The sequence below is a fragment of the Poecilia latipinna genome, unplaced genomic scaffold (assembly GCF_001443285.1).
Source record: "Poecilia latipinna isolate Pla-1442-1.1 unplaced genomic scaffold, P_latipinna-1.0 Scaffold367, whole genome shotgun sequence".
NCBI lineage: Eukaryota > Metazoa > Chordata > Actinopteri > Cyprinodontiformes > Poeciliidae > Poecilia > Poecilia latipinna.
Window position 1 is genome coordinate 314,302 of NW_015112983.1, and position 65,879 is coordinate 380,180.

The 65,879-nt window shown below is 37.1% G+C and overlaps 6 protein-coding genes across 6 annotated transcripts; 4 read left to right on the top strand and 2 right to left on the bottom strand.

The window, feature by feature from the left end:
• Positions 1–7,827: 7,827 nt before the first annotated feature.
• Positions 7,828–13,425, top strand: ap3s2 (adaptor related protein complex 3 subunit sigma 2). The gene is made up of 6 exons (XM_015036404.1): positions 7,828–7,896; positions 9,416–9,507; positions 9,849–9,960; positions 10,304–10,375; positions 11,502–11,609; positions 12,807–13,425. Exons 1-6 carry the CDS (start codon positions 7,828–7,830, stop codon positions 12,930–12,932), a joined length of 579 nt encoding a protein of 192 aa, XP_014891890.1. The 3' UTR covers positions 12,933–13,425.
• Positions 13,426–14,009: 584 nt separating this feature from the next.
• Positions 14,010–23,824, top strand: LOC106949864 (aminopeptidase N-like). The gene is made up of 9 exons (XM_015036403.1): positions 14,010–14,177; positions 19,492–20,209; positions 20,328–20,470; positions 21,759–21,895; positions 22,036–22,162; positions 22,713–22,867; positions 23,097–23,210; positions 23,303–23,446; positions 23,693–23,824. The coding sequence occupies exons 2-9, from the start codon at positions 19,608–19,610 to the stop codon at positions 23,807–23,809; spliced, it is 1,539 nt and encodes a 512-aa protein (XP_014891889.1). The 5' UTR covers positions 14,010–14,177; positions 19,492–19,607; the 3' UTR covers positions 23,810–23,824.
• LOC106949863 (aminopeptidase N-like) lies at positions 19,881–39,021 on the top strand. The gene is made up of 22 exons (XM_015036401.1): positions 19,881–19,894; positions 25,218–25,223; positions 27,244–27,961; positions 28,080–28,222; positions 29,511–29,647; positions 29,788–29,914; positions 30,465–30,619; positions 30,854–30,967; positions 31,060–31,203; positions 31,435–31,500; positions 31,995–32,060; positions 32,170–32,345; positions 33,530–33,606; positions 33,736–33,869; positions 34,020–34,075; positions 34,163–34,310; positions 34,402–34,493; positions 34,576–34,686; positions 36,251–36,418; positions 37,490–37,630; positions 38,270–38,351; positions 38,483–39,021. Exons 3-22 carry the CDS (start codon positions 27,360–27,362, stop codon positions 38,636–38,638), a joined length of 2,895 nt encoding a protein of 964 aa, XP_014891887.1. The 5' UTR covers positions 19,881–19,894; positions 25,218–25,223; positions 27,244–27,359; the 3' UTR covers positions 38,639–39,021.
• Positions 39,022–45,969: 6,948 nt separating this feature from the next.
• Positions 45,970–55,409, top strand: LOC106949866 (aminopeptidase N-like). Its single transcript, XM_015036405.1, has 20 exons — positions 45,970–46,597; positions 48,238–48,380; positions 48,579–48,718; positions 49,600–49,726; positions 49,842–49,996; positions 50,072–50,185; positions 50,269–50,412; positions 50,540–50,605; positions 50,682–50,747; positions 51,095–51,267; positions 51,380–51,456; positions 51,577–51,710; positions 51,792–51,847; positions 51,945–52,092; positions 52,221–52,312; positions 53,894–54,004; positions 54,153–54,320; positions 54,487–54,627; positions 54,848–54,929; positions 55,068–55,409. Exons 1-20 carry the CDS (start codon positions 46,014–46,016, stop codon positions 55,221–55,223), a joined length of 2,877 nt encoding a protein of 958 aa, XP_014891891.1. The 5' UTR covers positions 45,970–46,013; the 3' UTR covers positions 55,224–55,409.
• Positions 55,410–56,902: 1,493 nt separating this feature from the next.
• On the bottom strand, positions 56,903–57,878 carry LOC106949848 (mesoderm posterior protein 1-like). Its single transcript, XM_015036386.1, has 2 exons — positions 57,077–57,878; positions 56,903–56,989 (listed from the first exon to the last, which is right to left on the bottom strand). The coding sequence occupies exons 1-2, from the start codon at positions 57,722–57,724 to the stop codon at positions 56,903–56,905; spliced, it is 735 nt and encodes a 244-aa protein (XP_014891872.1). The 5' UTR covers positions 57,725–57,878.
• Positions 57,879–62,686: 4,808 nt separating this feature from the next.
• On the bottom strand, positions 62,687–64,001 carry LOC106949849 (mesoderm posterior protein 1-like). Its single transcript, XM_015036387.1, has 2 exons — positions 62,962–64,001; positions 62,687–62,862 (listed from the first exon to the last, which is right to left on the bottom strand). The coding sequence occupies exons 1-2, from the start codon at positions 63,676–63,678 to the stop codon at positions 62,809–62,811; spliced, it is 771 nt and encodes a 256-aa protein (XP_014891873.1). The 5' UTR covers positions 63,679–64,001; the 3' UTR covers positions 62,687–62,808.
• Between the last annotated feature and the right edge of the window lie 1,878 nt (positions 64,002–65,879).

The window sequence follows — 65,879 nt, forward strand, 5'->3', positions numbered from 1 at the left end:
CTTTTATCAAATAAATTATTAACTGTAACAACAAACTGACTCAAAAGTAGTCAAATTACTTAGTCACTGTCGTTAATAGAGAAGAATTTCTCCAAATCAAACTTCCTTTAGCATTTCTATAAGTAGGTGCTCTAAGGACCCATAAATTCTCTAGTAAAAATAGTTATTTTCGTCGTTTCTTAAAATGGTCAGGATCAAATACGGTCACGATTAACATAGAATTAAAAAAATGACAGAGTGAGACCTCCGTGTCACCAGCCTAAATTGACACAGCCATAACCACTCTTTTTTTCTTCTTTTTTTTTTTTTTTACATACGGCGTAAAGGAAATCTGGGATGCCGATCCAGGATCGGGTTTGTTTTGCTGTTCAGAAATGCCCGAAGGAGCAACAACCCCCGGCTGCGGATTGCAAGGGCCTTCTCTGACGGGGGAGAGCCATCGTATACAAATAGCATGTATCCTATGCGTGTTATGTGTCTTAAAGACAGCTCTCCTATAATAAAAGCTATATTTACATCTAAAAAAGGCTGTTCGTCTTTCATAGAATATATCCCAGCTATTTTTTTACATTAAAGTAATGATATCATACGAAATAATTAAAAGAAGCCCTATGACATATCCAGGTTTAACTGATTTTCAACGACATTTTAATGTAAATTAGACCGCTAATTGTGATAGTCTTGCAGCTTTTGTGTGGAAATCGTGGAAGAACATGCTTAGCAAGATACAATTCGATTAAAATAAGGTAATGGTATAATAAGGTACTATTTTTCCCCGAAATTGTACAACCATTTATTTATGAATGTTTTGGTATTAAGCCTAAGTTTCTGAAATATTCCATTATTTCTTCTGCACAATTGAGTTTTATAGATGGTCCTGCAGCAATGGTTGTTAACTTAACCAATTAGAGTGGGCTTTATGCTGCCATCTGGAGGAGAAAGCAAATAATTGCAGATCTCTATTGTGTATTTTGTGGAAATCCGTCAGAAATAGTTGACATGCAAAGGCATTACCAAAATTATTAACTTTGTTTTTCTATTAGAAGCTTGAGATATATATTGACTAGAAGATGTGTTTGCTCCCCGAGAGCTCTGTCTAATTTATATGTTCATTTGATATTAGTCTTGCATAACTTAAAACAAAACAATATTTAAAAGTCTTGAACTGTAAAATTGACCTTGAGAGCTGAGGAGATGCCGGTATAGAGTGGATATGAAAAAAAAAACACATAGTCCTGTGAAAATAGTTGGTATTTGTAATGTAAGGAAAAATGTGATGTGTCTGTACTAAACAGCAGATCTGCAAAATGGAAGTCAGTTCTTAGATTTGAAGAACAAAATGCAAGAAAATAAAAATTACAAGATAAATTTTAATCTCATTATCATGTAAGAAAATAGTCTGATGACATCAAGGTTCAGTATTTTGCCAATAATTACTAAATTAATGTTGGGTTTGAAATTAATGAACTTCACCAAAGAACAGCGTACCCACCACTGTTAAACATTGTAAAAGGAGCATTATGTTGTTTTGTTTGTTTTTTTGTTTTTGTTTTTTTCAATTAGAAATACATTTTTATTCAGGGCTGAGGAACTTAAAATGTGTTATGAATGCCAGTCAGTCAGTGTTGCCACAAAACTATTTATTAAATTATCGATAGGTGAAGAGGAACTTCATATTTTTCAGCACAACAACAATTACTTAATGTATGCATCCAAATCAACAAAATAGTGGAAGAAGATAAAAGTTTTTTAATGACCCAAAGGTACTCCATATTAGAATCTAATTGAGAATCTGCAAAGTGATTTGAATAAAGTTGTGCAAAAGAGATTTGGCAGATTTGAATATTTTGCAAATTGGAGTGGGCAGATATGAACAATCTGCCACTTAAAACAATATGTTTCATTCTGGTAGACACCAATGCAAAACAACTAGGTGCTAAAATCAATTGAAAAGATGTTTCTAAAACCTATTAATTTAAAGGTGAAATGGCATTTATGCTACCATATTATTTGACTTTTTTCATTTAGTTTTTCAGGATCTAGTTGCTTTTCAACTGAGATGGAAAAAGTTTTGAAATATCTTGGTCTCTTTTAAGTTTAAGTGTTCTCCCTGTTCTTCTATGGGTTTTCTCCAAGAACTCTGACTTCCTTCCATTGTCCAATGTCAGCCTACTATAGACATTGAAAGAATGAACAGATGAATGGATGCATTATGCATGGATGGATGGTCTCTATTTTCAACATCACACAAAATTAGCATTTTAGCAGGGATGTGTAGACATTTTATATCAACTGTGTAGATCAGGAATGACCCTCATTGGTAGAAGTGACTTTTAGACAGGTAAAGGTGCTGCAGTCTTTTGAGGTTAGAAGCCCAGGTTGTGGAGGTGGAGAACTAGCTGTCTGTGATGCTTTGAGAGACGCAGACAGTAAACAAAGCCATCCCCAGAGGAGGCTCTGACAGTTTTGATCAACCCATAATTACAGGGTGCTTTCATCACTTTGCAGCGCAGGGCACAGAGGTATTATTTGAACGCCACACATTACTTCAACTCTGGCAGACAGCACTTGGCATCCATTGCATTTTGTCAATTATCATTTGGATGGGGAAGGGGTGCACATTAAAAATTGAAACGAACATCAGTGGCCACCCAAGAGTCCAAATGCAGTGAGTCACTCTTTAACAAATGGTTACTGTACCAACATGACCCTACTGTGCCAGAGAATGTTGTGCCTGTCCACTTGCATTTGTTAAGTCCCTATTAAAGTTCTCATCAAGGCACCCGGCAATGCCCACCTACCTCGACTGTCCCGGTGAAATCCATTCTCACATTGCACTCATGTGGAAATAAGCCTGTTTACCACCAGCGGGTCACACATGCTAATGAGCGTCTGTTTGTTTTCCACTGTGCTCACACAGGAGGAAGGGAATTTAGGGGGAAATAATAGATGATATGCAGACAACAACCCAGGTGGCCCTGCAGCACTAATGATGAAAAATGTACCACACAGACATATTGAAAATAGAGGCATAGTTTATACATTTGCTCAAATATTATATGAGGAAATATTACATATATTTGAGCAAATATATATGTCTAGGTGTTAAGGGTCATTGTCCTGTTAGAAGGTGAACCTCAAACTCAGTCTCAACTCTTTTGTAGCGTCATACAAGTTTTCTTTTAGCTGCATCCATCTTGATGTGTAGCAGTAGTTTTCCACAGCTTTTTACACACTTGGTCTTATGGTTTTCATTAATTCCCTCACTTCTTGGTGATGTTTACCCAGTTTTTAGATCCTGTTTACTAAATAGTTAAAGTTTGAATGGATTGATTTTTATATAGAAGTGAAGAAGGTGCTGAAGCATGCTGGGATATCTTCTTCCAACATGTTTTGAACCTCTTAACGCCACAACCAGGAGATATTATTGTAACCCTTTATTTGTGTCATTTTTTGGCTGAACTAAATCAGTTTAAGATGTGTAATAAGTTGATATCTATAGTGAAATGAGTATTGAGCTGGCCTAAGTTAGGAACGTCAATGTCCTGGATGACTGAGAATCTACATCAGCATGCTTCCCATGTGATCACAAGCTGAATCCTCACTGCTGCCACATTGCATAATTTTCCAGTCTTTGTGACTAATGTACCATCAACTGAGGCTCCATGCATTCCTTTGTCAATAAAACAGAGATATCACAGAATCATTTTATTTAATCTATAATGGCACTGCCTCAATTGGAAATGGATGGATATCTGTGGATTTGGACGGATGGATGGATGGATGGATGGATGGATGGATGGATGGATGGATGGATGGATGGATGGATGGATGGATGGATGGATGACATCCATAAATATGTTTTGTGCCATTGAAAAATTACTAGTTCACATATTTGAGGAGGACCTTAATTACCTTCATGGTTGTGCTTTATGACCATTTGTAAACTACTGTGTCCTCAGCCTTAGGTTTCCAACACTGTCTAGGAAAAGTCTGGAATTTTAATGAAATATTTTTATAGTCTGGAGCAGAAAAAAGGAAAGTAGAATTTAGTAAACCTATGGGATTTCAAAAACTTTAGTTTGTATTCCACTGTTCAAAAGTTCCACCCATCCACCCATTTGGACATTTCAGTTTAATCATTTGCTATAAAATATCTCAACAAAAGTCAGTCGATGCTGATTTGGGATGTCATTGTTTGGAGTTTCCAAAGCAGTGAAGCATTCAAAAATGTACAAAGGATGCAGTAATTACATGAATCCTCAGTTGATGGTGCATTAGTCACAAAGACTGCAAAATTATATAATGTGGAAGCAGAGAGGTCTCAACTTGAAAGACAAACTCCAAGGATTTTCTGGTTTTATTCATTTTTATTTGAACAGATTATGAGAACATCCCTGTAAAGAAATCAAAATGGTCACGTAATTTATGTTGACAATTGTCACAATAAGTTTTGCTAGATGATGAATTGTCAGAGAAGTTATTGCTATAGATGGTAAAGAGACCTTTTCCAACTAAAATGGCCTCATTTTAGTTAATGGCTATAGCATAATAATGCAAGAACACATTCTCAAAGAGCAATACATTTTAAAAACCCAACTGAGAAGAAAGCAGCTGATGAATGGAGGACCAAAGGGAAAAAGTCCTCTTCATTCACAAACTTTAAATTCTAATGAACATTTAACACTGGAACTGTAAGACATTTAAAATATCCTAAATTAATAAACTACAAAATAAAAGGAATTATGAAGTCTCTGGTCTCAACTAAACATTTTATTTTTATTTTGTTTACAAAGCACCAGAATAAAGACTATTCATCCAATTTTTGGTAGAAATGGAGAAACAAATCATGCAAATGGGAATAGAAGGACGGGAATGCAACAACAGGACAGGTGCAAGTTCCAAGTCAAACCCTTTAATGACTCAGAATGAAATCACTACTTTTCAAAAACTCACTTTTAAATATTACTTAAACAGCAAAATACCTGCAGCATTCCTTAAGGCAGATTGCTAAGAAAGTTTCAAGTCAAAATGGGGAACAATCAGGAGACGTCACCTGGGAACCCTTCCAGGGTTTCCTCCAGAAAACCTGCTGACCCCGGTGGAAGAGCTGCTAAGGTCATCCATCAGCAGTCTGCTGCGTTTTTGGGTTAAAAAATATCAAGTTACAGGCATCAAAAGTCAGAAATGACAGCGTGTGAAGCCAACGGACAACTGATGAGACGGCACAATTGTTTCACAACTCCTCAGTAAGTTCAGTGCCTCAACTATAAATCTTTAGCTTAATCTATCTTTACTGTCACTGGTGTAGAAAAATCCCTATTTAAAACAACAACCCATATCCCGGTGGGGGTAAAATAAAGCCTGGTGGCCCGCCAGGCTGATAAAACACTGTGAGAAACTTCTGTATATAGCTCTGGCTGTAAAGGGGAACCCTGTCTATATTGGCATGTCTGTACAGGAAGACTCTGTGTTAATTTCTAAGCAATCTTTAGGCTGCTCTTGGTCTTATACCTCACCTAGGACCAGACCCGTCCCAAATAGAGGCATGAAGCCTCTGACAGCTCCTAGGATCACTGGGACACTCAAACACCTTAACCACAATAAGATGACAGCCCACAGAGGGGAAAAAAAAAACAAAGCCAGAAACAGTTAACTGTTATGGAGAGAGGGCAGAAGGTGGCGCTCTGGTGTTTCTAACAAAACAAGAAATTTAGTTAGAAACTAAACTTATTTTCTCAGTTATTTTTCTCACCACTGAAACTACACTTGGTCTGACGTTCTGATTAGATGTGGTTGCTTCCTGGAAAAGGTTGTTGGCTAACATGATGCTGTTAGCCAATAACCATCATCTGTTCATTCTCCCTTTTCTTTTCACTTCCACGAACATAGAACGTTCTCCTGAGCAGTTGACCTGTTGTTGTGTCTCTGCTCTGTCTTCTCACCAATCGGTCATGTCAGATGGCTGCTGGTACTGAGCGCGGTTCTGGTTCTGCTGTTGGTTTGTTCCTGTTAAAGGGGAGTTCTTCCTCTCCACTGTCACAACATGCATGCTCTGCATGAGGGACTGCTATAAAGTCAGCAACTCAACACAAGCGATTTGCTGTCACCCCCTGCTGGTCAGGAGGAGTGAATGACAATGACTCTATATAATCTGCTGGGTTTTATTTGGTACAAACTTTTTAACTACTTTATAATAAACTGAACCTAATGAATAGGTAACATCAATAGGTGATTAATTTATGTAAATATAAGTCAACAGATCTTAATTAAATGTTCAGTTTGGATTTAATTTAAATGTAAATCATGAACTTCTTGTCATTTTGATGTTTTTGAACTAAATAAACTTTATTTATTGATCAGAATCCAGAGCTGTGCAGATCATTAACAATTTCAACTGTGATCTCTACAGAAACAGACACTTGGCCTTCAGTGAAACCACCAGTCAGATGCGCTTTTCTGTCGAAAAATCCTCTCGTTTCAACCATATTTATTATCTTTCAAGTATACGGAGGTAGGACGTATTAATAAGAAATCTGCTGAATAAGATGTATATGACGTAGCATCGATGTGCGCATGCGCATTACCACAAGGTAGGACGGATTAATGGGTAGCACAGAGCATAGACATAATGTAAGAGTAGACCCTGCATTGGCCGCTCCGGCGCAGGAAATACGGCGGCCATCTTGGAGCGGTATACCCTCCTACTTTGCTCAGTCAAATCAGCAGAAGATACCTCAGCACTGAGGGATATTGTTGTTCGGATCTATGGATTATTGATGTGAGGGCTCCACAGACAACATTTCACAAGTAAGATGGCCATATTATTGTGTATATATTGTGATTAGAATATGGCTTTACTGTATTTATGTCCACCGGCGAGATACCAGCTAATATTAGCTACAGTGCTTGGTGTAATACGGGTTCAGCCCCGCTATGAAGGCTAACTGAGATTCCGTAAATCTAAGAAAATAATTATTTTCTAACATTGGCTTAGATTATCTGACACAAGGGCCTATATTAGAAATTAAACAGTATAACACATGTTATAAAACTTATATTATGTGTTATAACATTCACCGGCAAAGTTTAAAGTTTACACAGGTGGTAAAGACTATTATTTATATTCTTTCACTCTGTCAAAAGTAAGATACATCCTAAATCTTCCGTTTTTGTTTTGAAAGTTTCCTAAAGACACGATGTGAGGAAGAAGAGGGAGAAATCTATAAAGAGAGACGGATTCACGGATGAATCTCTCATCGGATTTTGGACAATATGTATTGATATTACTAAATAATTTATTAAATAAATTATGAACGGCTGTGTGCTTTGTAATATGCTCTTCATACATCGATATCAGAATATTCCATTCCTATTCTATTGTTATAGCCACTAAGCTTATTTAAATATGAACTATGTATTAAAAACATACTTAAAAATACAATTGTTTATAAATGTTGCTTTGATAGATATTTGAATATGGTTTACAGAAACAAAAAGTGTGTTATGATCGATTAAATGCGCTGATACGTCATTGTGCCTGCTAAACACATAACGCTGAGTGGAGTGGTGTACCGCTCCAAGATGGCCGCCCTAAATCTTGTCAACGACAATAGGTGAGAGCGGTCCATGAAGCGTCTATCCTTATATTATGTCTATGGTTACAACACCGGAACAAAAAAATTCTGGCGAAGATCGACTGATGCAGCCGGATGTGAGCTAAAGTTACATTTCCGGCCTACGGAAGACCATTTAGCACACAAGCTAACATCTGACAGAAATACAAAATTTTTTGGCACTAGTATTTGGTGACGCCAAATAACAAACATGATAAAAGCTATATTGATTTTTAACAACCATGGGAAGCCGCGGCTGATTCGATTCTATCAATATTTTGTGAGTATTTTTAGATGTTGCTGTTTCAGTTAATTAGCATTTTCCGGCTGTGCTAACCAATGTTAGCTTGTGTATATGTTGAATAACATAGTCTGTTTTAATATTTCAACGAGTTTTATGCGATTTTTCTCTGACAGATCATCACATTTTTGTTCACAATATTTAATTTTCTCTCGTGAACCATATGCTAGTCAACAATTTCACAACAGCCCTATGAACATTATGACTTTGTTGCTGGAATGATCTATTAATTTCTATTCGGGGCCAAAATTTGACCCTTATTCAAAATATATATATTTTTAAATTATTTTATTATTTTTTATTTTTTACACAACATAGTGTATTTATGTAACTAAAACTCATCTTGAAAATAAAGCGCTATTACGTTATCGCACTACTTTCGTATATTGTTTGCGGACTGTATTGTTTTTAAGTTTGAGTTTTCTTCCGATGTTGACTTGCATCTCACGAAAACCCAAACACTAAGTCCTCATAAAATAAGGACATTACTTAAAACCAATAGAAAGGATTACTTATAAAGGAACGTTCTGCTATGGCCTGAGCAGGCTGTGACTGTGACAGGTGTTTATCAGACACACAATGACAACATCTGCACAAGGGCTAAGCTGCAAAACAATCTGGTAGTTTAGAGTTGTTTCAGTCATATGTCTTGTGGATAAAGGGGGATGTTTAGTGGAGGGAAAAAGGTTGCGAAACAAAGCTCACAAAAAGTTTTAGGGAAGTTCTTGATCTGATTCATTATTGAATTTATGTTCATCTGATTCATTCTTGAGTCAGACAGACATACATTTGGAGATCAAGGTGCTGGTTCCTGAAGTAAGAGTGGAGATGTATAGAATCCAATCTTCTTGAGGTCCAGTGCAAAATTTCAACAAACAGTAATGTTTTGGGGAGACACACTCTCTAATAGTGTTGGTTTTATATATATATATATATATATATATATATATATATATATATATATATATATATATATATATATACATATATAATTATTTGAATGCAGTATCTCCGAGGCTTACAAAAAACAACTAATTGTTAAATGTATTTGTATATGGGATTTTCTGACTTTGAGGCTTTTTAAAATGAGTTTTTAACAACATACATGGAGAAGAAAACAACAGAAGGCATATTCAGCCTCCAGTAGCCAAAGGGTTGATCTTCAGTGCTACCAAAACATGCCCCTGAAGATGCATCCCACTTTAGTTGATCATCTGTTGTATAAAACCTGTCACCTGGATTAAGTGGAAAAAGTTATAGGAAAACAAATTACCCCCAGAATTTATAAAGCAGAGAGAAGCTAAACAAGTGCCTGGAGCAATCTGTAAAACACATTAGAAGTACCTCCATTTTGTAGATCTCTGTTTTGTAGATCTCCTAAATCTTGCTGGAATTTATGGAATGATAAAAACCGTGCCTTTTCAGTAAAACAAATGAAAAATTCAAAAGACATTTCTGAAATTGTTTAATACTTTCTCTGTACACTATTTTCTTGCAGTCAGAGGACATGCAGCAGCAGATAATTCGAGAGACTTTCCACTTGGTATCAAAGAGAGACGACAATGTTTGTAACTTCTTGGAGGGTGGAAGGCAAGTTATTTTTCTCTTATGTTCTGTTTTTATACTGAAGAACAAACTCTGTTATGTGTTGTTTTTAAGTTACTGTTTCTGTAAGGTCCTTAGCCACGTTGAAATATTTCCTTTAGTTTTACTCAACAGACGGTCGTCACTTGATGTCTTGTAATAGCTTTTGTAAAACAGAAGATGGCAGCAAAATATAAAGTTTTCTCTTCTTCCCTTTTCTCAAAAATACGTTTATTTGTTTAGCAAAGTAGACCTTTCATCTCAGTTATTTATGATTCTCTGCTGCTGTAAAAGAAATGCTTGTTCTGCATTTTTTAAAGCCTTTTTTCTTTCAAATCTGCTTTCAGTCTTATTGGAGGCTCAGATTACAAGTTGATTTACCGGCACTATGCTACCCTCTACTTTGTCTTCTGTGTGGATTCATCTGAGAGTGAGCTTGGCATTTTGGACTTGATCCAGGTCAGCTGCTGTTTTTTATTGTGACTCTTTGAGAGTAACTTATGTTTCACTAAAAGGAACTATAAAACCCTTGAATATTTTATCTCAAAAAGGTTTTATCACAACAGATTTAAATGTTTTGTGCTACACAATCTGCTTGTTGTTGGTAAGATTCTGGAAACATAACTTATTATTGGACCATGACCTCATCCCTAGATACTTTTGAATTAAAATCAGAAAGGATTTGATTCTTCTGTCAGGATATTTACCTGTACAGAACAGAAAACTGATCCAATAAAAGTCCACACAGAATCAAAATACAAATATCTCAAAATAATTATCTGTTGTTTTACATTTATTTTAGGTGTTTGTGGAAACGTTGGATAAATGCTTTGAAAATGTTTGTGAATTGGACCTAATATTCCACATGGATAAGGTGAGTGGAGGTGCTTCTGTGACTGAAATATATTTATCTTAATTTCTTTTCATTTCCAATCATAAATGCAATAATGTTTGAACTTGTTTTTGTGTGGCACAATTTTCCTGCTTACCGATGTTTATTTAGCACGATACTACAATGTGTAAGATTGAGTTGGAGCCCTTTTACTTTTTTTCTTGTTACGGCTTAAAAGTGTGTAGAAGAACAAACAGTATTATAACACTAGATTTCTCTTGTAGGTAGTTGGGCTTACGTTTCACTGCTCGGGAAATTTTCTCCATATGAATATTTAACTAAAGGTGGACACGTGTTTAAAATCCAGATTGGAGAGTTTTACCTTGAATATATCCTGGTAAACACTGAATCAGCATCCGATCACGTCTGGTAGTTTCTGAACTTCCGATGGTTTCATTCTAGTGAACTTGAAAGCCTCTGGGGGATTTCTTCTGTCACGACACAAACATTCACATGAACCCAGATGAACTCTTTATTTAAGTGATGTAGGTATCTGAGCTTCCGTTTTTCCTTCTTTAAGAAATCCTTTCTTTCAAATGTCTCTAAACCGTCTTTAAGGAAGCTGCCATCTCACAGACATACCTGTGCTTTTCAGCTGGTTTATAGACTTTTATTGATTTTAATTATTAGACAGTAAATCACTTCTATTGTGTACACAAAAACTTGTTTAATTTTATAAAGCTATTCCTTAGAAGGCAGATCTGAGTTATTAAGGTTACAGACCTACTTACATGAAGAAGTGATCAAACACATCTACAGGCATCTTGACTGAATTTTCCCACAAGAATCTGTTGTCATGTGGAGCAGCTAGGTTTGGCCTGAGGAATGTTACCAGCATGCTAATATTCCCCAGCTCTTCACCATCTGCTGGCAGACAGCCTGGATGGCATGTTTACAAATCATTTATTGTTGCATGCCAAGTTCTGGCAATGCAGACACATTTTTGGGTCTTTGAAATGTATTAGAATGTAAGGAAGAAGACCGTTTTTGTAAATCCATGAAATGGTTTGACTCTGCAGGAATTTACATACCTATATATTAGAGGGAAGCAGAGCTGTGGGGGGGGAGGTGGGGAGACCTTACTAAGTGTGTTGTGCTTTTTCTGCAGGTTCATTATATCCTGCAGGAGGTGGTGATGGGAGGCATGGTGCTAGAGACCAACATGAATGAGATCGTAGCACAAGTAGAGGTGCAGAACCGCATGGAAAAGTCAGAGGTCAGGACTTCTCTGTTTTTATTTAAAGTGATCTTTACATATACCCCCCGTCCCATAACTCTGACTGAGATTCAGCAATTATTTTATCTAATTTGAATGGGCAAAATGTTCTTATTTGCTAAACTGGTAGATAAACTGGTGATTCATGTTTTAAAAGGAACAATTGATGTATAATGGCAATAATAGCTATTTTTAAATACATTTACAGTCTTTCATTAGGTCTTAGTAAGGTTTCTATAAAATCTAACAATTCCCACAGAATCAGTATGACCATCGAAAGCTGACACTGTTTCATCTGTAAGGCACATTCTCTTTCAGGTCACATGTCAAACTTATCTTATCAGCTCACCGTTGTAAATGCAGCACTTGTTGTCAGGTGGAAATAAAATGGAGAGGTTATGTTATTCCAACCTGACCTGAGAGTGTGAGATACTCCTGTGCGCTCAAACTGAGCTGACCACTCCCAAAGATATTTTCAGACTTGTCGTCAGAAAACTTTGAGATAAAAGTTGGGTTTTATCTCAGGTTTTATTAAGGGAGGAAAAATATGCTTGGCCTTGAAATATCCAATTAGCAAAATGGATATTTTACTTGGTCTAAAGTTTAAGATTTCTTTTTTTTTTTTTTAGCTGCTTTGACTTATTATTTCTCTCTTTATATATTCTCAGTCGGTTGTTCAAATCCTGGGATTTTGTTTTATAACTTAACCCTGCTGTAAACCTCTCCACTACCTTATCCCTGACCTCTCTGCTGTGCTCCGTAGCCGTCACAATGCTGTTTGTTCTCTAGCAAACCCCTCAAAGGCCTACAAAGAACAGCTGTATTTATACAGAGAATAAATTACAAACATAGGCACATAGTTGGCTTCTGAAGGCAATTTGTTGCTCTGGATATTATTTAGGGGTTTTAGAGTAAAATGGAACCTGATAACTGCAAATTCCTATTAAGAACAGCAAAGTTTGTGGTTGAACAAAATATTGGAAAGCTTAAGGTGCGTGAAGACGTCCAGGCACCATAGCAGAACATCCCTTTTTTAGCTGCTTTTAAGTTTTTCTCCGCAACCTTTGTTTTCTGCTTTCAAAAGAAAGCATGTGAGAATATTTTCAAGGACATTTGTTCCTGTATAAATGTGGCAAGACAAACTCTTTTATGGTAAGAAGACATAAACTTGTTTGGCTTGTTGCTTTTCACGTGCAGGGAGGTCTGTCCGCAGCTCCAGCTCGTGCCGTCTCCGCCGTGAAGAACATGAACCTGCCGGAGATCCCCCGGAACATCAACATCGGAGACATCAACATCAAAGTGCCGAGCCTCTCCCCTTTCTGAAGAGCAATCCAGCCAAACTTTGCAGGGCCAGAGAACGGGACTACTGATGCAGCCCGACAGCAACACCCAGCTCTGCAACTAATGTAGACAACACTGGTTTTTATTCGGATAATGAAGAACCACAGCAGCTTGCTTTTTCTGTTCATCCCAGTTTTGCTATGTGTATATAAGAGGAATTCTGAACTCAGTTTAATCCTGCATTTGCAGATTAACTCAATTAAAAAAAAAATTGCACAACACTTGAGAAGTTCTACAAAGCATCTGTATCTTTGAGTCTTAATTTCTGCAGTGAGCTACTTAATCTTTTCAAATTAAATACAGCTTCTCTTTGCTCAATGGGACTTTTCAGCACCTCCAAGCTTCAGCTGTTTATTAGCAGGAATTTGAACCAAGCTAAAGAAAAATCATTACTCTTTTTTCCTGAGTTTTACTGGACCTCATCCAGTCCATGTGAAAAATTATACTTTGACTTCTGTGCTTGTCTATAATAATTAAAAAAAAAAAAAAACTCTTGGTTTTTGCGGGGAGATCAGTTTCCCCTCTATAATTTATTACGTCTTTGGCATCCTCATAATTTTTGATGAATGTTGCTCCTGGGAGCGGATTGCGTCCGGCTCTGGAGATGTAAATGCTGCTTGGTTCCAGCCAACCTTCAGTGTGACGTCAGAAGGTCTTGACAACATCTGTTAGGGAGACAGAAGACATTTTTTTTTCCCCCTCCGATAGTTTGTATCTCTGTAAATGTTTTTGTGTGTGATTTGTTGAATTCAGCTGTCGGAAATCGTTACGCTCTGTTGGTAGAGTTTTACTATGAGATGAAGTGATCTGTAACGGAAAGTAGGCATGTCATGGTGTCAAAGACATTCCTTTGCCAAGGTAAATTAATTAAACTAATAACTGTTTGATCATTTGAGTCATTCTCCTCTCTTTTAAGTTTGCAGAACATTTTCTCCTTTTTTGCTCGAACATGTTGAGCTTGTAGTATTGCTGAGGCTGCAGTTCTGCAGTTTTCCACCACATTCTTTCTCTCCCCTGGTCCAATAATAAAGAGTTTTTTTTTTTTTTTGTTAAATCTGAGAAGGTTGTACCCTCCCTACGTTCCCAGGAAGACCTGTGCTAGCTCCCACCGCCAGGCGCACAGATGCTGACCACAAGTCTCTCATCAGCCAAGGATCAGGATCACTCCAGCTGAACCTCCACATCTCATCAGGCTCAAAGCAGGACATAAAGAGACAACATCAAGTGGTATGTACTAAATTCTCCTTGCAGGTCGCTGTAAATCTGCCCACATGCTGCACTAGAGGAAAGGTTTTCTAGCTGTGTTAAAGGTGGAGGTTTCTCAGGGCTGGAGACGGAGAAGCAAAAAAAAAAAAAAAGGCTGTTGCTCAACTTTTTACGAGTAGTGCATGAATACATCATACATTTTCCATTATTGAAGCACTTCAATAATATAGTCAGTTGCTTTTTCTACCTTCTAAAATAATCTTGGATGAATTTGGCCAAATAGAAAAGCAAACCAGCTTTGTCTTGAGTTCAAATTGAGACAATCCTTTCATATTTGTGGTGAAGAGCGATACCTGGTGGTTTGATCTTTCTTTTGTTAAAAGTTTGACTTTGTGGTTATGCTGCATGTCTCCTGTTTAAGGAGCCAGCTTCTGGTTGTAAATCCTGCAGCTCCAGCAGATGCTAGTCACTTCTACATTTAGATTCTGTAGGGAAACACTTAGGAGATGATAATGAGGTGAATGCAAAACACTGCCTACTTTTCCTTGATGTTACTGGTCCTTTCACTTGTAAAAATAAGTTTTTATTTATTTTACTGAAACAGATTCACATGACTCCTTATGATAGCCGTGTGTCTGTTCACAGTACATGTAACCGTGTCACGGGTGGACACACGACTCTATTGTTGTAAATTTTTTACGCTGTGAAAATATGTGACTTTGGGCCCCCAAGAAAAACATTCCCCCTCGACAGGATTATCCTGCTCTCTGTTGGCAAGGTAGACAGTCAGTGGCCCGTTTAGCTGATATTTGATATTAACTTGGTGCTGAAGGACACGGTGGGAACGCTGGAGGAAAAACATGCAACACACTGCAAATTAGTTGGATTAGTTTGTAATTAGTTATTACAAATCTATAGTAGTTTTTTTTTTTCTGTGAAAACCTCTAAGGTCGTGTTTCATGTAATCGTCATGTGTTAAAAAAAAGTGTGTAAACGAACCTTATTGTTTATTTCCACACAGGCAAATTCCATTCCAAACCAAAATGTTTCGAAAAATATACAAAACTTCTTATCACTACCAAAAGTGAGAGAAAAATAAATATTGGTCTGTTCAGAACATTAGCAGTTTTTTCACATTCCTGTGAAAAACTCAAACATTTACTATAGAAACAGAAAAAAATGGCATTCCTGTGAATCACAGAGCTAACACTTAGTTCTCTAAATAGTGAGAACTGTTTCACATTTCTGCTGTATGGAGTTGACCAACTTCTATCACGTGAGAATCAGCCCAGAACATTTCTAAAAAAAAAAAAATGATGTCGTAGTTCTTGTGAAGCACTTTAGTCAGCTGACGTTGCTGTAAATGCACAATATAAATGAACTTTGACTTGACTTGACATGAAATTCCATAGTTCATCTGCATTTCTTTGTTTTGTTTCAGAAATGACGTTAAACTCGCCATTTCTAGCATTCTTAAATTGTAGCTAAGGATTTGCCACGTGGAAATATAATAATTATGTAAAACTGAGACTGATCTGGTTGAACACATCAGCCTCAGTTTTTTTAGTGTTAAAACATTTATTAAAAATGATGTGGATTGTATTAACAAACACACAACAAATTAAATAAAGTTCTACATGTTGCATGTTTGAAAACCAAGAAAAGCGTTTTTCAGCAGATTGTTGTGTTGCTTTTTACTCTAAGCGCTGTTTGCCAACTCTAGACTAATAGCTGTATTTTTGATAGATGGCCAACGTAATTACAGTCTGGGTTGTTTTTATAGGAACCTAAATCAAGTTGTGACTTGGCACAAAATTGATGGACAGAGATGCACCCTCTAACTCTATACAGGGCACATTTAGGGTTATGAGATTACATAACCCTAAATGATTACATTAGTGAAATACACTGCCTTGCAAAAATATTCCTTCCTCTTAAAACGTTTTGTCTCGTTTCACCCAAAGACATCAATGTATTTTATTGGAATTTTATGCAATAAATCAGCACAAATGAGAAAAAAAAAACAAAAAAAAAAAACATGTGAATTGAGGAGCTAATTATAAACAGTTTTGAGATTCCAGAGTTTCTTTTGAGAGTGTTCACAAAGACTTACTTTGACGTTTGTCTAACCTGATGATAATGGCAAGCAGATGGGAATAATTTAGCAGTGCACTAACGATCAATTCCCTTTGTGTCAAAGTGTTTATGATTAAGTGTCATTCTCCTTGAACTTATCAGCATATTATCAATCTTAAACTAATAAAATCTACAGATAATACTGATAAAAATGTGTCCTTTAACTCAACACATTGCCTTGTTTGCTAAACAAGTTATCAAATGTTATTCAATAAACTCCTTAGTTGGCACATTTACTTAAATGTCAGGCTGAAATCCAAACTACAAGTGTTTGGATGTTAATGGAAAAAGTAACTATATTCTGCCAGCCTACTGTAAACTGTCTCAGAAGCTCTTCACTAAATCAGAATGGTTTATCTTAGCAAAATGGGATTTCTTTTATTTAAACTGACATTTGAAGGATTTTTATTGACGGCTAATCACAAACTATGACACATGTAACTCTCTATTAATCATTTCTAGCCAGATGACTATGTTTTTTTTTTTTTTTAAATAAAGGTCAATAATTACCTGAAACGTGAATCTTTCACTTTATCAGCAGATTCAGTCGGCTGAGTTGTCGACGTACAGAGTCAGATTTAGTCAAGTTTTAAGTTATTCATTGATTTTTTTTATTACGCTTATGTGAGGATATGATCTGAGCTTTATACTGAAAAATTCAAGTGTTTTTTTTTTATATAAATCAACATTTTTAAATGTTTCAGATTTCAATATGTCCTGTTTTTAAGGTGTGCTGTATCTTTAAATATGAAATGAAGAAATCTATTTGACTATTATTCTGTTTTGCAACATTGACTCCAATTTGTATGTTTTTATATGATAAGGATTTTACTACTATAATTTCATTGTTACATGTTAAAATAATTATATTTACACAAAACCTCTAAAAAGAAAGGATAGGCTTCAAGTCTTTGTCCTTTTCCTGTGTGGGCATTTCATGTCCTTCCTTTGCATGCTTGGGTTTACTTAAATTTTCTTTGTTTCCTCATCATGCAGGTTAAGTTAAGATGTTTCTGTAACCTGTCCAGATTTTACCCTTCTAAAACTATGGGAGTATTTAGGTGATAAGGCAGTACATGTTGCTCAGTACAGAGGAAGGAAAGAGCATTGACCTGGAAAGGATGAGCTGAATTTTTTGCCGCAGATGACACAAGCAAATGGTGTGCTCTGTCTCTAAAACTTGTCAGATTTTCAGTAATCAGTTTTTACTAGTTAATAATGTAATTATATATTTTTTAAATTGAGCTTGAGAAAAATCATGAAACTTCATAAACTTCAAAATGATTTTATTTTATTTTATTTTTTTTTGCAGATCTGACCAGCAAGACTTGAGATGTTTTTCTAGAATTTGTACCAAATGTGTGTTTTTATTTTATTTTATTTATTTTTTTAATTGTTCATAGAACAGCAGGAATGAGTATTCTGGACCTACACGAATACTTGAAACACTTTCAACATCTGTACACTCAGGGGATGAAAACAGCAAACTGCTGACAGTTTTTTTTATTTAAAGGTTTAATGAATAACAATTTACTCACTTAACTTTGTAACTAATGATTAATTGACTGAGCATTAATGTTTTAGCCCATGAGATAAGACTCCAGGGTGATGTCAAGCCAAAAGCATGTTTACAGATTATTTATTTTACATTTTATCATATTAAAACCATAAACTTTTATTCTATGGGTGTTTAAATAAAAAAAAATGGTTTTCACATTTTTTTTTCTTACAAAGAAAAATCAAACAAGTGTGGCATACATTTGTATTCAACCACCATTACTCACGAGGTAATTGTGGTCAATTCCCCTGAATAAGATGTGAACAACCACTTGTTTTTCAAAAGACTGAATATGTGTAGTTTAATCTTTCAAACTAACAGCTTAAGCTGTTGGAAGGAAAACCCTAATATGTGAATAAATTATATCTTGATAAAAGGTCCAGAGAACTTATTTTAAAGCAAACATAAAGAGAAAAATTGTGATCAGATTCCACTGTGACCAATAGTTTATCATAATGCCGAACTGTATGTTCTAAGAACAGAATCACTTGTACTAAGGATTTAAAGCAAACATGTTTGCTCTTCATGTGAATTAAAACTTTGTAAGACAAATCAGTTTGTTAAAAAGCAGTCAAAGTAAAATGGAAAACTTTTGAAGACCATCAGAAAACCTGAAGAAATGTTGATGTAGATTACCTAAAGAGATTGTAGGTAGTCTAATAAGGGATGTTACGAAACTTATTGAATACAAAACAAAAGTTCCAATCTGTGGACATGCTGGTTTGCAAGCTGAATGTCCATCAGAATCTTCAAAGATGTCCAGATGAACTGAATGTCTTTGCTATGGAAGCTGTGCTATCTGGACGTCCTATCATATTGAACATTTTCACAATGAGTATCCGTGATGTTCTTTTACTCAAACTAATGGGTGTGTAATTTCTTTGGTCAGCTCAAAACATACACCAGAGCATAACAATGTGCTGCCAGATTCACCGTACAGACATTACAAACTTTCTAAAGATAACTTCTGACAATTTAGAATGTTATTTGTAAGGCTAATTTATTTTAGGAACTTTATCAGTAAGTGGAACACATTATATAGGTTGACTATACTAAAATGAATGTTTGAAAGCCTTTTTTTTCCTCTTAATTGTAATGAATTTTGATTTACTTCTGATGAAAACATGACATTTAAAATTAGAATATTTCCTCAGACCAATAAAAAAAGAACTATTTTTAAAAACAGAAACGTGGACTTAATAAAACACATGTTTATTACCTGCTTAATTGTTATATTTTTTAAAATGTACTTTAAATTTGACAGAAGAGACTCATTGGGAAGTATGATTTATTGAATATCACTGCATACTGAGATTAAATTACAGAGATAGACTCTATTATTTTGGTGACCTCTAAAGTCAGGTGGTTGCACTGGATTTCATTTGGTGGTTTTGGAGAAAAATGAGACAAATACCAACGCACACCACACTTTTCAAATGTTTATTTCTAAAAATATTTACACTCGTACATCCCTTCTCCTTGCTTTCACTACTATGTGTAGCTTCGTGCTGGTGAAGCACATAGATTTAAAAAATAAAATAAAATATGCACTGAAGTTTATGATGTGAAAAACTGGAATAGATAAAACCTGTTTAAATGATTTAACAAATGATTGAATTCTTCTCTACTTTTGTTCTTTAGGTGTTCCGTAAAGATCTTCTTGCCATGTTTAATACCTCAACCATTAACAGAGAAGAGCTCCAGTGTCTTGGGTAAACAGTGACTGAGGACCCTCAGAGTTGAACCAAGAGTCAGATATGGGAAAAGTCTACAATATCAGTAAAAATGTGGGCCTTGGACTTCTGGTACTCGGAGTCAGCGCCGCGGTTACAATAATTGGTTTATCTATTGCTTATGATAAGCAAAGGGCCAAGACTCAAGGTAAGCCTGGAGATGAAGCTGATACGGGTAGCACATCTATACCGCCGACGACCCCCTTCACCCCAAGGGAACCCTGGGATTACTACAGACTTCCAGACTCTCTTGTCCCTCTGACCTACAATGTGACTCTATGGCCCAGACTGAAGCCCAACGCAGACAACATGTACATCTTCACTGGACATTCTTCTGTGGTCTTTAGGTGTAAGAAAGAAACAGATCTCATACTTATCCATGCCAACAAGCTGAACTTCACCATGTACGGTGGCAACCATGCGAAGCTGAGTGGCCAGGGTGAAGCTGCCGCGCCTGCCATACGGAGCACTTGGCTTGTGGTGAGGACGCAGTATCTTGTTGTTCAGCTGAGCAGCAAACTAGCCGTGGGAAAATCCTATGAGCTTTACACAGAATTTAGAGGGGAGCTGGCAGATGACCTGGAGGGTTTCTACAGGAGTGAGTACATGGATGACGGTGTAAAGAAGTAAGAAGTGATGGATCATTTTGCGCCATATTCACACTTTTGACTAAGAAGGCTTTGTTGTTCTATTTACCATCCTGCTGTCTGTTTTGTGGTTACGTTTAACTTGAACATTTCTCAGAGTTGTCGCCACCTCTCAGATGCAAGCAACGTATGCCAGAAAAGCGTTTCCCTGCTTTGATGAACCAGCCATGAAAGCAAATTTCAGCGTCACCATTATTCATGAGCGAGGCACCGTTGCTCTCTCCAACGGCAAGGAAATAGGTTGGTTTCAAAAATATATTTTTTTTTTACACTTTGTTCAAAATAAATATGTTAACACTTTAGCTAACAAAATAAAAATGCTCAAGTGTGGTGTGTTTGAAGACAGACTGACATCACACTGTCATAAAAACGTCTTTATGGATATTTGTGACTGTTATTAAGTGTGATTTGGTAAATTATGACAGTTTTAATAAAATGTTGTCATTGTTTAAAATGCCTTTGTTGTGACAACTTGACATTAACCAAGAATCATCATCTGTCATAAATATGATGGGTATTAAATATCAAACGTTAACAAGTTATGTATCCGTGTATTAATACACACCCTGCCATTTGTTGTTAGACCATGACAATTGTGTCCTTAATATTTTTTCCTTATCAATCAAACGTGCTACCACTGTGTTTGATTGTTGGTATGAAGTTCGTTGTCTAAAATGTTCTCTTAGCTTCACTCCAGAAGTAACGGCATGCACATTTTCTAAAAAGTCTGTAGCTCTCCAATGGATGAAATTTTTGCCCAGGCTCTTTCGTGAATACTGATTTTAACTGAGTCAAGTGAGGCCTGCACTGCTTTAGATGTTGCTCTGGATTCTTCTTTGACCTCATAAATGAGTCGTCAATAAGGCCCTGAAGTGTTTCATATAATGGCCACTCATGGGAAGGTTCATCATTGCTCTGTATTTTTATGTCTGTCGATGATGGATCTCACTGTGATTCCCTAATATCCTTTGCTTTAGAAATAGCTTCATAACCAGGTACAGGCTGATAGATGGCAAAGATTTTGCTTGTCATCTGTACTTGAATTTATTTATTTATTTTTTATATTTGTCATATGTTGCTTTTAGAAAACAGTTCATGTGTCAGAGAGGTCCTGTTAAGGGATTTCTAGCAGGAATCAAGCCTGGGTGCAGTTTGGGAAATTGAAATCAGCTCATTAAAAAAGTTTGCTTAATCAAAACTAATTCATGATTTAACAAGTGCTAAGTTATTTTTCCAGAAAGATTCAGGCTAGCACATGTTCTGTGTCTAATGTAAAAAAAATAATTTTATGAACTGAAATATTTAAGTGTGATTAAAAAAAGTAAGAAATGTGTAAGCTGAAATGCGTTTTCACATTCCTTTATTGGAAGATTCATTGCTTTGAAATTCTTTAAGGTGACATTTCTGTTGTTACTATCAAACTGTAGATAATAAATGACTTGAACAATTTGTAAGAAAATCTGTAATGTTTCACTGTCAATGCCAACAGAGTGTCAAAGTCTGGCTTTTTGTTTTTGTCTTTGCACAGATTCTTCAGACTCCATCCGTGATAATGTTCAAGTCACAGTTACTGCATTTGAACCCACTCCGAAAATGTCCACCTACATATTAGCATTTGTCGTCTGTGAATTTGGCTACATTCAGTCAAACGACAGCAATTTGTTGGTGAGAATAAATGTCCTTGTTCTTGATGTTCATTTAAATATTCAGGGATAACCTCACGCTACTTAATTTGTGCACAAAATTGGCCTTAAGACAGCCAACCCACACCATTTCACCTAATTTGATTGTAATTTTCTTTACAGATTCGAATATGGGCTCGAAAAAAAGCCTTAAATGATGGGCAGGGCAATTATGCTCTTAATGTTACAGGACCGATCCTTCAGTTCTATGAGAGATACTACAACGCAACTTACCCGCTCTCTAAATCAGGTAGGTTACATGTAAAATAAATATTTTGTTACAAAGTAGTTGTGGGATGGAAATTTGTCTTCTTAAGTGCCTTTGGAACAATGGAGTAAAATAAAGAAGATGGTGTATTTATACACCATCTTAGCATCCTTAAATATATGGACGCTAAGGCTAAAACTGAGGGCAGAGGTGTAGAAACCTTTCAGAATACTAACAGCCCAGCAAGATGAAGCTTTCATTTATATCTAAATAACCTTTTACAAATTAGTGTCCATCCAGTGAAGTTTGAATGCTCTGTGAGATCCTGAGTGAAATCAGCTTAAGCAAGAGTTAATTGACAAAATAAGAATGCTAATGCTATGGATAACCAAAACTCAAACTAAAAACAAGACGATGCTGAATGATTATGAGAGCAAAGTCTTTTTCTGTTTTTATTATTAGTATATTTCCTTAGTTATTCACTGTAATCTTGTGTGACATCTTCTCTAGTCAGGATGAAGCAAAACGAACCTATACTATGTGAAATGCTGTCTGCTTGGTTTTATAAAACAGTTTCCCTTGGTCTCTGTAGATCAGATCGCTCTTCCTGATTTCAATGCTGGAGCCATGGAAAACTGGGGTCTGGTGACATACCGGGAAACAGCCCTGCTCTATGACTCCAACCTTTCCTCCACAGGAAACAAAGAGAGGGTCGCAACTGTCATCTCTCATGAGCTCGCTCACATGGTATGCCATTCTTTTCTTCACAAACACCTTACTAACATGTCAGAGGTGTTGAGTATCTCAAGTACAGAAGGATTTTTCTGTTAAATCCGCTTCCTCTTTTTTCAAGTGGCTTTTAGGTTAGACCTATACCAGGCCTGTGTTGACCAGAATCAATCTATTAAGTCATTTTTGCTTTAAAGTTGCTAACTGAGATTTCATCATGACAAAATATTAGATTTTTTTTTTCTAGTGGTTTGGAAACTTGGTGACTTTGCAGTGGTGGAATGACCTGTGGCTAAATGAAGGCTTTGCTTCATACGTGGAATACCTTGGAGTTGATTTCGTTGAACCCACCTGGAACATCGTAAGATTAAAAACAATGAAAAGCTCTCAAAGCCTTCCCAGTGAATATGGCTGCAGAAAGTTTTGTCCTGACTCCTTTCTGCTTCAATCCAGAAAGACTACATCATTCTGTACGATGTTCAGAAAGTGTTTGCCATAGACGCCCTGGCCTCTTCTCACCCATTGTCCCGCAAAGAAGAGGAGGTTAATACGCCTGCCGAGATTAGTGAGATGTTCAACACCATCTCTTACAACAAGGTTGGATTTTTTTTAGGAAGTGGCAGCATTTACATACTTGCTTAGAAGAATGACCAACAAGCTTGATAAAGTTGTGATAATCACAGTCAGGGATTTATGTAGCTGTCCCTACATGATCTTGGCCCTGTAATTTGAGGCACTAATCCAACACAGTGTGTTTCGCCATTGTTCTGAATCAACAGTGTTTTCTTCATATGAAGTTCAAACTTCTTGAATTCTTGTGGTTTAGAAGTTTGTTCTTTTCAGGGTGCAGCGGTGCTTAGGATGCTGTCAGAGTTTCTCAGCGAGCCTGTGTTTGCCAAAGGACTCAGTGTGGGTAACAGCAACACCAAGAAACATTATTTCCATCTTCTTTGTGGTTAGATATCCTGCTAAATTCAATTTAAAAACAAAAGTGTTCATTTTATTTATTTTTATGAAGTTGCAACAACATTTGAAAGTGTGTACATGCTTTGACTAATACTTTCCAGAAACACCTTTTTTGGTTTAATGTTAACATCCAGTCATTTTAGGTTGATCTTCTATAATTTCCAGTGAATTTAATTAACCTGACATAGTTCACAGTTTTTTTAAAAGACACTGATCCCACCATTTCACTGGTGCTGTCACTTGTGAGTTTTTNGGCAAGCAGATGGGAATAATTTAGCAGTGCACTAACGATCAATTCCCTTTGTGTCAAAGTGTTTATGATTAAGTGTCATTCTCCTTGAACTTATCAGCATATTATCCATCTTAAGCTAATAAAATCTACAGATAATACTGATAAAAATGTGCCCTTTTACTCATCACATTGCCTTGTTTGCTAAACAAGTTATCAAATGTTATTCAATAAACTACTTAGTTGGCACATTTACTTAAATGTCAGGCTGAAATCCAAACTACAAGTGTTTGGATGTTAATGGAAAAAGTAACTATATTCTGCCAGCCTACTGTAAACTGTCTCAGAAGCTCTTCACTAAATCAGAATGGTTTATCTTAGCAAAATGGGATTTCTTTTATTTAAACTGACATTTGAAGGATTTTTATTGACGGCTAATCACAAACTATGACACATGTAACTCTCTATTAATCATTTCTAGCCAGATGACTATGTTTTTTTTTTTTTTTAAATAAAGGTCAATAATTACCTGAAACGTGAATCTTTCACTTTATCAGCAGATTCAGTCGGCTGAGTTGTCGACGTACAGAGTCAGATTTAGTCAAGTTTTAAGTTATTCATTGATTTTTTTTATTACGCTTATGTGAGGATATGATCTGAGCTTTATACTGAAAAATTCAAGTGTTTTTTTTTTATATAAATCAACATTTTTAAATGTTTCAGATTTCAATATGTCCTGTTTTTAAGGTGTGCTGTATCTTTAAATATGAAATGAAGAAATCTATTTGACTATTATTCTGTTTTGCAACATTGACTCCAATTTGTATGTTTTTATATGATAAGGATTTTACTACTATAATTTCATTGTTACATGTTAAAATAATTATATTTACACAAAACCTCTAAAAAGAAACGATAGGCTTCAAATCTTTGCCCTTTTCCTGTGTGGGCATTTCATGTCCTTCCTTTGCATGCTTGGGTTTACTTAAATTTTCTTTGTTTCCTCATCATGCAGGTTAAGTTAAGATGTTTCTGTAACCTGTCCAGATTTTACCCTTCTAAAACTATGGGAGTATTTAGGTGATAAGGCAGTACATGTTGCTCAGTACAGAGGAAGGAAAGAGCATTGACCTGGAAAGGATGAGCTCAATTTTTTGCCGCAGATGACACAAGCAAATGGTGTGCTCTGTCTCTAAAACTTGTCAGATTTTCAGTAATCAGTTTTTACTAGTTAATAATGTAAAATATATTTTTTAAATTGAGCTTGAGAAAAATCATGAAACTTCATAAACTTCAAAATGATTTTATTTTATTTTATTTTTTTTTGCAGATCTGACCAGCAAGACTTGAGATGTTTTTCTAGAATTTGTACCAAATGTGTGTTTTTATTTTATTTTATTTATTTTTTTAATTGTTCATAGAACAGCAGGAATGAGTATTCTGGACCTACACGAATACTTGAAACACTTTCAACATCTGTACACTCAGGGGATGAAAACAGCAAACTGCTGACAGTTTTTTTATTTAGAGGTTTAATGAATAACATTTTACTAATGATTAATTGACTGAGCATTAATGTTTTAGCCCATGAGATAAGACTCCAGGGTGATGTCAAACCGAAAGCATGCTTACATATCATTTATTTTACATTTTATCATATTAAAACCATAAACTTTTATTCTATGGGTGTTTAAATAAAAAAAAATGGTTTTCACATTTTTTTTTCTTACAAAGAAAAATCAAACAAGTGTGGCATACATTTGTATTCAACCACCATTACTCACGAGGTAATTGTGGTCAATTCCCCTGAATAAGATGTGAACAACCACTTGTTTTTCAAAAGACTGAATATGTGTAGTTTAATCTTTCAAACTAACAGCTTAAGCTGTTGGAAGGAAAACCCTAATATGTGAATAAATTATATCTTGATAAAAGGTCCAGAGAACTTATTTTAAAGCAAACATAAAGAGAAAAATTGTGATCAGATTATATTGTGACCAATAGTTTATCATAATGCCAAACTGTATGTTCTAAGAACAGAATCACTTGTACTAAGGATTTAAAGCAAACATGTTTGCTCTTCATGTGAATTAAAACTTCGTAAGACAAATCAGTTTGTTAAAAAGCAGTCAAAGTAAAATGGAAAACTTTTGAAGACCATCAGAAAACCTGAAGAAATGTTGATGTAGATTACCTAAAGAGATTGTAGGTAGTCTAATAAGGGATGTTACGAAACTTATTGAATACAAAACAAAAGTTCCAATCTGTGGACATGCTGGTTTGCAAGCTGAATGTCCATCAGAATCTTCAAAGATGTCCAGATGAACTGAATGTCTTTGCTATGGAAGCTGTGCTATCTGGACGTCCTATCATATTGAACATTTTCACAATGAGTATCCGTGATGTTCTTTTACTCAAACTAATGGGTGTGTAATTTCTTTGGTCAGCTCAAAATGTACACCAGAGCATAACAATGTGCTGCCAGATTCACCGTACAGACATTACAAACTTTCTAAAGATAACTTCTGACAATTTAGAATGTTATTTGTAAGGCTAATTTATTTTAGGAACTTTATCAGTAAGTGGAACACATTATATAGGTTGACTATACTAAAATGAATGTTTGAAAGCCTTTTTTTTCCTCTTAATTGTAATGAATTTTGATTTACTTCTGATGAAAACATGACATTTAAAATTAGAATATTTCCTCAGACCAATAAAAAAAGAACTATTTTTAAAAACAGAAACGTGGACTTAATAAAACACATGTTTATTACCTGCTTAATTGTTATATTTTTTAAAATGTACTTTAAATTTGACAGAAGAGACTCATTGGGAAGTATGATTTATTGAATATCACTGCATACTGAGATTAAATTACAGAGATAGACTCTATTATTTTGGTGACCTCTAAAGTCAGGTGGTTGCACTGGATTTCATTTGGTGGTTTTGGAGAAAAATGAGACAAATACCAACGCACACCACACTTTTCAAATGTTTATTTCTAAAAATATTTACACTCGTACATCCCTTCTCCTTGCTTTCACTACTATGTGTAGCTTCGTGCTGGTGAAGCACATAGATTTAAAAAATAAAATAAAATATGCACTGAAGTTTATGATGTGAAAAACTGGAATAGATAAAACCTGTTTAAATGATTTAACAAATGATTGAATTCTTCTCTACTTTTGTTCTTTAGGTGTTCCGTAAAGATCTTCTTGCCATGTTTAATACCTCAACCATTAACAGAGAAGAGCTCCAGTGTCTTGGGTAAACAGTGACTGAGGACCCTCAGAGTTGAACCAAGAGTCAGATATGGGAAAAGTCTACAATATCAGTAAAAATGTGGGCCTTGGACTTCTGGTACTCGGAGTCAGCGCCGCGGTTACAATAATTGGTTTATCTATTGCTTATGATAAGCAAAGGGCCAAGACTCAAGGTAAGCCTGGAGATGAAGCTGATACGGGTAGCACATCTATACCGCCGACGACCCCCTTCACCCCAAGGGAACCCTGGGATTACTACAGACTTCCAGACTCTCTTGTCCCTCTGACCTACAATGTGACTCTATGGCCCAGACTGAAGCCCAACGCAGACAACATGTACATCTTCACTGGACATTCTTCTGTGGTCTTTAGGTGTAAGAAAGAAACAGATCTCATACTTATCCATGCCAACAAGCTGAACTTCACCATGTACGGTGGCAACCATGCGAAGCTGAGTGGCCAGGGTGAAGCTGCCGCGCCTGCCATACGGAGCACTTGGCTTGTGGTGAGGACGCAGTATCTTGTTGTTCAGCTGAGCAGCAAACTAGCCGTGGGAAAATCCTATGAGCTTTACACAGAATTTAGAGGGGAGCTGGCAGATGACCTGGAGGGTTTCTACAGGAGTGAGTACATGGATGACGGTGTAAAGAAGTAAGAAGTGATGGATCATTTTGCGCCATATTCACACTTTTGACTAAGAAGGCTTTGTTGTTCTATTTACCATCCTGCTGTCTGTTTTGTGGTTACGTTTAACTTGAACATTTCTCAGAGTTGTCGCCACCTCTCAGATGCAAGCAACGTATGCCAGAAAAGCGTTTCCCTGCTTTGATGAACCAGCCATGAAAGCAAATTTCAGCGTCACCATTATTCATGAGCGAGGCACCGTTGCTCTCTCCAACGGCAAGGAAATAGGTTGGTTTCAAAAATATATTTTTTTTTTACACTTTGTTCAAAATAAATATGTTAACACTTTAGCTAACAAAATAAAAATGCTCAAGTGTGGTGTGTTTGAAGACAGACTGACATCACACTGTCATAAAAACGTCTTTATGGATATTTGTGACTGTTATTAAGTGTGATTTGGTAAATTATGACAGTTTTAATAAAATGTTGTCATTGTTTAAAATGCCTTTGTTGTGACAACTTGACATTAACCAAGAATCATCATCTGTCATAAATATGATGGGTATTAAATATCAAACGTTAACAAGTTATGTATCCGTGTATTAATACACACCCTGCCATTTGTTGTTAGACCATGACAATTGTGTCCTTAATATTTTTTCCTTATCAATCAAACGTGCTACCACTGTGTTTGATTGTTGGTATGAAGTTCGTTGTCTAAAATGTTCTCTTAGCTTCACTCCAGAAGTAACGGCATGCACATTTTCTAAAAAGTCTGTAGCTCTCCAATGGATGAAATTTTTGCCCAGGCTCTTTCGTGAATACTGATTTTAACTGAGTCAAGTGAGGCCTGCACTGCTTTAGATGTTGCTCTGGATTCTTCTTTGACCTCATAAATGAGTCGTCAATAAGGCCCTGAAGTGTTTCATATAATGGCCACTCATGGGAAGGTTCATCATTGCTCTGTATTTTTATGTCTGTCGATGATGGATCTCACTGTGATTCCCTAATATCCTTTGCTTTAGAAATAGCTTCATAACCAGGTACAGGCTGATAGATGGCAAAGATTTTGCTTGTCATCTGTACTTGAATTTATTTATTTATTTTTTATATTTGTCATATGTTGCTTTTAGAAAACAGTTCATGTGTCAGAGAGGTCCTGTTAAGGGATTTCTAGCAGGAATCAAGCCTGGGTGCAGTTTGGGAAATTGAAATCAGCTCATTAAAAAAGTTTGCTTAATCAAAACTAATTCATGATTTAACAAGTGCTAAGTTATTTTTCCAGAAAGATTCAGGCTAGCACATGTTCTGTGTCTAATGTAAAAAAAATAATTTTATGAACTGAAATATTTAAGTGTGATTAAAAAAAGTAAGAAATGTGTAAGCTGAAATGCGTTTTCACATTCCTTTATTGGAAGATTCATTGCTTTGAAATTCTTTAAGGTGACATTTCTGTTGTTACTATCAAACTGTAGATAATAAATGACTTGAACAATTTGTAAGAAAATCTGTAATGTTTCACTGTCAATGCCAACAGAGTGTCAAAGTCTGGCTTTTTGTTTTTGTCTTTGCACAGATTCTTCAGACTCCATCCGTGATAATGTTCAAGTCACAGTTACTGCATTTGAACCCACTCCGAAAATGTCCACCTACATATTAGCATTTGTCGTCTGTGAATTTGGCTACATTCAGTCAAACGACAGCAATTTGTTGGTGAGAATAAATGTCCTTGTTCTTGATGTTCATTTAAATATTCAGGGATAACCTCACGCTACTTAATTTGTGCACAAAATTGGCCTTAAGACAGCCAACCCACACCATTTCACCTAATTTGATTGTAATTTTCTTTACAGATTCGAATATGGGCTCGAAAAAAAGCCTTAAATGATGGGCAGGGCAATTATGCTCTTAATGTTACAGGACCGATCCTTCAGTTCTATGAGAGATACTACAACGCAACTTACCCGCTCTCTAAATCAGGTAGGTTACATGTAAAATAAATATTTTGTTACAAAGTAGTTGTGGGATGGAAATTTGTCTTCTTAAGTGCCTTTGGAACAATGGAGTAAAATAAAGAAGATGGTGTATTTATACACCATCTTAGCATCCTTAAATATATGGACGCTAAGGCTAAAACTGAGGGCAGAGGTGTAGAAACCTTTCAGAATACTAACAGCCCAGCAAGATGAAGCTTTCATTTATATCTAAATAACCTTTTACAAATTAGTGTCCATCCAGTGAAGTTTGAATGCTCTGTGAGATCCTGAGTGAAATCAGCTTAAGCAAGAGTTAATTGACAAAATAAGAATGCTAATGCTATGGATAACCAAAACTCAAACTAAAAACAAGACGATGCTGAATGATTATGAGAGCAAAAATCTTTTTCTGTTTTTATTATTATATATTTCCTTAGTTATTCACTGTCATCTTGTGTGACATCTCCTCTAGTCAGGATGAAGCAAAACAAACCTATACTATGTGAAATGCTGTCTGCTTGGTTTTATAAAACAGTTTCCCTTGGTCTCTGTAGATCAGATCGCTCTTCCTGATTTCAATGCTGGAGCCATGGAAAACTGGGGTCTGGTGACATACCGGGAAACAGCCCTGCTCTATGACTCCAACCTTTCCTCCACAGGAAACAAAGAGAGGGTCGCAACTGTCATCTCTCATGAGCTCGCTCACATGGTATGCCATTCTTTTCTTCACAAACACCTTACTAACATGTCAGAGGTGTTGAGTATCTCAAGTACAGAAGGATTTTTCTGTTAAATCCGCTTCCTCTTTTTTCAAGTGGCTTTTAGGTTAGACCTATACCAGGCCTGTGTTGACCAGAATCAATCTATTAAGTCATTTTTGCTTTAAAGTGCTAACTGAGATTTCATCATGACAAAATATTTGATTTTATTTTTTTTTTCCTAGTGGTTTGGAAACTTGGTGACTTTGCAGTGGTGGAATGACCTGTGGCTAAATGAAGGCTTTGCTTCATACGTGGAATACCTTGGAGTTGATTTCGTTGAACCCACCTGGAACATCGTAAGATTAAAAACAATGAAAAGCTCTCAAAGCCTTCCCAGTGAATATGGCTGCAGAAAGTTTTGTCCTGACTCCTTTCTGCTTCAATCCAGAAAGACTACATCATTCTGTACGATGTTCAGAAAGTGTTTGCCATAGACGCCCTGGCCTCTTCTCACCCATTGTCCCGCAAAGAAGAGGAGGTTAATACGCCTGCCGAGATTAGTGAGATGTTCAACACCATCTCTTACAACAAGGTTGGATTTTTTTTAGGAAGTGGCAGCATTTACATACTTGCTTAGAAGAATGAAAGTTGTGATAATCACAGTCAGGGATTTATGTAGCTGTCCCTACATGATCTTGGCCCTGTAATTTGAGGCACTAATCCAACACAGTGTGTTTCGCCATTGTTCTGAATCAACAGTGTTTTCTTCATATGAAGTTCAAACTTCTTGAATTCTTGTGGTTTAGAAGTTTGTTCTTTTCAGGGTGCAGCGGTGCTTAGGATGCTGTCAGAGTTTCTCAGCGAGCCTGTGTTTGCCAAAGGACTCAGTGTGGGTAACAACAACACCAAGAAACATTATTTCCATCTTCTTTGTGGTTCGATATCCTGCTAAATTCAATTTAAAAACAAAAGTGTTCATTTTATTTATTTTTATGAAGTTGCAACAACATTTGAAAGTGTGTATGTGCTTTGACTAATACTTTCCAGAAACACCTTTTTTGGTTTAATATTAACATCCAGTCATTTTAAGTTGATCTTCTATAATTTCCAGTGAATTTAATTAACCTGACATAGTTCACATAGTTTTTTAAAAGACACTGATCCCACCATTTCACTGGTGCTGTCACTTGTGAGTTTTTTTTTTTTTTTTTGCATAGGGGTGATTGGAGGTTATTTATTTGGCAGGTTTAGGACACACACACACACACACACAAAAACAAAGGTTGAACAAGATTTTTCTTTCACATTGTCATGGACATGTTTGTCATAATGATTTATTAAATGCTTTACATGTTATTTCTTCCTGTTTTGTTTTCCTTATAGTCTTACCTCAATGAATTTGCCTATAGCAACACAGTACATACAGATCTGTGGGGTCATCTCCAACAGGTTTGTCAAAGTTCAAAGCTGACAGATGTGCTGTGCTTAATTTCATTTGGGTATCCAGAAAAAAATATAAAATACTTTTCTTCTTTTTTTCCCCCTTTTTTTCCTCCAGGCAGTTGCTGACACACCAGATTTGCATATTCCCTGCTCTGTACGTGACATTATGAACCGCTGGACTCTCCAAATGGGCTTCCCAGTGGTCACCATTAACACCAGAACAGGAGGAATCAGCCAGAAACACTTTTTGTTGGATCCAGATTCGAAAGTGGACAGGCCGTCCCAGTTCAAGTACAAATGAGTTTTCCTTTATTATTCTTCTTCAATTTGATAATGAACAATAAATTGGAGTTATTGAAGATGGCACACAAAATGAATAGCTTAAATCCTGGGCTGCTGCAACCTACACTGTTAACTTAGGTTAGTTAGAGTTACTTACAGCTACTAAAACCCAGAATTAAAGTTAGGAGAAAATGTAAAAGTTACACAAGACCAATAAAAAGAAAAAAAAATATTACAGAAAACTTGACCTGTTAACAAGGTTGTCCATGTTTTTTCCGGACTTTGTAAATTACACTTAATACTGGGCTCCTTGTATCAATGCAATGTGACATGGAGGCAATCAGCTTGTCGCTTTACTGAGATATAAAGGAAACTTGCTGTAAACCATGACAATGAAAGAAACTTCCTTTATAATTTTTTTTTTTTAATTCAACAATTGAATTTGTGCTAATGCTGGAGTCATGAGATTTCCCAGAAGTTAATGATTTGGATCAGGTTCAAAAGCCGCCACTTTCTAAATCTGAAAGTTGTACTTTGTTAGTCCCAGTGGGTAATTTATTTGTAGCCTTTCAGTCCTGCGATTACCATTTGTGTCTGGGCTGAAACTGTAACTTTTAAGGCTTTTTTCTTGAAATTACATATTCGGTAGCAGAGCTAATGAGAGCGATCTAAATGCAGCCACTATGCTATATTTTTTACACTGTTAAAGAGAAATAACATTCTAGCACAACACAAAACAGTCTGGATAAATTACACATCAAACCACTCTTCATAATTTACATTATGCATTTCATGATATCGTAAAAAAATAAATAAGACGTAAAGGTAAATAAATAAATAAATAAATAAATAAAGAATTCAATCTATTTAGAATTAGGGCTCAACCTGCATGATTTACAGAAGTAACCTTTGGAGCCAATAATGCAAAGTGAGTTTTCTTTCGAGATTCTGTAAGATTTAAAGAAACTTAGGCTTGAAATATTTCACTCCATGTATGATATACATGTAGAGTGAAATATGTTTTAAATTCATTAAAATACAACTGCAGGTCTCCAAATATCATTTTTATAGGAATCCTGAAAAACATTTTATTATCAGAGTTAGACATAGTAAATGCAACAAGCTGAATATTGTTTAGAAATATTAATAAACATATTGACATTAAGATTGTATCTTTTTATTTTTCTGTTTAGTTATACATGGTTTGTTCCAATAAAATGGATGAAAAATGGAGTGGATCAGCAACAATACTGGCTTCTGAATAAAACAGGTACGTTCACAGCGACATGCGCAGCAATGTCAGAAGTGTGAGAGCTCTGGAACAACATGTTTGACTTTTAACTCAGGGGTGAAACTAAATGCATGTTAATGTTCCTTAATACAATGCAAATCCTCCAAGACACCCATGCTCAGATGAGAGTTTCTGGACAGGAATGGGTACTAGCAAACACAAACGTGTCTGGCTACTTCAGGATTAACTATGATGCTGACAACTGGGATCGTCTCCTCTCTCAGCTTGACACCAATCACCAGGTAGGCAATGTACTATTTTCACTGACATTATTCTGTGTACACTAACGGGTCGGATAAACTGGTGTCTGCATCAAAATGCAAACCTCTCCATGAGTTTTATTAAAGTAAAGCCTCTTCACGTATTTGCATTGGCTTCTTTTCTTCTGTCAGGCTTTATCTGTCATGAACCGAGCTCAGATCATCGATGATGCATTTAATCTGGCAAGGTGAAAAAAAAAGTCATGAAAAAAATTCCACAATGTTTTTTTTTTTTTTTTTTTCAAGCATATAAAATACTTCTTTCTTTCATTTAGGGCAAAACTGATCCCCACGACATTGGCTCTGAGAACTACTCAATACCTGTCAAAAGAGAGAGACTATATCCCCTGGGCGTCAGCCCTGAGAAACCTTCGGTACTATATCCTCATGTTTGATCGCACCGAAGTCTACGGACCTTTGCAGGTTGATTTTATTTTGTGCTAAAAAGGACAAGCTCTTAGAGATAAAATGAAATTTCTAACCCCAAATATTCATTGTTACATTTCTGTTTTAGGCATACCTCAAGAAACAAATCGAACCACTTTTTGAATACTTTGAAACAGTCACAACAAACTGGACCAAAACACCAATAGAACACTCAGACCAGTAAGCAATAAGCGTGCACATAACATCTCTGACAGATACATTTTAACTTGAACTCCTCATAGTTTTAGATGCTTCTTTTCAGATATAATCAGATCAATGCTGTTTGGATGGCGTGTAGTATGGGTGTGGAGTCCTGCAGGAAACAAGTCAGCAGCTGGTTTAGACTGTGGATGGGCAACCCAGATCACAACCCGTGAGTATGAAGGAAATCGTATCTGTTTGTGCTTAAAAACATCCTATTTTTCCTCACAGAAATTACTGTGGAGAGCGTGTTTACCTAAGTAATGACCTTCACCTTCATTGACTATATTTCTCCAGTTCACCTCATAATGTACTTCCTAGATTTTTAGGTCCCAAATGAGGGATTTAACGAGTACGAAGGAATGTGTTGTTTGAATGCCCGCCAATAAAGTTATCTCATATGAATGTTTCTTTTGTGGTTCTAAAATTCATAAATATCTCGTTAGTTTATTTAACATAGACTGGGAACCTGTCCAGCAATTTGAAGGAATGATTACATGTTTAAATCTTTGACTGTAAAATCACCTCCAGTCACAAAAATATATATTTTATGTCTGTCTCCAGTTTAAGAAACCTTTAAAAAAATAAAATAAAAAAAAGTCTGTTATTTGTGGTGTAACGTCCAGTGATGATTAGTCAATCATCACTGACTGACTAATTAGTCCCTGTGGTGTCTCCTCTTCTCTCAGACAGTCTCTTGGTGAGTTGTGACTCTGAGTCAGTATGAAATGCAATAAATGTTTTTTTTTTCTACTTCTTTCATTTGAATTTTATGGGAAATTCCTGCAAAGATATTTTTGTGTGGTTTTGTTTTCCGCCATATCTTGGATACACGTTGTACGTCACTTTGTATTTCTAAATACTTTCACCATCATATCCAAATTGGTTCCAAATGCATAGTCAGAAGCCACCAAGACGACAGAAACACCTTTGTTAAAAGCAAACACCCTTCTGGTCTGATTAACCTTCTGACCGAAGTAACAGCTGTTTGTGCCAGTATTTCCCCCGCCAGCCAAACCTCGAGGCAGGACTGTGGGAACTGCATGAGCAAAAGGGCTCAGTAAGATTTGTGAGTGAGACAACAGACCAATTTAGGAACGCCATTTAGTAGCAGTTCTGGTGTTGAAATTTGTCGAGTAAAGTAGTTAAGAGAATTCCAGCTCCTTTTGTCTTCTTTCTTCTCTCAAATTGACATAGAGATTAAAATCCAAATTAGGCAGCAGCACTTATTTCTATAGGCTCTTGGGAGCTGGATAAACTCAGCTTAGATAAGAATCTTTTGAATTTTCTGTTTATAAAACTTTCCCTGTTTAGATATTGTGTATACAGTAGAAATGTTGCAGTCTCCTTGTACCTCAGATTTGGCTTTTTTTTTGAGGGAGGTGGAGTGGAGACATGACGGTCAGGATTCAAACAGGCTACGTCACTTAGTATGAGGCATCCGCTCTATCTGTACTCCTCACAATGCCCCCTATTTCTTTTTGCTTACTTAAATAATTGGTGCTTAAATCTTCTTGTGATCATTGATAAGATACATATTCAATTATGTTGATTACCAGTACCCTTTGATTCATTATATTTTACTGACATACTTATTTTAGTGTTCTAGCTATTATTAACCCTGAAACATGCAAAGAACTCTCTCTGCTTTTTTGAATTTTTGTTTGTGATAGAAATTGTTAGACATGCAGAAAGATAATTCATTCTTCTGATCTCTTATTCATTCTACTGACCAGGATTCCTTCCGACTTGAAAGCCACAGTTTACTGCAGCGCTATTGGCTTTGGTGGTGCTGAAGAATGGGACTTTGCCTGGAAGATGTTTCAGAACGCGTCTCTGGCATCGGAAGCTTCCAGACTCAGGTCGGCTCTGGCCTGCACCAAAACACCGTGGCTCTTGAACAGGTGGGTGCTGCTTTTGCATCCTGTGCTTTCCCAGCAGCAATATCATGGCTAGCTGCTTATTAAAGACGTTAAAGTGTTTAATCACAAAGTTAAATTCAATTTCACTTATTTCCTCCCAGTTTTTTTTCACCATTAATCTTACGTTTCTAGGGGCTATGGTCCCAGTTGCTTCTGTGGAGTAGGTGGAAGTTTTTATAAATGAATAATTCGGAGCTGATTTTGCAAATACTCTTTCAATTAGAAATATTTTCATGTGTAACTTAGTAGGATCTTTAAGAATTTGATAAATAAAATAAAAATCTGATGTTTAATCGACATTATGTCAAAACAACAAATAGAAATTTGCTAAATGATCCAGTTTGATGTATGGTGATCTGTTATGAAAAGTGTTTATTTACTTACTAATTATTTAGAACATTTAGACAAACTTTAGCAAATTTGCAGTGAGTTTAATCATCAATATACTTCAAGTATACTTGAAGATCACCATATACGTTGAAGGCCATTATTTTCACATTAGATACATTTTCTGTTAGTATAATGGCCTAAAAATCTAAATACATCTTAAATGCATTCATTGGATTGGTCAGTAGAGAGCAGCTGGTGAGAACTGTTGATGTATCTTCTTCTTCCTGAAGGGGCGTGTCATCTGTCAGCGGAATATGTCAACAGCTTCTGTTCCTGAGTGAAGTTCAAATACGGAAGGGTAGCTCAGGAGATAAGATCAAGCAAGACGTGATTTGCAAATGATCTTAACCATTATCATCGCTTAAAAGCTACAGACATCATTCAGTTTTAGATATGATGACAAAGCTGCAAATTTGAGTGAGATTGCATGAAACCCTAGACCAGTGGTTCCCAAACTTTTTCTTCCCCTAGGGGGCGCGCCCCACAGTTTGGGAACCTCTGCCCTAGACCAAGATGAGTGTTAGCAGTAGCTCTCAAAGTCTCTGGCAAAAGGGTTCGAGATGTAATTATTGTTGTTTTTTTCTTCCTGCTGGAAGTAACCATCCAAATTCTGCCTCCTAATTTTTTATACTTCTTCTATTTGGTGACTCTGTTTCGAGGCAGGTATCTGGAATATACCCTCGATCCGAACAAGATACGCAAGCAAGATGTCACCTCCACCATCCAGTCCATCGCAAATAATGTCATAGGAATGCCACTGGCTTGGAACTTTGTCAGAGCAAAATGGAGTTACATCTTCCAACAGTAAGAGGACGCTTCAATAAAAACAAAAAGCACATTACAGCATCACAGTCCAGAGGTTTTTGGGGAAGATTTCATGTGATTTATAAATACAAAGTAGTGCATAAATGTGAAGACAAAGAAAGGGGATACATGGTTTCAAATTCAACCCACTTTTAATCTAATACCGCTGAATAAAATTTGTTTAGATTAAACTTTTTACTTATGTTAGATAGCCAAGTCCAGAGCTGAATCCAGATGAGAATTTATGATCAAATATCTCTCCCTCCTGTCAGAGTGAGCGTGGCAAAAAAGAACAAACTAGTACTTCAGGCAAATCTGGTAAAGACAAACCCCTAAAAACTTGCAGCAAAAGAATGCTGAAGCTTTCTGAGGAAAAAAAACAAAAACAGAATGTCTCTTTAAAATCACACACTGGTTTTAACTGACTCGTGTTGCCGAGAAAAACAAGTTTTCTGCAGATATAATCATACCTTCTTTCAACAGTTATTCACAATCACGTCATAATATACCAGAATCCTATTTCTAGTGCACATTATTTTTGAGCTGGTTTTGGGATATTACACAAGTCACACATCTACTAGTTCATTTTTGTGTGTGTGCAATTTTAGCTCTTTGGTTCAATGCTATTTTTTGTCGAAGGTACGGAAGAGGATCTTTTTCCTTCTCTAATCTCATCAGTGGAATCACACTGAGGTTTTCCACAGAATTTGAGTTGCAGGAGGTATGCAGCCCACACAGCCACAAGCACACTAAACTACACCCGGGATTTTCCTGAGGCTATTTAAAGGAAAATAAATGCAATATATGCAGAGGTTCAGCTGTTTGTTTTCTTCTTCTTCTTCTCTCTCCCAGCTGAAGAAATTCAAAGAAGAGAACCTCCATGTTGGTTTTGGCTCAGCTACCATGGCACTTGAGCAAGCCATCGAAAAGACGACAGCCAACATAAAATGGGTGACAGAAAATAAAGCTGACGTGCTCAGTTGGTTTACTGAGCAGACTGTGAAATGAAATTTCAGATGACATGCAGCTTTTGTATTTTCTGGGATTTATAATTGAGAAAAACAGTAATGTAAATGAAAAATACAGCAAAATCTGCACAAAGACGTTCAGTTGTGATGCATTAATAGCGTCAGAAGCAGAAACAGTCTTCACTTTTTTTTATGATATCCTCACACTATATTTTAAAGATAATGATGTATGCAGAGTGTGATTTACTCTATATTCAATAAAGACGACACACTGATCTGGTATGAGGCAGAAGCTAAGATCATTAACTATGACTGATTTAATGCAGATTCTGATAAGTGTCATGCAAACTTCACACTGTGAATCAAATTTGTTTCCTTAAAATATCACCATTAAATAAATTAATAAAAAAACAACTTTCTTGCTTTCTGTGTTTGAGTACTGATCTAAAACATTTCACAACTAGATACTGTTGTAAAGCTTAACAATAAAGAAAATGGCATAAAAAATATATCCCAAAAAGTCTTTGTAGCATCAGTTGTACCTAAAGGCTTAAAATGTTCAAACATATAGATTATATCAGTATCAATATTCTAGATTATACAAAGAACTGTTTAAATTTTCAGGGAACACCATCTGATGTGCAGTCAGCTGTCGACACATCCACATTATAACAGATTAAAGTAATAGTTGTGTTATTTGTGTGGTGCACAATTAATCAAACAGGTACAACATGAAGGAGAAATTAACAGTTGTATGGTGAGTATGTGGCAGAACCTCAAATCAAATTCTGCTTAAGGGCCCCATAAATCTTTGGGTGAGCTCTGTCTGCAGGCTGAAACCTGCTGCCAGAGGAGATATGTTATTTTGTCTATGCAGTGCTTTGCAAAACCAGACTTTTTTTTAATGATAAACTGATGTAAAGTTGTGCTTAAGCGTGATCTGATCTCAGTATAACTATAGTTGTTCTATGAAGAACTGTTTAAGTTGTAGATGGTTGATAGAAAACCTTAATGAACACATAAGACAGGTCAGAGATACATTAAATAAAGGCTAAGTTGTGAAATAAAGTACTGTGTTTGTACTTTTCATCTTCATCTTTCTTGCTGTAAGACTTGTCTTCATCCAGGCTCTTCCTGATTGCCTTCACTTTCTGCTCCTCTTCCTCTTTTTTTACGTAATATATAGATATTACCTTTATAGATAAATGGATATATTTTGTCTTGTTTTAAAAGAAGATACATATAAATATGTGTGAATGTGTTTTGTCTTTCAAAACTTCTAAACATGCATTGTGTTTTTCACTCTGCATAGGGAAACACAATGCAGCCAGCAATTTTACTATACAAATAAAACTAACAAACAGAAAAAAATCACCTTAAATTTGAGCAAAGAAACTCAGTAAACTGTTTTATTGAAACAACACTGGTGTTATGAGAGCCTTCAGAGATATTTTGCATGAAAATAAAATTAAATAAAAATAACCACTATATTTTTAATTTGCAACCAAACGTTGTTTATGGTGATATAATGAGATGAAACTCTGCTAACCAGTTTCTCCATAGTTCCTTATTAAGCTGAGTGAGGGATGTTTCAGGGGGGACAGGACTTCACAGCAGGGGGGATGGCTGTGTGAGGATTCTCTCTCTGAGGCCAGATTATGCTGCAGTAAAATAACGCTCTAGTAGAGGAAGTCTTAAAAAAAACATCTCAATTTTATATTTTCTCCAAAACTTTTTAGCTATGTTACTTCATTGGTTTCACCAGATACTCAATAACTTAAAGCTCAATAAAACTTATTCCAGATTCTTCTAATAGTACAAACACTAGAATTACTACTAGATGCTTTAAGGTGCTTCTAAGAGTTAGTAAAATAGATTTACAGCTAATTCATGAGTTTTAAGAGAAATCTTGTTTAAACTTTACCACATATGGAAACATAGTTTTCCATGAACATGATCAGAAAGACGTCACATCCAGTTACACCACTTCCCACATTGACACATGCTGTTATGTCACTTCCCACATTGACACATGCTATTATGTCACTTCCCACATTGACACATGCTGTTATGTCACTTCCCACATAGACACATGCTGTTATGTCACTTCCCACATTGACACATGCTGTTATGTCACTTCCCACATTGACACATGCTATTATGTCACTTCCCACATAGACACATGCTGTTATGTCACTTCCCACATAGACACATGCTGTTATGTCACTTCCTTGTGGCAGGAGGGGGCGTGATTACTCCATATTTGGAGTGGGACTTTCACGCCCATCCCAACCCCACCCCATGTTAAAAAGGGTGGGGTTTTGAGGGAAGGATTAGCATCATGGTACCTGTCTTGTCTTGATTTATGGGTGTGTCATCTGTCAAATTTGAATTTTACAAAAGGATGCCCTGTAAGTTTTTTTTTTCCATGCCTGTAATGACATTTTCATCGTCCCCCACCAAATTATACATTCTTCCCTCACAAAGGGAGATCTTTTGGCTCTGTAAGTGGCATACTGCTGTGACAGATACAATCTAATCAACAAGAGTGTTCCGTTAGTATTTTAACACACCTGGCTTACTTTTCTTCATCTGAATGATCTTTATAAGCTCAGATTCTTCTCTGATGTCTCTTTTGAGAAAATTAACTTCTGTGGCAGTGCGATATTTCATTAATAAACCAAAATATAACCTATGTAGTTGGTTAGAGATCACAATCAGAGTCATCTGAAGTTGAGGTATTTCTTATCTGTGTTCCGTCGCAGAAATACATAAACCTATGCTATTCTGGAAAAAGCTCAGCATCTGTTCTGGTTTAAAACAAATGATGGATGGCCTACTGAGGAAACCTCCCTTGTTTTTACTTGTCTGAAATGCTCGGCGTAGCACAGTTCAAGGTGATGACATGGGCTGATAACAAACGTTGCTCAACGGGCATGATAATGAGATACTCGAGCAAGAGTCTTTTTTTGATTGGAGTAATAAGCTAATGAGGTGTAGAGAGACATCCTGACATTTAAAAGTTCTCTAGACTATTAAAAAGGAGGCTGATAAGTCATTGAAACCGGTTACTACAGTCATAACCATGTTGAAGTTATTATTATTGGGGTTCAGCCATGTTGGATCTTCTCCAGTAAAAATTACAAACACCTGAGGATATGGGAGTGAAACTGGAGACACAGCTACATCAATCCAAGCATCATTGTATTCTCTCCTCATTGTTTCAGTTTGATATGAATCATCAGAAGAAGACAAGTGAAAAAAAAGTACAAAATCACATGTGTTTACACTTGAACAAAAACCTTCCTGTGTGAGGTGTTGAGGTTTTCTGTTACATTAATGTATTCCAGAAAGTACGGTATCACTTGAATTCACTCCAAGCATCACATTTTCCTGAAAGGGGGCGCGTTTATGGCTAGACTTTGTATAATAAAACATTATAAGAAATTTATATTTGTTAGAATTAAATAGAGTCCCACCTTTGTGATGAAAAGATGCCAGTATCATCAATGCCTTCAACACAGAAAATCTTCTAGGCACAGTTAGAGTGTAAGGAAGTAAACTAGCACCTTTCACAAGTCAAAAACCCCCAAAGTGCTTCACAATAATAACAAGCATGAAAAAACACAGAGATGCATGTGATAACATGCATTGAAAAATGTCAATAGACGTGATGGAACAAGTTCCAAAATGAGTGCCAGTAAATGTTTTGTCCGTGTTCAATTATGGGGAAAAGTTTCCCCATATGGCACTGACAGGCAGAGCACTTCTAAGGACTTTGTAAGGTAAGTTAGAAAAGTGGCTGAATCCACTGAGAAAAGCCTTAAATTGAGAAATGACGCAATAGTTTAGTTTCCTGTTGCTTTATATGTCTTTCCGCGCACATAATTCAGGTACTCTTTCAGACAGGACACTGTCGTTTTTTTTAACTCTCACCATGCGCTCACACGGAAATCCGCTTTGAGGATTATGTCAGAAGGGTTGCTTTGCTGTGACAGGAGGAACCAGCATTTTACCTTAAAAAAAAAGTCTATCTCTTTCAAGCTGCCAATGAGAGTTAATTACTGCTTTTGCATTCCTCTGTGATTACATAGATTTTTCTTCTGGGAGTTGAACATCCCTTTGGAAAGAGCAAAAATCAAAACAGATTCATCTGAGAAGCAAAGATGATGTTCATCCTTCCAGTGAAAACCTTTTCAGTTTTTCCTGTGTTTCAAATTCACCTTGCTTATTAAGACAAAAAATACAATAGTAAACTTCAAAAAATACTTTTATTGGCTTTGCTCTTTGCATTATTTTGGCACCTAAAATTATTTTATCCTACCTCTGTAAAATTTGATGTTGTTGCATTTAATTACACAGGTGTAATTCTAATTGCCCTAAAAAACAATTTAAGATAATCAACTAAAATCAAGCATCTCTCAGGCTTTACTTGTTAATCATCTGTGAATCTCTTAGACTCTGAAGTGATCATAATTAAATGTTGAAGTATAAACTCGGTGCCTCTTCATAAGTTACAAAATCTGCATTCACTCTAACGTGATCATTTGTAATAGATTTTTTAATGTTAGTAGGGGAAAAGTTCCTGCATAGTAGTTAACACTTCCACTCTAGGGCTTGGTTTTAAAAACTCAGTGCAGCATTACAGTTTCACTGAAAATGGACTCCATCTAAATGGAGCAACTTTGTGGTTGATCCTCCAGGAAGAGTTACCCTCTCAGTGCCTGCAAACATTAAAGAATCTGATCGGTCCCATTTTGTGAGCTCCACAGCTGAAACAAAATGCATACATAGTAATATATATTTTTAAATTTAGTCCAACATCGCGCCATGCAAATATTTTATTTGACAACCAGAGTTAAGAATGTACCACCATTCACCTTCTGTGTTTAGGCTTAGAAGCTTCCTTGCTCACAACTTTAGAATTAGCGCTATCAACTTTGGCATGATCTAATTTGCTGATATAAACTTTAATTATTTCTTCTACACAGAAATTTTATTAGTCACATGTTTTATGAGCTTTGCAAAGTTTCAGTTGATCTTTTATGTTCATTCATGAAAGGTCCGATATGAACATGTTAGCCTAACTGTTTTTCCAGATGACGGCAGATTCTTTGTGCGTGATTTCCCATCAAAATTCATCTGTTAACATAAAGAAATACATATAAAATATTAAAAAAATATAGCCACCTTCTATCCCATGGAACTTATGTTTACTAATGATTAGTCGCCTATTTATTTCACTTAACTAACAGGTGGTAAGAAGGAATAGTTGTTATTATTAGCAAAATAGTAACACTCCATCATTCATGTTGCATTTTGCATTTGAGCCAGATTTCAGTCGTTTAGCACTCCCAGTGGAGAGACTGCATGAAAAAGTCTTTACTGACAGCAAAAAAAAACAAAAAAACAAAACAAAACAAAAAAAGTTATTTCCAGGAATAAGGCGTAACTCTTGGATTGTTTCACAGAGAACATACTAAGGCAGTCAATCCAGTCTCTATGGGCGTATCATTGCTCAGTGTATGACTGAATAAAGCAGGGCCTCAGGGAGAACACCTACAGTTCATTCACACTTAATATCTATTAATGATAGACTGTTTATTTATGTGCCTGGAAGTGAAACAATCCCACATTAACCAAATTTTGCTGACAGAAATAAACTCCCTCTCTCTCTCTCTCTGCAGCCAGCAGAGTTGCATATTTTGAGTTTGCTCCATGTTGGTTTGTTGAAAAAATGTGATAGAAAAGTAGCAAACAACATCCTTCATTTTTCTTGAAGGTTATAGAAAACATGCAATTAAGCTGACATGAGTAAAACAGAAAGATAATCAAAAATATAAAGCCACTTTGGAAACCATAAGAATAATCTATGAAATTAAAAATATCCTGCCAGATCCTGATTGTTGAACCCAATCTTTATGAGCTTGAATGATTCTACAAGTATATGAGTATTCCAGATTAATGAATTATCTTCTCTTCTATTCCCGACATTTAGTCATTTTACAACCACAAACTTCAGTAAAAGTCATAAAGTAACAAAAAGTAGTTTCCTGGGTTTCACGTTGTATAAAAATCTCTTCAGATTGTCTTTTGATTGTGATGATAGTTGTGCAGCTCCAGGTGGCAGCATGCTGGAGTCGCTCGGTTATATTCTTTCTGATTTATTCACTAAAAAATATTTCAGTCTTCTTTTTTTCTATTAGAGGCATGTTTTTTTTTGATGATTATTAGATCTGATTTACATTCAGGCAGTTATGATGCGTAACTATAACACCAGCTGGAGCACATGATTAGCATCTCAAGGGTACAAAAAGTACTTGAACCCCAAATCCAAGAGGAGTTAAGAGGGAGGTTTTGTGACTGCAGAGCAGCCCCAAAAAAAAAAAAAGATAGAAAAGGGAAGTTCAAACCATCCCTTCCATCAATCACAATTGGCAAGGATCAAATCGCTGACTCTAACGTCTCTTAGATTAGCTTTCTAACCATGTGGCCAGACAGAGATTTAATGAGGAGCGGCAAGAGCAAAAGAGGCAGAGTAGCAGAACTTGCCAGCATCTACTGGTGTCTTCCAGGACACCATCGTCTCTGCTGCTCAAACATTGAGCTGGTATGTTATGACCAGTCACGAGACTGTCATGCAGAGACTGAGGCCTCTTCAGATTTCTTTCAAGGCTGACCGGAGATCCTTCTTACCCACAGCCTCACCATGTTATGTTGTGATCCAGCGTATATAGAGAGTGTTTCCACCTCCAGCTGGACTCTCTTTCACTGGGCAGGTGGGGTTAAACCCAAATGGATAATGATTTTCAATGATAGGCAGCTTTCGCAGTGCCTTATCACCCAGAGAATCAAGGCAATTGAAAGCAGCAGCATTAATAGACTGACTGTTGGAGCCTTTTCATACACTGAATTTGTTTTGTACACATCTCTCTTTCAAAATGAGATTAAAGCTGAGTGACAAAAAACATAAAAGTTTAGACTCTTTTAACTTGATTTTACTATCCTCTGTGATGCCGCTCCAGCCCTCTTAACGATTAAACAGCCACATCTAGGCACACCGGAAACATAAAAGCTGTGTTCATACATACCAGGACAGACAGAGATCTGCTGCAAATGATCCACCACAGAACTCACGATGGAGCATAAACAGGAATTTAACCAGTGCATCTTTATAGTCCAGCTTTTAAAACTTTATTTACCACTATCTTAAGCCTCTGTTCGGGAAGTTTACAGTCCGGACAGGACTTTACTCTTATCATTAGAACATTTCGAATCTCAATGTTTTTGCACTTTCAGCAGAGTCTCCTGCCCACGGTATCAATGATTAACTCTTTTGGGTTGGATTCTAAAAGGCAGGACATAAATAGAGTAACTGTCATCCTTCTGTGTTGTTCCTCATCTGTGCTGGAGACATGGCGGGTGGATTCTACATCAGCAAAACGGTGGCAGCAGTCTGTCTGGTTGGAGCTGCTGGAGCTTTAGCAGTCATCATTGGCCTCTCAGTGTTGTATGCTCAGGAGAAGTCGAAGAATGTTGAGTTACTTCCAACCACTGCTGGACCCAGTACAACCACACCATCTGGACCCAAAGAGCCCTGGGACTACTACAGACTTCCGAAAACCCTCTCTCCTGTCCGCTATAACATCACCTTGCGGCCGCGGCTGACGCCCAACACTGATGGTCTGTACGTCTTCACCGGACACTCCCAGGTTCTTTTCAGATGTGTGATCGAGACTGATCTCATCCTCATCCACGCCAACAAGCTGGACTTTACTAAGTTTGATGGATTTCTTGCCAAACTGTCCATGGATGGAGATACAGCACCCACCCTGAAAAAAACCTGGCTGGAGGCTCCCACCCAGTACCTGGTGATTCAGCTCAACGAGCCGCTGCAGCCCGGCAAATTTTACAAGCTCTACACAGAGTTTGTTGGAGAGTTGTCAGATGACTTGGGAGGCTTCTACAGGAGCGAATACTTTGAAGACAACGTGAAAAAGTAGGAGGTTTTATGATTTTCCTTTTACTTGGTCAGATTTAAGACTCAGTGCTTTAAAAGAGATTTTCGGACAAATGCATTTAAGCGTAGCATTATGTGTCACAACAGGTTTGATGCAACTGAAGTCATATTATTTTCTTTTAAGTCAATATGTTGACTGTGCTGGGATTTACAATGGTGGGTGTCGAATAGATACAAGTACGTCTTCATAAATTAGGGTATCCTTAAAAATGTTTATTTATGTACTATTTAGGCCTTTATTTCTATTAACGTGGATAGCTAACACAGCTAAGAGTTCAGCTTGTGACTGGTAAGGTGTTAAAGAAGTCAGATTGCTCCATTAGCAGCCTCCAGTTAGTCTACCCTGTTGGGTCTATCTATCGCTCATCTTCCTGTTGACAGTACTTCCTTCTGAGGTTTAGATGAAGCAAGTTGTCCAGTTAAACCAGGTATTAGTGCTTTAGGTAGTTTGGGCAGGTGCCAAGTCCAGCTGGAAAAGGGAAGCAGCATCTCCATGAAACTTGAAGCATAAGGATACCTGAGGTGGTCTAAAGCTGGCTGCAGCTTCAGTCCAGTCCTTGTAAATTTCCTCCAAATTTGGATTCAGCACTCTGTCAACAGCCTGTCTCTTTCCCATTTACCTTTTACGGCTTTCACTTCTTCTGGAGGGTGTCAGTGACTGTTGACCACGTAGCTGTCAGGTCAGCAGTCTTGTATTAGTCACTTCTGTATTAAACATCCTTCTCTTTTTGGTCTTACATAACATTCTATTTTTTTTACTGAGAAACTGGATATTGGAGTTTCTATTTGCTGTAAGCCATAATCATCAAAATGGGCAGAAATGAATACTTGAAATACTCTTTTTGTAAAATCTCTACCAGTCTCATTTTTTGAATAAAATGAATGAAAATATTCTATTACTGATAGTTTAGTTGATTGAGATGCATCTGTATGTGTTTAGTAAAAACACAGGATAAACCTAGCTTAGCTGAACACCTTCACAGCTCTTCATGGACCATGTAAATACAATATAGTCAATAGTTAAACAGAAGTTACATATTCACATATGGCCATTTACATTTCCTTTCAGGTATGGAAAGACTGTGTTCTGTGTCCAAAGATACAAAAATAAGTTTTTTTATTTAATCATTTATTTGTTTTGTATACCTGCTCAACCCTGGATGGAGGGCGTGGTACCTTTCTCCAACCAATAATTCGGTTGGAGAAATGGAGTGCATACTGGTCAGTGCTTCCGAAAAAATGGGATTTCTTGCTGGATGGCAACAGCTTGAGGTATCATGTATTCTGGAAAGTGAGATGAAGATCCTTTACATGTCATTGAAATTTGCGTGAAAACGTGCACCTTGCTTTTTCTTCTTGATAATTTAAAGTGGTCATTCCAAGACGAAAAATCAGTAATCTACACTGGATACAACATCAACTACCTGGGGCTTAAACGTCTTAGGAAACCCTTAATTTGATGCAGTGCGCGCACAGATTCCTCAACGTATAATACACATTTAACAATTTAATGATCTTCAGGAAATTCCAAACAATGGAATTATGTATAAAATCTGTTTTATACACACATTTTGTTCAGCTGTATGTTCGATTAATGACTGGGTTTCCTGCTTTATCAGAATTGTAGCAACAACTCAAATGCAGCCAACAGATGCCAGAAAAGCTTTCCCCTGCTTCGATGAGCCAGCAATGAAAGCTGTCTTCCACATGACCTTGATTCATCCTCAGGGGACTGTGGCTTTGTCTAACTCCATCAACTACGGTAAGTCTGTGCCCATTTTATCTGGAAATGACTGTCTTTGTACATGTCATTAAGATAAATTAACTTGCTCTCTTCCTTTTGGTTCATTGTAGACAGCGACTTGCTTAACAACTACACCAATGTACTAACAGTCGGTTCCTGTTGTTACATGTGGAAACACATGATTGTGAACCTGCTGTTGTTTTTGATCCTTCATAGATCCTGTCAACATCACTGTGAATGGAGAGAGCTTAATTGAGACCAGCTTCGAACCTACTGAGATCATGTCAACATACTTGTTGGCTTTCGTTGTATGTGATTTTGCATACATTGGGACGAATCCGGATGCAGGTGTCTTGGTAATTATAAAAAAAGAAAAGAAAAAAAAACAACACAGCCAGAATCGTAAACATAACTATTCTAATATAATTCCTTGATTTTATTTAATGGGTGAAACTTATATATATGTATTGAAATCTCAACAGGCTTTGGCTTGTTAACATTAATGTTAATGAAGCTTGGTAACTTTCCTTTTAAATTTGTACAATGAAACGGTCTCTTATGAGCTCTGAAGGCGGAAAATAATGAGAAAAACATAATTAAGCTGGTATGTAAGTGAATTATTGCTAAAACAACATGGATGTAAAGCAATAAACATCAGTTAAATATTACACTCAGATCTCCTTTGAACCCTGATCTTTAATAAAACAGATTGATGCAGGATCATAACAATAACCAGGGCAGGACACCATGAAATAACACATTAAAAGAATTTTAATGCAGAATTGTTTATGTTAGGGCACATTTATCAAGCAGACAGTCAATGACACCCTCCACAAGGAGCGCTGGATCCAAGCGGATCAGTGGAAACTTGATCAGATGAGTGAAGAAGGATAGAAAAAGGTGCACAGGCAACAGTGATAACTGCAGCCTTGAAGAAATTGTGAAGCAGAGCCAGTCGAAATATTTTGAGGGTGATTATGAAGGTGTGGACTGCAGCTGGAGGAGTCAAACTTTCAAGAACCATCAACACAAAGATGCCCATAACATAAACTATAAGTGCTGTATTCTTTGTTAATGTTATCCTTGAACACGCAAAACATTAGTAGAAGCAAAATGATTGAACTTAATGAAATACAACGAGGGATACAGTTGTGCTGCCCTCTGCTGGACTCAAACATCAGATCACATCTTCAGCGTTTTGTGATGGTGCTGAAGTTCTGTTTTCCACCTGTCTTAGATCAGGATCTGGGCTCGCAGGAAGGCCATTGAAGAAGGCCAGGGGAACTATGCACTGGCGAAGACTGGACCCATATTGGCATTTTTTGAGAACTACTACAACTCTTCCTACCCTCTCAAAAAGTCAGGTAGAGGTCCAAAGAAACTACTCAATCTGCTTGCATTACCTGATTATGTTCCTATGGCTCAGATGTTTGCGAGGAATAAAACATGACCTGCTCTGAATTCTGTTATTGCTTTTAGACCAGATTGCTCTTCCTGACTTTAGCGCTGGAGCGATGGAGAACTGGGGTTTGATCACATACAGAGAGACAGCTCTCCTGTACAATCCTGGAGTGTCGTCTAATGGAGACAAAGAGTGGGTGGCAACTGTCATCTCTCATGAGCTAGCTCATATGGTAATGTATTGCTTGCCCTTTGTAAGCGAAATATATTAAACTGTATATGTATTTATTGTAGATTTCTCCTCTCAGTGGTTTGGGAACTTGGTGACCATGAGGTGGTGGAACGACTTGTGGCTCAATGAAGGGTTCGCCACCTATGTGTCTTATCTAGGGGCTGATTACGCTGAGCCTGACTGGAATATGGTGAGCTTGGGTGTTTCGATGAGAAAACTTGAAGGTCTTGAAGGGAAGAAATCTGTCTTGACATCTATTTGTTTCCTTCACAGAAAGATTTAATTGTTCTTAATGAAATTGTCGGTGTGATGAGGGTGGATGCCTCAGCTTACTCCCACCCCCTCTCTTCCAAAGAGGAGGAAGTCCTGAAACCAGATCAGATTAATCAACTGTTTGACTCCATCACATACAGCAAGGTAAACGATATCATCTCTGATCCAAACAGACTCTATCGCAGTGTTAATGTCACTGCGTTTTATGAAGATACAATGAGGACTCCATCATCACGGCTCTCCAACTAAAATCTTTGTTTTTTCATTGCAGGGTGCAGCAGTCCTCAGAATGCTCTCAGACTTTATTACAGAAACGGTCTTTTCTAAAGGACTTCACGTGAGTAGCGGCTATAAGAGATAAAAGCATTAATAATTTCAATATTGTGTTAATAATAACAGAGATCTATCTGCAGACATATTTAGAGGAGTTTGCGTATAACACCACATCCTACAAAGACCTCTGGAAGCACCTGCAAATGGTAAGACATCAATATGTGTCTGCACAACTTTCTTGGAAATAAAGCTTTGACTTAAAAGTTTGGGAAATACTTAAGCAAATACAAAGCACATTTTGTAAACAACCAGTCAGAGCTAAAAAAAAAAATAAAAAAATAAAAGTGAAATATCATTTTCCACAAACCCCGTGTAACAGGAAATTGGAAAAGAATAAAAAGTGAAGGGGTTAAATCACCATGCCCCATGTAAAAAACTTGATAAGTTATCTTTTTTTAAAGGTTAAGAAGAAAAACATAATTTTCAGGCTTGAACAGCTGCTCTCAAACAAATTTCAACTCTTTTTTTTTCATTGAATGTTTCTTTTTATTAGGCAGTAGATAAAGCTGGTGTAGCATTGCCTCATTCTGTGGAGGTCATTATGAACCGATGGACCCTACAAATGGGCTTCCCAGTGGTCACCATCAACACCCAGACTGGAAAAATCACACAGGAACACTTTCTGCTGGATCCAGACTCTGTTGTGGACACACCTTCACAGTTCAAGTAGGATTCAGCGTCTTATGGAGGATTCACACATACCTAACAATGCGCTATGCAAAACTTAATTTGCTGTTTGTTTTCAATTGTGTGTGTGATTTTATGAAATTGGCTCCAGCTACGAATGGTTTGTCCCTGTTACCTGGATTAAGACTGGCGGTTCTGAACAGCAGTACTGGCTTCTTAACAAGGAAGGTAAGAATCATTTCAAGCCAACAAATATTATGAGCCACTCATAGAAAGATTACGGTGGTGATACCAATTGTTATTAAACTAATAATTATTGATAATATATATATATATTTTTTCATTTAGACACAAACACAGACCTGGTTCTTGGTGCCTCTGATTGGTTGGTGGCCAACGTAAACATGACTGGTTTCTATAGAGTCAACTACGACGAAACAAACTGGGAGCGTCTAATTGCCAGGCTGACCTTAAACCATCAAGTACAACTCGTGCAGTGCCGCTACTTTGTTTCTGTTATTAATGTCTGAATATGCTGCTCATGACAGTTTCTTTGTTTCTAGGAAATTCCTGTGATCAATAGGGCTCAGATTATTGATGATGCCTTTAATCTTGCAAAGTGAGATCACACTTTTGGAAAAATATTGGAGTTGAGTTTCTGTAAAGAAACAAACGGAAAAAAAAGAACAAGGAGTTTAATTTCTTTTTATTTTCAGGGCAAACATAATTGAGACAACTCTGGCTCTGAGGATGACTACATTCCTGAATAAAGAAGTTGAATATATGCCCTGGGAGACAGCCAGGCGTAACCTGAATTACTTCTTTCTTATGTTTGACCGCAGTGAGTTGTATGGACCCATGCAGGTTTGTTCAATATTGTGAAGTTAAAGATATTAGACAACATAGGTGGAAAATTAAATGTAAATGCCTCATATCATCACAGAACAAAAATAATTATGTCAAAATCTTTATGTTTTGTCTTTATGCCTCAGGCCTACATGAAAAAACAGGTCACCCCCTTGTTTCATTACTTCCGAGATCTCACTGTGAATTGGACAAAGATCCCAGAAAAGCACACAGATCAGTAAGGATGCTTTGTATTTATTTATTTATTTATTTATTTATTTATTTATTTATTTATTTATTTATTTATTTATTTATTTATTTATTTTACCATGAAGACCTTGCTCTTTTGTCACATACAGTGCACATACATTGCATGTCTTTACCACTCAACCCAGTGGTGAAGACATGCAAAAAGCTTAATATAAATGTATCTTTAATTTATGTTACAAATCTCACACTGAAATAATTAAAGACGTCCAAATTTTAATTGGAATTTCAGGCAGAAAATGAATCCCATGTTAGGAAATGTTTTTTTTTTTTCTTTTTTTAATAGATCAAGTTATTGGAACCCTTGAAAGAGTCAGATAAAATAAATGTAGCGAAAGTATTTTTGGTATCTGTCCTTGACATTTTAGGTTGATCACAGTCTCTGGGAATATTCAGTTCACAATGCATGATCTCTAGTGTTCTTGAGGTGAAAAGTATCAAAGGGACACATTTACACAGTTACTTTTCAAATTGGGAATGACAAGAGAACATGTCATTTAAGTAAGACATATGTATTCCCATTCACCTTGTCTGTATCTACAGTGTGCTTTCATGAACACATAACGTTCTTCAAACATTATATGTTCTACTTCAAAGAACAGTGTATGTTCTTCAAGATATACAAGTGAGACACACTCACTGTTATACCCTCCCTCCCATTCTGCTCCCAGGAAAAAGAAAAAAGTGAGACGAATAAGGAGGAAGTCAGTAAGATGAATACCAGACGTTTCCCAACTTGCACTTTTTAATTTTAATTGCATACATGGTATCGCTCATCCTAAGCTTACCCCCTTAGTGACTTCATCTCAGTACCGCGTGTTCTCTTAATTGCTCTTCATACCTAAGATTTTCTCTGAATCAAAAATGTATCCATTATGTCACAGCTGTGACACCTCTGTTACTGAAATGTGTCAGTATGTTTGTGTTAGTGTGTGTCAGTATGTGAAATGTGTTATGTTTGAAGAGACATAAAGTAATTGTCCAACAGCTAAAGAAACCGTGGGAATTTACTGCATACACACTCAATGAGTTTTATTGGAAAATTACAAATTATAGTTTTCACTGTGCTGCTTAGGTTTAGGTTTGGCCTCCTCCTTGCTTTTTTTGGACTCTGATGAACTCTCCTAAATCCAGAGTAACAGGATGTTCCAGCCGAGCCAATTATCCATATTTAACTGCTGTTGCTTCTGCGGGTTCTTGTGTTGCAACCTTTGTCTGTGTCTTCTCTCTCTCTGTGTCTCTTTTGATTGCGGAGCATTAGAGCCTTGCACAGCACTGATGCCACTTGTTCTCATCATTTCCACATGCAGTTTTTGTTTGTTACTTTTTTGCTCTGGATGAAAAAAAACTTAGATTATTTTTCATTTGGGTCATTCCAGACATGTTTTTACTGGGGCACAGTGTATGTGTCTGGCGAGTAATTGATACCTATCATCTGGTAAATAAAATATGAAATGTTTCCACGTACCCATTGCAATGTGCTCTTGTACCACTGGTTGGGAATCACTGCATTAAACCATTATAATGTCTCTCGCTGTGCTTCTCTGTCCAGATACAATCAGATCAATGCGATCTCCCTGGCCTGCAGCTCAGGAGTGGAAAGCTGCAGAGAACTTACATCTGGCTGGTTTAAAGAGTGGATGAACAACCCTGCTGTCAACAGGTAAAGTCTTTTCAGAAAGTGGAGCTCTTGTAATATTTCCAGCATGTTTCTTCCAATTCATTGAGTTCTTGGTATTTCCCTTTGGACCTTCCTTATTCATAAGCATTTTTACAGAATTGTTTTGGTTTGTTTTTACTAAACCTTACAGCATCGATGCCAACCTGAAGTCCACAGTGTACTGCAATGCGATTGCAGCTGGAGGAAAAGCACAATGGGACTTTGCATGGGAGATGTACAAGAACGCCACGATTGCCTCAGAGGCAGAAAAACTTATGTATGCTCTGTCCTGCACCCAAGAGCCCTGGCTGTTAAACAGGTTTGTCTCTCTCTCTCTCTCTCTCTCTCTCTCTCTCTCTCTCTCTCTCTCTCTCTCACACACGCACACACATACACACACACATGGTCAATGCTTATTGTGTGATTTTGAAATGGTTTGAGAGACTTCTGTGTTTTTAGTTTAACAACAAAACTATTTTGTTCAGGTATCTACAGTACTGCCTGGATCCAGAGAAGATCCGGAAGCAGGATGTATCTAATACTTTTATTTACATTGGACGTAACCCAGTCGGCCAACCTCTGGCTTGGGATTTTATTAGAGCCAACTGGCTCTACATATTAAACGAGTGAGTTTTCGCAGTATTCAAAGGTTTTGCAAGTTGCTTGTGTTTCCTAACCATCTCGTTTGGATGGGGTTAGTCATGTGCTGTTGCAGCAAGTAAATCAGCAAAATACATAATAATAAAAACATCTGTATTAAAGTGTCTCTCAAAGCAGCTTTGTTTGCTAACTTGAATGTTAGTCCAAGAAATGACACCATTCTGTTTGTTTTTTCTCTTTCTTCAGATATGGCAGAGGAACAATTTCCATTGTAAGTATTATTAATGGACTGACGGAACGATTCTCTACTGAGTATGAATACAAACAGGTACGGATTTAATAGTTAAACTCTTAAATTCCTTATAATTGAATTAAAGGTGGTGACGCTGTTTCTTAAAAAAAAAAAAAAATCCTTTTTTGATGGTACGTGGAAATGACTTTGGTTTTCCCACCCTCTCTTCTATAGTTGGAGCTTTTCAAAAAAGAGGTTGAAGCAATTCTTGGCTCAGCAGCTGGGATATTTGATCCAGTGCTGGAGAGAACCAAGGCCAACATGAACTGGGTGGCCCTAAACAAGAAACCACTGTCTGATTGGTTGAGCAGTCAAACATCTGGAATTTAGTGTACAGAGGATAAATCATGCAACAGATTTTTCTACAAATCATTTTTTTTTTTTTTTGCCTGAAAGCAGACATGTATTTAAACTTTGTGGATATTTTTTGATCAAATATTTTTAATGAAGCGTTTTGGTAAAAAAAATATTTTATGAAATAAATTTATTTGATTATATGTGTGCTTTTTATCAGGGGAAGGGGGGGAGAGCCTGATCTAGTTAAGATTTTTTATGTGTCCTTGACAACATTTGTTTTTTTTTTCTAATATCTTACCTGAAGCATATTTCACCTCATTACATGTTTATGCTGAAATTTACAATTAAATGTTCTGAAACAGATTCTATTTATGCATCATCATATTATTTTTCTTTGGAATGAAATGCGTGGTTGAAAGTTTCACAACACTTTCAGAAATTAAACCCCAGCCAAATGTCTCCCTCTGTTCTGACATATTTGCACACACTGACATATAATGTTGCTTCTAATATTAAAAATACTAAAATTAATAGGAATAAAAAAATAAATAAAACAGAAGATTTAAGAAAAAAAAAAAACTTTTAGAAAATACCACTAGGAATACGTTAGAAAAATAAAAATCTGTTCCACATAACTCCATAGCTCAGATGGGAGAATTTTTAGGCAAGATAATTATTTACTCTGGAATAGAAACAAAAAAATCTGGCCTTTATCAACAATTTTTAAAAAAGAAAGTCTTACACAATGCCTTGCATTGGATGGCTCTATAAAACGAATATCGTCCTAAACACACCGTCCTCCATGATGACACAGGTTGTGGAACGCTTCAGTAAAGAGAGAGGCAAAATTGTCAGACTTCACAGGAACACGGAAAGAGATAAAAATAGGAAAATCCTTGTATAAGGACTGAAAAAGGCTTGAAACTGGGAGGTTTAATAAAACAGTGATCCTAAACTTAGAGTTGCATTTTAATAGTTTGGATCACAATATTTAAATGTGTTTGTCAAAGGTCAAATGATCCCTATGTAATACTTTTTTTTTTTTTTTTTTTGCAAAGAAGAATTAGCAAACATTTAAGTTTTATGTTTGCAAAGCAGAGGACTGTTTGCTAACTACAACTCAGGAATGCATGTCTACAGAAGTAAGTCGTGATTTAACACCTTAGCTGAGGTGTGAGGAAAGCATTGAGTGTCGGCATTTGTGCAACTCTGTCCTATGACAAACTATATACCTCTGTTTACATTTGGTGAAGTGTAACATCTGCCAAGTGAATATAATGACTGTAGTACATTAAAAGATTCATTTTAAATATTTAAAAGCAGGATGAGAAACATGGCGGTTAACTGGCTCTAGATCAGCTGTCACCTCTCTCAGTGGGACTCTTTCCTGAAAAGCTTTAGAGGGGAAGTGTTACCTGTTTAACACATCCTACAGACAGCTGCTACGTTTGTGTGAATCAGAGGCCAAACACTGAGTGTGAGTGCTGCGTGTGTAGCTGAACATTTGGGCTTGGAGTTATTAAAGCAACAAGGGATTTTATGATAAATAATGTTTATTTTCTTCACAGCGTGGACACTTAATAAATACACACGTCTATGTACAAAAAAAGTAGGTAAACCACAGAAAATGATTTGTTCAAAATTAGAAGCTTGAGAAGTTCAGTCCATATATTAGTTTACTTTTTGCAACAAATCTCATTGAGGATAACATTTCAATTCTGTCCACTGAATGCCAAAGCTTTTGATTGTTCATGGTGATTCCAGGACTCCTCGCTGGCGAAGTAACCTGCACTTAAATCCTGAAAACAAACGACAAAGAAATATATTTTAACTGTAGATAAATAGAGAGGTGTCTTTATTTATATAAAAAGAAACTGTAACTGTACCTGATATGAATGGTGCAGAGAGGACAGCTGCTCTGTACTCATGGCTGTTGGTTGATCCAGGAACTGGCTGAGTGTTTGGGCCGGCTCCACAAAGCCTGAGGATCTCCTCTGCTCCAGCACCCCCTGGCGGAGCCCCAGCTGCTCTGACAGATAAGAAATGTATCGAATGGCGAGGCGCAGCGTCTCGATCTTGGTCAGCTGTCCAGCTGGTGCCATGGAGGGAGGAAGGTATGTCCTGAGGTGATGCAAAGCTTTGGTCAGGTCCCTCATCCTCAGCTTCTCCCTCTCGCTTGCAGTCTGCCGCTTTTTACTTGGATACTTGGACCTGGACTTCTTCATGGGGACGGTAGCTGAAGAGGAAGGCCTGGAGCTGAGGACAGTCTCCGACTGTTGGGATGGTTGAGGCTCCAACGTGCTGCTGAAGAGGAAACAGTTCAAGGCATGTTGCTCCTTTCCTAAGGCCTGAAGGGAGACCGGGGAAAAGCAAAACGTTTCCACAGAGGAGGTAGGAGAGAGGCTGCTGCCTGCACTGACATAGCCAGGATCTGAGGATGGATCACAAGCTGGAGACTTTTCTAGAAGAAGATCATAATCAAAGAACAAGGAGTTCTCCTGAAGATGGAGAGCAGAACAGTAGGACATTTCCATAGTCGCTGCTGAAGTATCACTGGTCCCGTTGTGGGTTGACGCTGCGGTGCTGGCCTGTCAGTGGGTTTCTGCTGAAGGATGCTCTGGATATTGAGAAGAGAGAAGGAGGCTGCTCAATATATGTGGTGAGGGGTGCGAAGCGTCACCTTTTGGGAGCCACTGAGGAGCTCTGGGAGCAGGGATGACACCTTGGCCAGGGGGTCCCATGGGAAACTGGCATGCTCCAGAACAAGGTGTGATGTGGCTCTTCTAGTGTGAGCATCATGCTTCTGCAGGTGTTTGAAAATAACACTATCATGTAGGGGCCACATGCCTGGCCTTAAGCCTGAGATTAACGTTAGAACTTCAGCGATTCATTGAAGCCCTGGAATGATTTGCAACAAAAAAAGTCAAAATACTGTTTTTTTAAAGTTCCTCTGAATCATTGTATGCTGAGTAAATGCTTGTCTGAATGAAATATTAAGCTCATAGGCCCATTATCTGTCGCGTATAAATGTTGTTAAGGAAAAACTTGCTTTATATTTCTTAATGAATGCTTTGGTCTTGGTCTTTCCTGTCATTTTACTCCTTTTAGAGCGGGTCAGAATAAGTGTGCCATGTCAGCTGGGAGGTGTGAATGATTAGCACCTTTAGCTATTTGGCCAGCAGCTGGCCTCAGGCCTCAGAACCTGGATGGAAAAGATGCAACAAGTCTTCAGACAAATATTCAATTTAAAGCCTCAATATGCAACACCATGAAAACACTGGCTAATCTCAGGTATTTAATTGCTGTTTAATTGCCGGTAAATATCCAAAAAGTATGAAATGCCAGTCTCCAAAAGAAAGTATCGACCCCAGTTGCAGTTCATACTTTGTAAATCTTTCTCTAACTCTTGAACTGAACCTGAACCCCTGATATGCTTTAACAACCAGTTTTTCCAGCAAGTCATATATTGAGTGCCTTTGTTATCCAAACCCAAAAATAACCCCTAAGATAAGGTTTATGTAGCTTCAGTGTAATTTTATTTGATTTTTGTAGAAGCAAAGTTTTGGATTTTCGTTATTTCTGTGCCATTGTCATCCAAATCAACAGAAATTAACCCTTGCAATAAATCAGTCTGTCTCTAACATCTTAATGATATATGAAACATTGAAACAAAACTGTAAAGCAGTCACTGTGAACTTAGCATCATGAACTTAAAGAGTCTGCAAACTCCAGTTCAAATCGTAATTTTCTGCAACATATAAAATAAACACAAAGCTTTCAAAAACTTTAGCCACATTTAACGTGACATGCATCCCGAACAGATCAAGAGAAAAACAATCATTTTAATTGGAATGAACAAATGCTGCAGTACAGATGGGAAAAGATTAGAGATGAGCTTTACAAATGCTCGACAAACACTTTGTGTCCAGCGATGTCCTTTTGACGGGATTTGTTTTCACTTCTTCTGTGGAGCTGAGTCCCAAGTTGCTTTCCCACAAACTGCTGTGTCACATTTGTCTCCTGGTAAGAGGTGTGAACTGGTGCTGCACCGCTTTACACCGCCACACTGATACAAGAAAAACAGACATCTAAATGCAAATGAACATTTAAAGGAAAAAGAGGACTCGATAAAATGTAGCGTTCGGGAATCTTGGGTAGTTTGTCTTATTAAACATTGAATTAAATGTCAGGTTTAACCTCTTGTAGGACTTCAAAGCAGGGGTAAGTTATGAAACAATATCAGAAGCATCTCCTGAAACTGTTCAATCCTTGATTCAAAAATAAAAAAAAAATTAATGGCAATACTACACATCACACATTTCAGATTTTTGTGGCTGTGCAATAAAATGTGAAACATTTCAGTGGGTGTAAAAACAATCAGAAGGGCATTCTTTGTAGATTAATTATTTACTCTGTTAGTCATAGGTTATCTGAAAAAAAATCAACAACCTGAAACTAAAAAAAAAACAACAAAAAAAACATCAGCAATAAACCTGCATTCAATTTCAGAATAATTACAACTATCTTTCTTTTTGTCTTCTCAGGTGGAGGATTCCAAGTATCCTAATCTACATTATTCCTGACATTGTTTACTTTGAGCAGAGAGTTTATTAGCTTTGCTGTGATGACAGACTTAAGTGTGTATGTTAGTCTTTTGGTGGGTTGCTCGCAAGTCAAATGAGCCGTGTGTACGTGGCAAATCAAACACCGGGTCTAATTCTCCCGGGCTGATATGCAGATCCACTCTCTTGATGAATATTAAAGACCCCTCTGGTTTTAGCGAGCGATCGAGGCGGGAGGTCAGAGAAGGGAGAGAGAATTTGAGTCTAGACTTAGCGGAGCCAAGGATCTCGCTGTTTGCAATGCCTCATTAACAAAGCAACCCTAAATAAACTAGATAAACACTAACAGCAATCACTCTGTTCTGCAAATTTCTTTACATTCCCTTTAGAAGGAGGACTTCCAGAATCTAAATAGAAACACTAACATAATTATGCATTTCTGAATCAGGCAGATCGCATTTCTGGAAAAATCCTTCAAAGGTAGCAAGAGCAAGAATCACTACACACAGAGTAATATATGGCTTACGTATTTATTTCTTTTAGTTTTGGTGTTTCTGAGCCAAACCTAATTAAAATCTAAAAATCTACCTAAGAAATTCAAATATTTTAGTAATATACCCATGATAAAATAGGATTTTAGTGATAGATCATGTCATGGCGAACACCGTCTTTGGTCATGTAGCAGAGTGTAGCACAGCACTGAAAAGATTTGAAGTACTTTTAAGTTATTGGCCAGAGTAATTAGTTGCAAGCCACTTAATGTTGACCTATAAATCCTTCAGGAGTAAGAAAGAATCATAAACTTTAGGGGTGAACCCTTGTTGAGTCTAAAAAAAGACAACTTAACCTGAAATTAGCTCAGTAATCGCCTTTATCCACAAAGATGCAGTTTTCTTTTTGTGGTAGTTCTTCTGAGTTTGTTATTTTTGTGCTTGGTGTGACAGGAGGAAATGAAAGGGTTTAAGAATGTAATTCTCAAATTTGCTTCATTCAAATCTTTGTGTTGGTGAAACGTGCACAAGACAAAATATAGAAAGTTCTGTACTTTCCTTAACACATGTAAGGAAAGCACAGTTTAGCAGCACAAAGGAAACATTTATTTTAATATTTCGTTGCTGTGGCATGCAGTAAATTGACTTAAAACAGGAGTTTAGTGCATCATTTTACAATTACTTATGACCTTAAACTGCCATCTAGTGGCCAAATGGGGAAGAAATATTCAAGCATCTTGACATGAGGTTTCCCCAAAGACGGGAAAGTCACAACTTTCATATGTTGTGACTTTCACAATTCTGTCCCTCACAGATGACTGACAAGACAATATCAGTCATCTACTCAGGAGCTGAGTCCCAAGATAGAAAAATAAATCAAAGAAGTCCTCTTTGCAGTTGGACTCAAATTATGTAAGAGAAACAAAAGGAAAATCAACATTTTAGGATATGAGCTAAACACTTTGGGTATCAGAAAGCTAACACCGCTGAACTGAATGCTATCCGAATAGTGAAACATGGTGAAGGCTGCATAATGATATGGTGATGTTTTTTTTTTTTTTTTTTTCAGTCGTGATTGTGAAGCAGGTTAAAGTTGATAGGAAGATAGATGGAGCAAAATAAAATGATATTCTGAAAGAAAACCAGTTGAAGCCTGCAGAAGTTTTTAATTTTATAGGTAGCCACAGTTGAACTTTGAAATGTGCCTTTGTTTCACCTGAATTAAATAATTATATTATCAGCAGGAACATGATCGCATGCTGAGGATGAGTCATTTGTGGGCCGCTGGAAGGTAAACCAACTCAAACGCAGGTCCTCAGTGCACATTAGATCCAACTAGAGGCCGCCTTGCTGCGACTGGAACTCAGCCGACGACCTTCTGTGTCGAAGATGGAGAGAACATGAGCCAGATGGACAGATAAGTGAGGTGGATAGTGTTTTTTTACTGGAGTAGAAGAGTTTGAGACCTCTGGATTACAACAAAACATAATTCTACAATGGCCCATTCAAAGTTCAGACCTAAATAGAATTGAAAATCTGTTGCAAGACTTGAAGACTGACAAGTAGATAATCTAACCAACCTGATCCTGTCTCAGCAACTAACACGCCAGTTTTTCTTTTTGTTTAATAATCAAATGCTGCATACTAACTTATGGAGGGTTCTGCTGTCAATTATGCTGAATTTTACTCTAGTCCAACATTATTTTTGTGTTATTTTATGCCTGGGTATCCGAAGGAGCCATTTGTAGACCCTTAATTGTTTTTTCTATAGCTCCCAGCTGTAATTCATTAATGGGACCAATTTGGCCATTAATGAATTACAGCTCTGTCAAAGGCGTTGACAGAGATTGTGATTATTTTATTTTTACTTAGGACAAAATAATAAGAAAAACAAAAGTTAGAATAACACAAAATATTTGTCTTAAATAACCAACCCTGTTGAATTTTCTGAGAATAAAAGTAAATATGACTTCATGACCTAGTGACTTTTACTCTAAAGCAGACCTTAGAGTAAAGATCTACGTTAGATTTGGACCCATATCTGAATTTAATTTTAAACTTGTCCAAATACAGCAGGTGTTTTCAGAGAAAAATGATCCAAATCCTGTTCATGTTTCTTTTGTATTTTTAGGTAGATTTTCATTTCTTTTTTCTTTGTAAATTTCTGTTTCATAGTCCTAAAGAAATTGCAAACTGGCTATCTTTAATAATGCTAACAGATTCAACATTGATGCAGACATTACTGATAATTTTGGCCCATGTGACAAAAGTTTGGACAACCCTGAGTTACGTGGTTTTTATCTTAGTTTAGTGATGCCAAGTGTTCTCTTCGGTCCAACCTGTATACCAGAAACTGAGAAAGATGACAATGTATTTCAACTGTTTATTATAAATAGAGACATAGGGAAATATAAAAAAGATAGCTGTTAGACATATATTTACAAGGCATATTTACTAGGAACAAATAAATAAAATGTAGAAAAGCATATATTCAAAATAAGTTACTGGATTCACAATGATGCAATGAAATCACCGAAGGGGTTTGGGTCTGTGGTCTCTGAGAGGTCAGCCCCAGTAGTCTCTTGGAACAAGTGGGATGCAGAAGTCTTTACCACACATCTGTTTGAAAAAAGGACAAGGAGTGAATGTGTTAGGATGAACAAAACATGTTGTTGCGTTAAACCAAACGGTGATGTGAATGAGTAAATGTTGACAAACCTGACAAGAGGGCTGGGATGCTGGAGGTGACCGCAGAGCTGCATCCACGCTCACGTCTCCCTGAGGGCCTTCAGCGTACTGCGTTCTCAGCTGATTCACTCCAAAACTACAGTGCCCAGGATGCAGTGGTCTGTTCTGGCTGTGACACAGGCCTTGGAACGGGTTCTGGCTCTGCACGTGTTCTCCTCCTGCGGAGGAGTTTTGAAAGTAGCTAATGAGGTCAGGAGAGGACGTGCCGCTGGCTGAGGTGTCCACTTGTTCCCTCCTCTGAAATAGCACCTCCTCACTCAGGCCCAGCTGTGCTGACAGGTGGGAGATGTAGCGGATGGTGAGACGGAGCGTCTCTATCTTCGTCAGGGTCTGCCCGACAGGTGCGACTGAAGGCGGGAGGTAGGACCTGAGGTGGTGGAGAGCTTTGGTCAGATCCCTCATCCTCAGCTTCTCCTTCTCACTGGCGCTCTCCCTCTGCTTGCTGCGAATCCGGGTGCTCCGACCCGTCTTCCGGCCTCGTCCAGGTGGGGAGCAAGGTGAGGACTTGAGGCACTTGGCTGCTTTGGGAGTGGACTGTGGAGGCTGCTGGTAGTTAGGGGAGAAGCTGGAGTCCATGGACAGGACAGGTGAGAGGGTCTCTGGTGACGAAATGCTGGAAAGGTCCGTGTCAGAGGACCACTGGTACTGCAGGTTGTAGCCGAGCAGAGGGACAGAGGAGGTATCCATGTTGTTAAAGTGGTCTGACTGGAAGAACTGGGAAGCTGTGAGTGCTGCTCCGCTCTCCTCCACTGGTTTATAAGTCCGGGCCAGGCCGCAGAGGTGTGAAGTGACACCTCTGCAGATTCTGACTACTTGCTGTCTAAGGCAGAGGCCACTGCCCCTGAGCACACACACACACACACACACACGCTCCAGCAGTGGGACCCTCTCACAGTGCCTCACCTTCAGCTCCAGTCTCTCTCTCTCTCTGCTCTGGGAAAGTCCAGCTCCAGGAGTGGAAGTGTGAATTTTGACTCCTGCTGAAAACAACAAACATTTTTACTTTTTCTGGGTTTTGTCTCACCAGGGCACCCGATGCATTCTGCACATGTTCAGCGGCTTGTTTGTGAATCATCTTCTACTTTGTTCATTTTGGAACAGTTGGAAATGTACTCAGGAAAAAACATTTTTCCTGAGTACATTGCCTTGCAAACGTATTGATATGTCTTACACTTTTCACGTTTTGTGCTTTTATGTTTTCCAGTTTCAGCATTTAATAGAGCACAAAACACAAATGTGACGTGGGGAAAAAAAGGATGAATAGTTTTCAGTTCTTTTTACAAATCTGTGGTATTTATTCATATTCACCCATTTATTTTGTACAGTTGTCTTTCAGTGCAGCTCTGCAAGTTTTTGATGCGTGATGCTGCCAGTGTTGCACATCTAGAAACTGTGATTCATCTTCATTGCGAAACAGCTCATGACAAGTCAGACTGCATGAAAAATACTTATGAAAAGTTTTTAAGTTTTTCCACAAATCTTTATATCAACTTCAATCTGGACTTCAATTGTAACACAGATGGATTTGCAAGCAATTCTCTAAAAAAAAAAAGTTAACAAAACAAAACTGGTGATCTGAGCTTGTAGCATCACCAAGATCCCATTTGGCTTCAGATGTTGCTATGTTTCCATGCAAAGAAGTTAGTTTCTGTGTTCCCAGCATGAGCTAGAGAGCAAATGAACTGGACACAACATGGAGCTACATAAACATTTTCATTTTACAAAAGGTTTGAGGCAGAATCTGCAGAAAACAGATGCTGCACTTGTTAAAAGCATCCAGAAGGTAAAACATTTAAGCTAAAGTGATGATGCACATGCAGATTTATTCACCTCCGGCTGATTAAAGTTAAACAGATTTCGAGCACATTTGCTTTAATTCTTTTCTTGCGATCGCCACTTGCGGCTACAACAGAGACCATACTACGTTAACGAATAAAGTAAAGCACATATTCCTCACAAGCTGTAAATTTAAATCTGCCAGCATGCTGGGGAGATAAAAGATCAACATTTCCCTGCCTTTGACCTCCCAAATTTGACCCTGACACCATCTCCTTAATCTGATGATCTTCTGCAATTTACATCCCACCATTTTTTTTTTTTTTTACCAGCAGTAGCAACAGCATCAGCATCATCATCGTCAGTGCAACACTGATATGAGCTCAAAAATGAAGGTGAACCTCACACTTCTGACCTCCTGTTTTGTCCTTCTTGGCTTTAAATGGATGCAATAAATGATTGAAAATGTAAATACAAATATGATGAGGGTTAATGAAGCCTAAAATGATCTAATTAAGGCAAAGGTGTGAAGGTTTCACACTGCTGAGAACTGATGAGTCTGGAGGCGTCACTTCACACCTTAGTGGTGAGAAGCAGGAGCTCTGGACTGGTAACCCTGCTCTGTCCCCGTCTTCCCACTCATCTTGACTGAGATAAGCTCCTAGTAGGATTACATTTTTATAAATAGAAGACACACCAGTAGTAACTTTAACTTTGAATCGTTGCAACAGTTGTGTTGAAGCACAGTTGAAGCAAAACAAAAGCTCTGAAATGAGATGTCTGTCTGTAAAGGGAGTGAAAAGGTTTTTTTTTTTTTTTTTTTTCAAAAGAAATGCCCATATTTTTAGGTGGTATGCAAATTTCTAGAAAAACTGAATATTTTAATGAATCTCCACTTCTGAAAACACAGTCCTTTCATTTGATGTTTAACCTTTTTAAAATAAATCTGCCAAGATTAACTCTTTTTGGCAATTTACTGAGAACTGAAGTCCTGGTTTGGATTTATGCACATGCCTGGATATCAGTTTCTTTGGCTGCCCCAGAGGTCTCAAAATACAAGAATTAAAATGAATAGTGGGAGGTTTCATACTACCATACCATGTACCATAACA

Excerpts from the sequence above, each read along its gene's own strand:
- LOC106949863 (XM_015036401.1), top strand. The coding sequence starts at position 27,360 with ATGGGAAAAGTCTACAATATCAGTAAAAATGTGGGCCTTGGACTTCTG. Across the intron at positions 29,648-29,787 it reads CAAACGACAGCAATTTGTTG|ATTCGAATATGGGCTCGAAA; the intron begins GTGAGAATAAAT and ends TTTTCTTTACAG. Across the intron at positions 30,620-30,853 it reads CTCATGAGCTCGCTCACATG|TGGTTTGGAAACTTGGTGAC; the intron begins GTATGCCATTCT and ends TTTTTTTCCTAG.
- LOC106949848 (XM_015036386.1), bottom strand. The coding sequence starts at position 57,724 with ATGGAAATGTCCTACTGTTCTGCTCTCCATCTTCAGGAGAACTCCTTG. Across the intron at positions 56,990-57,076 it reads CTCTGCACCATTCATATCAG|GATTTAAGTGCAGGTTACTT; the intron begins GTACAGTTACAG and ends GTTTGTTTTCAG.
- LOC106949864 (XM_015036403.1), top strand. The coding sequence starts at position 19,608 with ATGGGAAAAGTCTACAATATCAGTAAAAATGTGGGCCTTGGACTTCTG. Across the intron at positions 20,210-20,327 it reads ATGGATGACGGTGTAAAGAA|AGTTGTCGCCACCTCTCAGA; the intron begins GTAAGAAGTGAT and ends AACATTTCTCAG. Across the intron at positions 22,868-23,096 it reads CTCATGAGCTCGCTCACATG|TGGTTTGGAAACTTGGTGAC; the intron begins GTATGCCATTCT and ends TTTTTTTTCTAG.
- LOC106949849 (XM_015036387.1), bottom strand. The coding sequence starts at position 63,678 with ATGGATACCTCCTCTGTCCCTCTGCTCGGCTACAACCTGCAGTACCAG. Across the intron at positions 62,863-62,961 it reads CATCCCAGCCCTCTTGTCAG|ATGTGTGGTAAAGACTTCTG; the intron begins GTTTGTCAACAT and ends TTTTTCAAACAG.
- LOC106949866 (XM_015036405.1), top strand. The coding sequence starts at position 46,014 with ATGGCGGGTGGATTCTACATCAGCAAAACGGTGGCAGCAGTCTGTCTG. Across the intron at positions 46,598-48,237 it reads TTTGAAGACAACGTGAAAAA|AATTGTAGCAACAACTCAAA; the intron begins GTAGGAGGTTTT and ends CTGCTTTATCAG. Across the intron at positions 54,628-54,847 it reads TGGCTCTACATATTAAACGA|ATATGGCAGAGGAACAATTT; the intron begins GTGAGTTTTCGC and ends CTCTTTCTTCAG.
- ap3s2 (XM_015036404.1), top strand. The coding sequence starts at position 7,828 with ATGATAAAAGCTATATTGATTTTTAACAACCATGGGAAGCCGCGGCTG. Across the intron at positions 10,376-11,501 it reads TAATATTCCACATGGATAAG|GTTCATTATATCCTGCAGGA; the intron begins GTGAGTGGAGGT and ends CTTTTTCTGCAG. Across the intron at positions 11,610-12,806 it reads ACCGCATGGAAAAGTCAGAG|GGAGGTCTGTCCGCAGCTCC; the intron begins GTCAGGACTTCT and ends TTTCACGTGCAG.